Genomic DNA, 72,089 nt, shown 5'->3' with positions numbered 1-72,089 from the left:
ACCCACTGCACAGAACCCAACAATCCCAAACCCACGCCCCATAAATCGAGGATGGTCGGTGGCTGCAAGGCCTTATTGTTCCGACCATGCCCTCCAAAGCCCACAATTTGCTTTGTAAATGAAAGAAATCCCAGAGAAAAACAACCAAAAACTACACACATATACACGTAGATTCGACGAAGCCGAAGGCACTGTAAAACACCACGTCGCACACGCAAAAACAACTCGTTCCTTTCGAAGAAGCAGGGGTCCCTCGTGTACTACGTCCAGATTTCCAGAACTCCGTTAACGGTTAGTTTATGTATTAATGTATCCACTTAGATGGAAGCATAATTCATCCGAAAAGAAATTTATATGGGAATCAATTTTTCAGTCATGCAACCTATTCAAAATCCATGCAAAATATCCGCAACCTTTCTGCAGGGTTACCAGATTCAAGCGATTGTGCTGAAATTACTTTATAGGGCTGTTTGAACGGAGCCTTACCAAATTCCCATATGCTAGAAAAAAGTCTGACTGACTTTCTAGGAGATTTTTCCAGAGCATGTAATGTTATCCGGAGTTTCTTCTGTGAGTACTTTATCTGCTTGTTTGTGTTTCCTATCTAGACCACTTCCAGTGAAGGACGCTGTGGCTGAGCGGTTCTAGGCGCTTCAGTCTGGAACCGCGCTGCTGCTACTGTCGCAGGTTCGAATCCTGCCTCGAGCATTGATGTGTGTTATGTCCATAGCTTAGATAGGTTTAAGTTGTTCTAAGTCTAGGGGACTGATGACCTCAGATGTTAAGTCCCATAGAGCCATTTCAACCAATAGAGCCACTTACGGTTTCACGAAAGTTATTTATCAGTCGATGAATACTACTCTGATTAGGAAACTGGATATCAGCAATTCCTCTTGAAACAAGCTGCTTACTGTACGTATGAAATCCGCACAGTTGATGTAAAATGGTGCAAGTAGAGGTGAGGTTGTGGCTCCATCAACAAAGTCAAACATTCTGCGCAGACGGTATCAACAAATTGGTCTCTTGCTGGGAGAAGTATGTTCGTTGCCAGGGTAATTATTTTGAGAAATATATAGGTAGATATGAAGAAAAAAGATGTATGATGTTAATGACATATGTTTACTTTTAAAAAGCCTTAAGAGGTTTCACATAAAAAATTCGATCGAACTACTTTTCAGGACTCCCTCGTAATTAAAAAGCGGTGGTCCTCACATGTGGACTAAGGATTTTATGTTTCTACATCTAGGAGTAATCAGTAACTCCCTAACTCTCCACCCTCTCAAATTGTCAGTTCTTTAAAGAATCGAACTACCTTGTATATAACAGCTAAGTGCTTTCAGTATCAAAAACTGGATGAGCATAGTCTCAGTACTTTCCACTCCAGTTAAGGAAAGGCTAGGCTTTGATGGATCTTAATGCTTATGGTGCCCTATCTCCCACTCTTAGTCTCGTACAAAGATACAATTCTGCAGGTACATTGCGTGGCACACGTAAACACTACCTGAAAACTGTATTGCGAATGCCGTTCCTTTGGAAAAGAACACAATTGATATGTCACTCTGCTCTAAGTCGTTGCAGATGATGCAGATGATGGAGGCACATTCACCTCAACTTTCACCCTAACGTACAGGACATCAAAGCTTTTCACTTCTATCTACTTTGATTAAACAGATATTCACTTTCAAAGCGTGTATACATTACTTTTGGTAATCCTGTTTGATGGCTTCCGTGAGATTAGTATTACACAATACATGCCCCCCTTCTAACAGCCGTGTACCGCAAGTCTCTAGAGGAACGGAAGGTTCCAAATGATTGGAAAAGAGCACAGCTAGTCTCAGGTTTCAAGAAGGGTCGTCGAGCAGATGCGCAAAACTATAGTCCTATATGAAACTTCCTGGCAGATTAAAACTGTGTGCCCGACCGAGACTCGAACTCGGGACCCTTGTCTTTCGCGGGCAAGTGATGACCGGGCGTGAGTCGTGCTTCGGTGGCTCAGATGGTAGAGCACTTGCCCGCGAAAGGCAAAGGTCCTGAGTTCGAGTCTCGGTCGGGCACACAGTTTTAATCTGCCAGGAAGTTTCATATCAGCGCACACTCCGCTGCAGAGTGAAAATCTCATTCTGGAAACATCCCCCAGGCTGTGGCTAAGCCATGTCTCCGCAATATCCTTTCCTTCTGGAGTGCTAGTTCTGCAAGGTTCGCAGGAGAGCTTCTGTAAAGTTTGGAAGGTAGGAGACGAGATACTGCCAGAAGTAAAGCTGTGATGGCCGGGCGTGAGTCGTGCTTCGGTGGCTCAGATGGTAGAGCACTTGCCCCCGAAAGGCAAAGGTCCCGAGTTCGAGTCTCGGTCGGGCACACAGTTTTAATCTGCCAGGAAGTTTCATATCAGCACACACTCCGCTGCAGAGTGAAAATCTCATTCTGGTATAGGCCTATACCTCTGACATCGATCTGTTGTAGAATTGTAGAACATGTTTTTTGCTCGCGTATCATGTCATTTCTGGAAACCCAGACTCTACTCTGTAGGAATCAACATGGATTCCGGAAACAGCGATCTTGTGAGAGCCAACTCGCTTTATTTGTTCATGAGACGCAGAAAATATTACATACAGGCTCCCAGGTAGATGCCATTTTCCTCGACTTCCGGAAGGTGTTCGGTACAGTTCCGCACTGTCGCCTGATAAACAAAGTGAGAGCCTACGAGATATCAGACCAGCTGTGTGGCTGGATTGAAGAGTTTTTAGCAAACAGAACACAGCATGTTGTCTCAATGGAGCGACGTCTACAGACGTTAAAGTAACCTCTGGCGTGCCACAGGGGAGTGTTATGGGACCATTGTTTTTCACAATATATATAAATGACCTAGTAGATAGTGTCGGAAGTTCCATGCGGCTTTTCGCGGATGATGCTGTAGTGTACAGAGAAGTTGCAGCATTAGAAAATTGCAGCGAAATGCAGGAAGATCTGCAGCGGATAGGCAGTTGGTGCAGGGAGTGGCAACTGACAGTTAACATAGACAAATTTAATCTATTGCGAATACATAGAAAGAAGGATCCTTTATTGTATGATTATATGGTAGCGGAACAAACACTGGTAGCAGTTACTTCTCTAAAATATCTGGGAGTATGCGCTCGGAACGATTTGAAGTGGAATGATCATAAAAAATTAATTGTTGGTAAGGCGAGTGCCAGGTTGAGATTCATTCGGAGAGTCTCTAGAAAACGTAGTCCATCAACAAAGGAGGTGGCTTACAAAACACTCGTTCGACTTATACTTGAGTATTGCTCATCAGTGTTGGATCCGTACCAGGCCGGGTTGATAGAGGAGATAGAGAAGACCCAAAGAAGAGCGGCGCGTTTCGTCACAGGGTTACTTGGTAAGCGTGACAGCGTTACGGAGATGTTTAGCAAACTCAAGTGGCAGACTCTGCAAGAGAGGCGCATTGCATCGCGGTGTAGCTTGCTGTCCAGGTTTCGAGAGGGTGCGTTTCTGGATGAGGTATCGAATATATTGCTTCCCCCTACTTATATCTCCCAAGGAGATCACGAACGTAAAATTAGAGAGATTCGACCGCGGACGGAGGCTTTTCCGGCAGTCGTTTTTCCCGCGAACCATACGCGACTGGAACAGGAACGGGAGGTAATGACAGTGGCACGTAAAGTGCCCTCCGCGACACACCGTTGGGTGGCTTGCGGAGTATAAATGTAGATGTAGATGTAGATGTAAATGTAGATGTACTTGTACCGTGTGACAATCGATTAGATGGTAAAAAACATTGCGGTGGAAGTTAGCACAGGCCACAATCTCTTAAAAAGTCTGTAATAATTCCATAAATAGTACTGTCTGATGTGACAAAAGTCTTGGTTCTGGTGGGGAACTGATAATGTAATTTGATTACTCTCTTTTGAACATAATAACTTACCGAAAATGATACCACCGATAAATTGAGCAGATAAACAATGCGTTTGTGCAAGGTGTGGACAACTGTACTACATTGACAAGCAACTGTAGGAGACTTGGCGAGAAGTTATGTCATGACTGTATGGGTGGAAGTGACATAAAATCGATAAAATTACGAAAAGTGACGAAAAATATTTGAAAATTGCGAGAAAATACGCAGAAATACGAGGAAATTGAAGGGGAATGAAAAAATACTTGTATGTCTTCTAGTTGGTGCAGGAAAGTTCTTGGGAAGGAGAATGTGATAGTAAGAGGAATACGAGGAAATGTTGATTCGAAAGCACCAACAACCAGGGAAACAGTCATTTTTTATGGGCAGCGATAAGATGGCTGGAATAGATCGTTTAACGTGGATGACCACCAAATGTAGCGTAATAAAATATAAATTTATTTTATGTGTCGGATCACAAGGCCAGGTGTGATCCCAAAGTTATCGGCAGCCACATTATAGATTTTTATAAAGTTTCCTTAGCTGTGTGTGAATCTTATGGGACTTAAAGTCCTTAGCTAAAGGGCCTTGTATTACCGTCTGTGTGTGTGTGGGGGGGGGGGGGGAGACTGCAATATACAACTACAGGATGGATCGTACATTTGAGCCTGTGCAAAACTGTTTAGGTGTTTCATACCCTAGCAAACAGTATTTATAATGTGCTTCTTTGTACTCTCCACCAATCACTACCATGTGGTGTCAGCTAACAAATACCTTACAAAATAGTTGCTGTACGGTTCTTAACAACATCCATCTGTATGCCTCTTGAGATAATAGTGATACATGCAAGTTCACTGCTGTCTTTGACGCTGCCCTGGAAAAGATAACTATCTGCCTCTAAACTGACATGGATCTGCGTTAAAGGATAGTAGAAAGTAGATGGAGTGATCGGCAGAGAGTGGTTGTAATGAAATAGACTAACGATGCATTCTAGAGAATGGCAGATGTTGTGGGTCATTTACCACGCATTTAACCATTTTTTCAGTTGTTCTCTCGGTATAGATTAGTTGTGTGGTATAACTTGCTTTCGACCCGTATAAAACTGCGTGCGATTCAAAATGGTTCAAATGGCTCTGAGCACTATGGGACTTAACATCTGTGGTCATCAGTCCCCTAGAACTTAGAACTACTTAAACCTAACTAACCTAAGGACATCACACACGTCCATGCCCGAGGCAGGATTCGAACCTGCGACCGTAGCAGCCGCGCGGTTCCGGACTGAGCGCCTAGAACCGCTAGACCACCGCGGCCGGCTCTGTGTGTGACTTAGAGACATATCTACCTGCAAACCTCTCCACACCAAACTCATCAGAGTACTTCCAACACATGTGTGATGAATCATGTTCATTGACAGAACATCTATTTCTATACCCTCCTGTAGACAAACGAAGACGTATGCAGAGCTTCTCCACTTCTCAGCCACGTCTTGGATATAAATCGAGACTTCAGTTTCATAACTGCAGTGATTCTAAGTTAGTGACAGGGGTTTGTGAAGTACTAAAAACCGAATTTCACATGTCAAATACCGCTGCTATGTGTTCCTTGTATGATACATTTTCTATTGCAGACGATCATTATACATACTTTCCAAACCATAGTTGGATATGAGCAGTGGGCTCTATACACATCTAAAAAAAGCTATATTGTGCATGTACCACGAAGATTCCTTTTTTTTAATTTTTTTTATTTTTTTTAATTTTTTTTTTTTTTTTTTTGGTGGAAGGAAGTAGTTTTATCATCTTCAATTTTGTCACAGTAGTGAGTGGGACATAAAACTTGCAGGGTGGGTGTAGGTCAGATGCTGGACTTATATGTCCTGCATTAGAGTATTAAGAGCGTTCCGCTCTACATGACTAATGTTTTAGGAAGCACATGGCTTCAACATTAACAAATTTAAGTATAGAACTGTGTAGCTTTAAAAATGAGTGAGTTCAATTCTACGATCATTTCTCTCTTGCCAATATCTTCGTGCTACAGACCCCAAACACTAGAACAATACTTCAGAACTGATAGCACAGTTGAAACATTGTCCATCTGGAGCCCCATCATGGATAAACCACATATTTCTTCTTAACTGTCTGTTATTTCGTTACAACAGTCTCATACCTACTATACACCGATAAATGGTGCTAACCTCCTTGACATGTACACATCTGGAAAGGTCTGGTGCATGTGGACGGGTACTGCGAGTAAGACTGGTGCAGAACAGCCGTCACTGAACAGCAGTTACGGACTCAGTTCACTCTATTCCTTACGAGACATGGAATGTAGTGGGTATAGTACCATCCTACTCGTGGTCCATTGTAAATTAAATTGGCGACAGTGTTTCAGGTCAGGGAGGATTGGTCAAAGACAGTGCGGGAGCATCTTTCAATCTCTAACTTTGTCCTATGGCTGCAAGAATACTCTGTGACTCCCAACCACATAGGCAAAGATGGACAATCCTGATCGTAAATTAGGCACTATGATCAAAGTGCTAGAAATATGTATTTGCAGCGCTATAGGAAGCTGTCTGGTACACTTTTGTGTACGTCCTGTACAATCATCAATCTACATTTGCAATCTGGTACACACAAAGTAGCCGTGGCGGGGCGAAGGGGGGGGGGGGGGGGGGGGAAGGGATCAGTGATACAGAAACTGGGGAGCATGTTGGTTAGTCGTTGACGTTACATACAAACTGCTAAGATTTCTAAAATTGACCACACTACCAACTGTGGTGCTTATTACATTTCATCGTCCCATCTCGATGGTGTCTTTTCCTCCTATCCATCCATTGGTTTGTTGTTGATTACTATATAAGCTTGATTGACGCAATTGTGTTTTTATCCCTTCCAGGGATGGCCAGCACCGAAACAGTGGTTGCGTACATGGCTGCAACATGACGAAACGATGCTCTTCGTCTCTTCAAAATAGAACACCTAAAAACCTGTTACTCTGTCAATGTCGCAGACTCATCCAGTTTCTATATTGGGTGGTCCATGGATTGTGACTGGGCCAAATATCTCACGAAGTAAACGTCAAATGAAAAAACTACAAAGAACGAAACTTGTCTAGCTTGAAGGGGGAAACTAGATGGCGCTATGGTTGTCCCGCTAGATGGCTCTGCCATAGGTCAAACGGATATCAACTGCGTTTTTTTAAAAAATAGGAACCACCATTTTTATAACATATTCGTGTAGTACGTAAAGAAATATGAATGTTTTAGTTGGAACACTTTTTTCGCTTTGTAATAGGTGGCGCTGTAATAATCGCAAACATATGCCTCACAATTTTAGACGAACAGTTGGTAACAGGTAGGGTTTTTTTTAAAATTAAAATACAGAACGTAGGTACGTTTGGACATTTTATTTCGGTTGTTCCAATGTGATACATGTACCTTTGTGAACGTATCATTTCTGAGAACGCATGCTGTTACAGCGTGATTACCTGTAAATACCACCTTAATGCAATAAATGCTCAAAATGATGTTCGTCAACCTCAATGCATTTGGCAATACTTGTAACGACATTCCTCTCAACAGCGAGTAGTTCGCTTTCCGTAATGTTCGCACATGCATTGACAATGCTTTGACGCATGTTGTCAGGCATTGTCGGTGGATCACGATGGCAAATATCCTTCAACTTTCCCACATAAAGATTTCCGGGGACGTCAGATCCGGCGAACGTGCGGGCCATGGTATGGTGCTTCGACGACCAATCCATCTGACATGAAATATGCAATTCAATACCGCTTCAACCGCACACCGAACAACCATCATATTGGAAGTACATCGCCATTATGTCATGCAGTGAAACATCTTGTAGTAACATCGGTAGAGCATTACGTAGGAAATCAGCATACATTGCACCATTTAGACTGCCATCGATAAAATGGGAGCCAATCACCCTTACTCCCATAATGCTGCACCCAACATCAACCCGCCAAGGTCGCTGATGTTCCACTTGTCGCAGCCATCGTGGATTTTCCATTGCCCAATAGTTAATATTATGCCGGCTTACGTTACCGCTGTTGATGAATGACGCTTCGTCGTTAAATACAACGCGTGCAAAATATCCCTCATAATCCAATAATATCTCTTGTGCCCAGTGGCAGAACTGTACACGACGTTCAAAGTCGTCGCCATGCAATTCCTAGAGCATACAAATATGGTACGGGTGCACTCGATGTTCTGAGGTTCCCGATCCTCGCGCTGTTTGTCTGCAACTGGTGTGCGAATTAGCCGCGACAGCAACTAAAACGCCTACTTGGGCATCATCGTTTGTTGTAGGTCGTGGTTGACGTTTCACATGTGGCTGAAGACTTCCTGTTTCCTTAAATAACGTAACTATCCGGTGAACGGTCCGGACACTTGGCTGATGTCGTCCAGGATACGGAGCATCGTACATAGCTCACGCCCGCTGGGCATTTTGATCACGATAGCCATACATCAACATGATATCGACTTTTTCCGCAATTGGTAAACGGACCATTTTAACACGGGTAATGTATCGCGAAGCAAATACCGTTGTTACAACTCGTACTTATACGTTTGTGACTATTACAGCGCCATCTATCACAAAGCGAAGTGGTCCAACTAAAACATTCATATTTCTTTATGTACTACACGAATATGTAATAAAAAAATGGGGGCTCCTATTTAAAAAAACGCAGTTGATATCCGTTTGACCTATGGCAGCGCCATCTAGCGGGCCAACCATGGCGCGATCTGGTTTCCCGCTTCAAGCTAGACGAGTTTCGTTCTTTGCAGTTTTTTCGTTTGATGCTTATTTCGTAAGATATTTGGACCGGTCACTATCAATGGACCACCCTGTATATTGTGATGTCCTGCACATTTTTGTCAACAAGAAACAACACCTCTGTCTTTTATTTCAACCACCCTGTGTGTTGTGGGAGCAGTATAGTTAGCTCCAGGTGATGTCTAGCTTTCTGTGAGAGCCAATGGCTTGTAACGTCGTAATGTAAGTTTATTGGCTGGCACAAAAAAAACCATGACAGTGAACAAAGCCGTAGCCATACAGTGCCTTGACGTGTTACAGAAGAAAAACAATGTGCCAAACTGCTTATGAAAGCACAGTACAGGCACCCTCTCTTGTGATTGATAGTCTGTGGGATATGGTCCTCCAACAGTACGGGTGACGAAAGTATACACTCGTATATGCAAACGATTTCAATCACTGGGCCGGCCGGGGTGGCTGAGCGGCTCTAGGCGCTGCAGTCTCGAACCGCGCGACCACTTCGGTCGCAGGTTGGAATCCTGCCTCGGGTATGGATGTGTGTGACGTCCTTAGGTTAGTTAGGTTTAAGTAGTTCTATGTTCTAGGGGACTGATGACGTCAGAAGTTAAGTCCCATAGTGGTCAGAGCCATTTGAACCATTTCAATCACTGGATACCAGGTACAATGGACCACTATCCGTATATTTAAGAGGTCCGCCACATATGCTCGATGTTTTCGATATATCTGAAGAGATGGACACAGTTACACTATATCGAACCCTCTACCATGTAAGGTTAGTGGAGTTATCATACTTCATCGCTTTTCTCGGTTGGTTGGTATAAAATAATGAGGAGGGATGGAATATTTAGGTGACAGACATTAATGCACCCTGAGAGTCGTAGATCTCCTTCAGACTGCTGTACCTGTATCAAGTTTGGAAATGCACTGCAATTCAGTAGCAAAATCCTTATCCGTCTTCCACTTCCCGTATGATGTGAAGTCTTCCTAATATTCATGATAAGAAACACAACTGTTACTGCTCATACTGTCTTTCCTTCTACCTCATGCTGCAGGAGAAAGCTTTGTGCATTTGGTACTGGCCTTACACGCAGTACATGGTCGGCAGAGCAACAAAAACATCTTCCCATTTCCACCAAGTGGCCAAACCACGGTCCCGTCGCATGAACTCAGCTGACGCTGTGTCTCCAAGGGATGCGGAAGGTGGCAGATACGGCGCTGTTGGACTTCCTGTCAGTTCCCACCTACACAGGAACCATCTCATTGACAAATCTGCAAGAAGGACGGTGCAGAGACTGAGTTACAGTCACAAGGTGCAAAGAGATTGTCTTAAACAATGTTGGGGTTTTGCTGCATGGAGTCCTAAGTAGATAGGTACTAGAAACGTGATTCGTTTCGAGATATGAGAGAGCTATGGATATGATTCACCAGTGGCTATAGTCATTAAAATGTATGTCCATAGGTTACAATGCAGGTACGTCGTTGAATGGAAAAACCTGATTTCAAATCACAGACAAAATTTCTACCAGAAAACGTAATACTATAGATTTGAAAAGCGGTTGTATTGGTCATGTGCATTTCTTACAACTTCAATCTAGTGTTGCATTTTAAGTGACCTCTCACATAGCACTTCTTCTACTGTATGTGATCATTGTTAATCAAACATCATGTCCCCTTGCCTATAATCGCATAGATATATCGCAGAACCTCTGTTACACTGCCTACGTGTTATCGATACAGATTGCGTTACAAATACTCTTTCCCAGCGTGGGTGATATCTAGCAGCAGCATGAGGGAACTGTAAATAACAGTTTAATACCACTTTCCTTAGCTGAATCACTTTCTAGATTCGGCGAGAAAGGTAATTTTATTACGAGCTTACACTGCTGGCTACATGCATCCGCACTTTTTGTCATGGTCACCATCTACGAGTATATTCATTGTCGCGGTTTCTGTATGGAGGACAATTTCGCTTGGAAGCAATATCGTACACCAGTTCATAAAGCACGTATAGTTTTTAACATGGATATTGTTAGCAATCCTTATGCGCGCCTGTAGAAGGAGGACCGCTTTTTTATGCAAGGGTACACTAACATGGTCGTTGCCATCGTGTTTTTAATAGCTGGTCAATTATAAGACAATTATGTCTCTCTTCCTAAGACACGCTGGTACCACTCACAAGAGAAACTAGTGGATCATGTCCATCGATTGCGTATTTTCGTTCAATATTGTTTGACGTCACCAGGATTCAGTTGTTGGCGAGTATTGTATTTTGTAGGGGTGCTCGAGGAAGTAACTCCCAGGCCACGGTGTGGGATGAACATAAACAACTATCTCAAAGCTGTCTCGAAGGAACGACAACAGTGTGTTTTGATAAGATTCCCTCTCTCTTTCAGGACCTTATGTCAGTAATTATTCATTGAGATTGGACCGCGAATTAAAGATAATTACCCAATAACTCCACTTCTTAGGAAAAACCTGAGTAAACAGCCTTACCGACTTTCGAAAAAAGTGACCGGGAAAAGATGGAAATTAACTCTCGAAGCTATCATCGATTTGTATATAAATCCGTTACCCTTGACGCCATTACCTGTGGTACTGTCCCAACTTAGCTCCAGCTCTGCGTCCTTTAAAAGTGTCATTTTAATTGCCTCACATCCCACAGCATGAACTGATTCCCACATCAACATTTCACGTCCTTTTCCTTACAGCATACTGTCCGATAGTACTCACATCCAAACCCACCCATATTGACCAAGAGCTCCCACTGTACCATTCTAATAATGAAGATGTTGCACGTCACAGAACCATAATCTAGACAGCAGACATAACCGATTGTTTTACCACTTAAATTAATTTGGATATTGTTCATAGTCCGTTAGCTGAAGAGTTACAATTTCAACTCTGCCAGCCAGCCGTAAGAAAATATTGTAAGGATTTTGAAGTTGGAGGTAAGAACACATGAGGGTTAAGCAACAATTCTTGGAAGAAAATCAGATGGAATTAAAGTAAACTGACTGGCTTCTGCAGAGGATGTTGCAATACTTTCAGAAAATCTCGTGCAAGCTATTAATCAAATAAACGATTTGGAAAAACAGCGAATAAAACAGGTGTCACAATTTCAACTGAAAAACAAAATTCATAACAAATCTAAAAAATGCACCAAAATACATAGAAATACAAATTTGAGCCAATCAGTAAATTTAAATATCTTGCAGAAACCATAGAAAAGGATGGACTAGAAAATTTGGCAATAGATACGATAGACAATTAAATGGATAGAACACATCATTTCACAAAAAATATCTAGAAAACCAAAACTAAAACACTATAACACAGTGATAAGGATTGAATGATTATATGTGTATCAATGCTAAATGACGAACAAAGACATAATAGAGATACTTGAAAGGCGGAGTTAAGAAAAATAATGGGAGCAGTACAAATTACAGACGTTTGTAAAATGAGAACCAACGAGGAGGTCTACGAAAACATAGAGAAAATACGACAAGAAGAACAATCTCCTTTGGGTATGTCTACCGAGAGTGAGGGCAGGCTAACGAAACAAGTCTTGCTGTGCAACAAAATCGGTAGCAGCGTGGATTACAGAAAGAAGGAAAGAACAAGAAGGACGCAACTTCAAAGAATCGGAAATAACAGAAAAAATCTTTCAAGTATGAAATACAGAATTAAGAAGAAATTAAAAGTGAATTTCGTCAATGGTCTTCCACTCGGTGATATGAGAAGAGTCCTGAAGAGATTCCTAGCACAGCCATAGATATGTCAATTTATAGGAAAGGAAACATAGAAGAGGAATGCGACGCCAGGTAAGAAATCAGAAGATTATTTCACCATCATTCTCCCAAATCTAAATATCTAGAAGAGTTGACCTTATGGAATTACATTTTCCTGGAAACTTATGACTGTCAATTTTATCATAGATGAGGATAGAAACTGAAGCAACGAATTAAAATTTGTACCACAGTCGGGACTTAAATGAGGTTCTGATTATTAGACAGAGATGCCACCCACTACACCACCATAGCACGGTGGTTAATATTGCAGCATGGTGTACCCTAGTCCCATGTCCTCCCAACACAAACTTCAAATCTTCAGTCCATTTTCCCCCTCAGTATTGCAGCGGCTCTCTGACACTGGAACAGCACCCCAACTTTGACAGTCACGGGGAAATCCTGCACGTACCTCAGACACAGGTGTTGAAGTCCCAGGTGTGGCACAAGTTTTAATTCATTGGTTCAGCTTCTATCCTTGTCGGATCTAGAATCGAGAAAAATTACTTCTTCATTACAGGGTCCCATTCCGCAACGGGTGCCGCACGAGTCGAGCGCCACCCGAGTACGTATGAAGACCTGCACACGTCTGCATTGTTTCTACGTCTTCGGAGCTCCCGCATTTCCCTGTCCCGAACGTGATCTCGGGGCGGGCACGGCGGGATTCTTTCACTTTATCCGGCGGCGGAGAGGCGGCACCCGGCGAGGATTGTTTAAACGTGAGCCGGAGGCGGCGGCGGCGGCAGCCCGCTTTTCTCGCGCTCATTCTCATGCGAGCCGGCACGTGAACGTAACGGCAATAATTTCCTAAGTCGGCCGCTCCGGGCACCTCGGCGTTTGCCGGGACCCGCGCGCCGCATTCTTAATGGCTAGCTACTAGCTGGCTAGCTCACCGGTTAGCCCTGAGCTAGCGCCGCCCACTAGCGCCAAACGCCGGCCTCGTTGTCTAGCGGGGAGAGGAGAGATGAGCAGCAGGGGAGGGGCCACTGTGATACTCCCTCCCTCCCTCCCTCTCTCCCGACCGCTCGGGCCGTTCTTAACGTATTATTCATCAGGAACGCGCCTCGCTGCCCTCGCAGAAATATGGCGGAGCTGTTTTCGCCCCGCGCGCCACTGGATCCTCTGACCTTCGCGCGCAGCGGCGGATTTAACGTTCTCAGCAATTCAGAACTGCCAGCGACGGCGGCAATTTTTCTCCGAGCTTATTTGTGTATCCTTCACTGCGCCCGTCGCCCTGGTACTTCCCTGCATCTTCCAGATTGCCCGTAGTGGATCCAGCGAAACCTCTGGCAGCGGCTAGTGGCTCTATGGAGCAGGTTGGAGATACGGTAGATGTTGTGTATATTGTTGTTCATCTGGCAACATTTTAGGTACCGGATGATTCACATACGACGTAATTGCTATGTACAGCCATAACACAACTGGATGGTAAAATGAATAAATCACCGCATAATCAAGTGGTGAGATGAACCCTTTACGTAGCACTGCTATCCCTCTGCACCAACCTCGGTCATTAGCAAGATAACCGAGGTCGCGTGATCGTGCTTAAAAGGCAAACGTGTTTAAGATGTCTTTGCGGTCACCGACGCTATTCGCCATCGTTAGCCAACCATGCTGTCGATCGTAGCTAATTCCTAGTGCTGCAACGGAAAACGCCTTGGAGGTGCAAAGATGTTAACAGAGATATGAGTCTAAGCTTTCCAGGCAATTGTTGATGAGCGACATCATTGTCATCACATGCGCTCGAGCCGGCCGCGGTGGCCGTGCGGTTCTAGGCGCTCAAGTCCGGAGCCGCGCTGCTGCTACGTTTGCAGGTTCGAATCCTGCCTCGGGCATGGATGTGTGTGATGTCGCCGGCCAGAGTGGCCGAGCGGTTCTAGGCGCTACTGTCTGGAGCCCCGCGACCGCTACGGTCGCAGGTTCGAATCCTGCCTAGGGCATGGATGTGTGTGATGTCCTTAGGTTAGTTAGGGTAAAGTAGTTCTAAGTTCTAGGGGACTGATGACCTCAGCAGTTAAGTCCCATAGTGCTCAGAGCCATTTGAACCGTTTTTTTTTTTGTGATGTACTTAGGTTAGTTAGGTTTAAGTAGTTCCACGTTCTAGGGGACTGATGACCACAGCAGTTGAGTCCCATAGTGCTCAGAGCCATTTGAACCATTTGAACATGCTCTCGGTTCGGTCAACAAGCACAAGTACGTTTGTACCTCCCTAGTGGCCTAAATGGTTCAAATAGCCCTGAGCACTACGGGACTTAACTTCTGAGGTCATCAGTCCCCTAGAACTCAGAACTACTTAAACCTAACTAACCTAAGGACATCACACACATTCATGCCCGAGGCGGGATTCGAACCTGCGACCGTAGCGGTCGCGCGGTTCGCGACTGTAGTGCCTAGAACCGCTCGGCCAGAACGGCCGGCGCTAGTGGTCCGTTCGTTTGCGTCTCCCAAATGAGAAACAAAAGAATACACCAATTTTTTCGAAGTGCGAGGTGGATATACGTGGTACTTCTCGAAGTGGTCGGTGCGAATGTACAAGTTCTTGAAAATAAAGGAAATGACGCCTGCTATATAAAAGAAGAAACGTGCAGTGTCACGATTCGCTCATTATTTCTTTCGTTTTACCGTTCAGTTCGAATACCTACGTTATTTAAATATAAAATTCATCAAATATATGCTAATTAACACATCTGATTGTCATTTTTATGAAAGATGCACGTCTTGGGATTTCTCACTACACACCGTATACAAGAAATTCAGTTTTAATTCCAAAAAAATTCTTAGTTATTGATCTTTTATAAACGATTGTTAATCAAGCTCGTATGATTAAAATAACAAAACGTAAATTTTCTTCCGCCTTCTTTTATTTTATACATCATATAAATGTTCATAGAGCATTCACCATTCCTTACAGTTTTGAATCCAGTGTACTCCTCCCCAACCTTTTTTTACGATATTTATTTCGCATTTTACGGTTTCACATAATAACAGAAAACAAACTCATTTGAAAAATAATTATATACATTACAACACTCTCACATTTCAGTTTTTGTACAGAAATCTGCCAGATTTTGTCCACTGAGTTATTTCGTAGAGGACAGTTTTTTTAGAATTCATAGTACATTTCCTATTTTTTCTCTAGGTTTCATATACGTAAGCTTGTATTTAGGATGAAGAATTACTTTTTCGTATTCACCTCATACGTATGCCAAACAATGTAAGTTTTTCATTAATTTAAGTCAAAAAATTACATGCATTGCGTGTGCCATGACGCACGTTGTTGCGTGTCTCTTAGCGTTGGGAAACGATTTCTGTTCGGGTATCACGGCGTTCTGGTATTATTTTCATCGCTAAATTTTCCCACACGATTTTCCAATTGTGCTGCGGTAGTCGCAGCTCCCCTTTATGAGGAACTGGTATTACTTTGAGAGTTACGCTCATGTTACGAAGTTCCCCTGTTTTAAGACTTCTGTTGATACGTAGCTTTTATTGAAATAATAATAATAATGATTTTGGGATGCTGCCAGTAAAAACCGGCGCTAGCTCTGATGACGGGCAATATGTGTGAAACAGTACAACAGTTGACGAGTGTGGTCTCTTTTCTATTACACACTTAGTTCTGTTGACGAGTAGTCCCGCGCACTTTCCGTGCAAGTCTGATAGTCCCACCCCACCGTTATTTAAGCTGAGGCTGCAGGTCTGCAGAGATACCTTAAAGATTTAACCCCTCTGTATAAACCACAATATCGCTTGATGTATAGCCCTACCTATACTTTTTTTTTTTTTTTTTTTTTTGACATCGGAAGGACCTGAGCTAACTACCACGCTTTTTCGAATATTTGCATGTTGTACAGCTTGACTTTTTCTGTTATGAACTTCTATCTTTGCGGAATTTTACTACCGCTCTTGTTTTATGTAGTGTCGTGCGCCAGTTAAGAGCCTTCATTCTTATAGCAAATATGTCATAATGACGCCTAACACAGGGGGCCGAACTCCTCAGTGACCCTGGGTTCGGTGTGAGGCGCCGGTGGACTGCTGTAGCCTGTTGTGGGGCTGTGTACCACTGCGGGCTACGGCGAGGACGAAGCCTCCCCGTCGTTTCAAGGTCCCCAGTTCCATACATTACATTACAATGTTGAATATCTTATGTTAAGAGTGAGAATGTTCCAGAGAATATGGCTGTGCGACAATTATTGTTGAGGTATGCGAACACCACATCGTCTATATCGTCTGCCTATTCCATTGGTTTTACACTTGCCTCATCACTGTAACTGAATGAGTGAATAATGTCAAGATCAGATGCTTGTACAAATTTCTTTGCGTGCCGGCCTTCAGATATTGTTTTATCTGTTACCTGATGGGAATCTTGATTCTTTTTATTTGCCTGATAGAATTTGACTTGTTCTGTATTAGGCTGTTCGTGGATGACATCTTTAATCTGGCACGCTTCTGTAACAAACTGTTCACGAATATTACTTTCAGATTCAGAGGACACAGGGCTTTTTACCGCCAGGTTTTGCTTTTTTCTGCGAGGTTAGTCTGCTGTATTTTCGATTGACGCTGTCGCCTGGGACTCATCATTTTCGGAATAAAGTTACCTTGCACCTGTGGTTCCGGTTCGTCACACGTCTTACTTTCCTCATTTCTTTCCCTTTTCCTTTTAAATTTCCGAATTTGATTTCGTTAGATGTATCTTCTTTGGCCTTGGAGTGAATTTCTATTTGGTTTTCAGCCACAGATGAGCTCTCTTGGAGGGTCGTGTTGTTTGTTCACATTCTGCTACTGGTTTCTCAATTTCCGCTACCAGTTCCTGCGCAGGTTTAGATGTCTCAGCCGTGGTAGCTGGTGGCAGTGAAGTATACGCTGCTATCCTGTTTGCGACTTGCGTATAGCTACTGCGGATGTCACACGTATCCACTAAAGTATCGTTTCTTTCCGTGAGGAGCTGCACCGGTACTCTTTCAGTACAATTAATACGAACGTGGTCAGTACAATGACAAATGGACCATGTCTGCGGTTGCACACTGTATCTTATAGACGCTCTATTTCCCGCATTTAATGCATAGGACAGAGTATATCTTTTTAATTCAATCCGAACATTTTTTCCACTGCTACCGATTTGATATCGGATAGTGCCTGGCCATTTATCATTTTAAATCTTCAGAAAGGTGCCGTACTGTTCAAGGAACCGCGTTAGCACCTCATTTGGGCATTCAAAACATACATTATAAACTTTTTTATCCGGATTTCATTAGCTGCATGTACTACAGCAACACTACTACCGGATCCGCCAAACTGCTTCAGTTTCCTAGTATTGCCACCTGCAGCCACGAGTTTGTCACAATTTTCTGCATCTTTAAATTTGATGAAGACAGAATTCTGAAGAAAATCCAGTGGAATACCTAATATTCTGCAATTCCAAGTTCTTCGAAAATCCACTCATGAGTTTCAAATGGTGACATCTGCATCTACATTTACGTGATTACTCTGTCATTCACAATACCGTGCCTGGCAGAGGGTTCAATGAACCACCTTCACGCTGTCTCTCTACGGTTCCACTCCCGAACGGCACGCGGGAAAAACGAGCACTTACTTTTCTGTGCGAGCCCTGATTCTCTTATTTTATCGTGATGATCATTTATCCCTATGTAGGCGGATGGCAACGGAATGTTTTCGCAATCGGAGGAGAAAAGTGGTGATTGAAATTTCATGAGAACATCCCGTCGCAACGAAAAAGCCTTTGTTTTAATGATTGCCACTCCAATTCACGTATCATGTCTGTGACACTATCTCCCCTATTTTGCGATAATGCAAAACGAGCTGCCCTTCGTACTTTTTCGACATCATCCGTCAGTCCCACCTGATGCGGATCCCACATCGCACAGCAATACCCCTCCTCCTCCTCCTCCGGCCGGCCGTGGTGGCCAAGCGGTTAAAGGCGCTACAGTCTGGAACCGCGCGACCGCTACGGTCGCAGGTTCGAATCCTGCCTCGGGCATGGATGTGTGTGATGTCCTTAGGTTAGTTAGGTTTAAGTAGTTCTAGGGGACTGATGACCTCAGACGTTAAGTCCCACAGTGCTCCGAGCCATTTGAACCATTTCACAGCTATACTCCAGAATAGGGCGGACAAGCGTGGTGTAAGCAGTCTCTTTAGTAGACCTGTCGCACCTTCTAAGTGTTCTACCAATGAATCCCAGTCTTTGGTTTGCTCTACCCGCAATATTATCGATGTAATCGTTCCAATTGAGGTTATTTATAACTGTAATCCTTAAGTATTTAGCTGAATTTACACTTTTCTTTATTCAGGGTCAACTGCCACTTCTCGCACCATACAGATATCTTATCTAAATCATTTTGCAATTTGTTTTGATCATCTGATGACATTACAAGACTGTAAATGGCAGCATCATCTGCAAACAATCTAAGACGGCTACTCAGATTGTCTCCTATGTCGTTTATATAGATCAGGAACAATAGAGGGCCTATAACATTTCCTTGGGGAACGCCGGATATTACTTCTGTTTTACTCGATGACTTTCTCTCTATTACTACGAACTGTGCCCTGTCTGACAGGAAATCACGAATCCAGTCGCTCAACTGAGGCGATACTCCGTAGGCATGCAGTTTGGTTAGAAGACGCTTGTGAGAAACGGTGTCGAAAGCTTTCTGGAAATCTAAAAATATGGAATCCATCTGACATCCTCTGTCGATAGCACTTATTACTTCATAACACATGAGGATCTAACTGCATTCCTATAAAAGATACACTGTTATTCTGTTGACCGCTGTCATTTTACTCACAGTTTTTCTTGAAATGTTTTAAAGCCTTTAAGAGTGCGAACGGCTGTCGGCAGGCAGCCATACTGCCATGCTGCCGTACCCGATTGTCGGAGCGCTGAACAGGGATGTGTTGACGCCACAACCCCACGGCAACACAGTTGGGAGATGGCTACATTTTTCAGTATTTTTTGACAGTTTCGAGGAAACTGATGGTTCCAGAATGAGATTTTCACTCTGCAGCGGAGTGTGCGCTGATATGAAACTTCCTGGCAGATTAAAACTGTGTGCCTGACCGAGACTCGAACTCGGGACCTTTGCCTTTCGCGGGCAAGTGCTCTACCATCTGAGCCACCGAAGCACGACTCACGCCCGGTCATCACTTGCCCGCGAAAGGCAAAGGTCCCGAGTTCGAGTCGCGGTCGGGCACACAGTTTGAATATGCCAGGAAGTTTCAAACTGATGGTTGTTGACGCTGCTAACCAGAGATACGGAACAAGCGCGCTATTACGGAACCACGTTATTTGTCGAAATACAACTACGCTGGTGTCCAAAATTAAAGCAAGAAAAGGAAATGTTGCAGGGCTACGTTTATGTTGAGACAAAACAGTACAAACAGGTGAAAGAATGCAAAAAACCTGCAACATGCATAACGGTAGACAGAAATGTTCGTTTTTCCAACTTAAGGGTGTGCACATACATTCCAACAACTGGTTAATGTGCTCAGAACGGGGTGCGACCACCTCTGGCACCAACGGTGCATGCTGTGATGATGTCATCAGTCTCATATTGTGGTAGTAACACCCATTCTTCCTGCAGAGCTGCTCGCAGTCTTGGAGAGTGGTTGGTGGAAGCTGACGTGATGCGAGCTGTCTCCCTAGTGTGTCCCAGACGTGCTCTATGGGATTCAAATCGGGAGAGCAACAGGCCACGCCACGCGTGCAATATCTTTTGGTTCCGAGAACACATCGGCCACCCATGCTCTATGAGGTCGAGCATTATCGTCCATCAATACGACGCCTGTGCCCGCAGCACCTCGTAACAACGCAGATGAGGTCCCAAGATCTCGTCACGATACCCGACAGCAGTTAAATCTTACCGATACACCAGTGCAAATCCATGAGAGAGGTTCGAGTGGTAAACATAATCCTTGCACACACCATCATGGATCCTCCTCGACCTCGGCCTCTTTCCACAATGGTTGGATCCCGAAATCGTGATCCACGGTCCCTCCAGATGTGAATCCACCGAGAATCACTCTCCAGACTAAATTGGGACTCATCTGTGAAAGCCGGCCGGAATGGCCGAGCGGTTCTAGGCGCTTCAGTCTGGAACCGCACGACCGCTACGGTCGCAGGTTCGAATCCTGCCTCGGGCATGGATGTGTGTGATGTACTTAGGTTAGTTAGATTTAAGTAGTTCTAAGTTCTAGGAGACTGATGACCTCAGAAGTCATGTCCCATAGTGCTCAGAGCCATTTGAACCATCATCTGCGAAAAGAATTTTGGCCCACTGTTCAACCGTCCAGGTGGCATATTGATGACTTCACTCTAGAGTTCCTTTCTGTGAAGATGCGTCACAGGCAGGCATACAGCAGGTCTCTGATAATGAAGACGACCCTCTTGAAACATTCTGCACACCGTTTCCTTGATACAACACGTCCAGTGGATGCTGTGCCAGTTGTCGTGCATTACCGTGGCGGTAACGCCGTGCCTTTTCAGCCTAATAACGGTCCTCTCCTCTGAAGTCACACATGGTCGGACCTGCTCTGGTCTTGGGGATACAGTTTCGGTCTCTATAAACAATCGTCACATCCGAGAAACAGAACGATTCACGTTAAACCATCGGGAAAAATCAGTTTGCGACTATCCCGCTTGCTTGCTTTCTCTCGCCCTCCACCTAAGGGAGCCTGGTAGGTGTCTCCCCTGCGCCACACTGCAACGGCTGTGACTGTGTACACAGCGATTGTGGATGTGGGACAACCAGGCAAGCAACACCTCGTTTCATAGGTGCCCTGGCGTCATCTTTGGCATGGTTGTCCTTCGACCAGAATGCGATCTTCTGTACAGAACACGATCGTACGGACATCTGGTTGACAGTTTGTATGATTATATCTTGAATTATACACAAGATGGGGAAACAGAGGTTTGTTGCTTTCATTTTGGACGCCAGTGTATGTATCCGTGCATAAAGATGATTCGCTTGTGAAATGGCGATACGCCAGGTGTTCAGGTTTTACTACAAGAACGATGTTCTGCTCTGTAATGTCTTATTCGTAATATTCTTGGAACAGTAACTCCAACCGTCACAGCTTGTGTACTTGTAAATAAACGTCATGTAACCCACTACGTATATTGTACATCGTAGAAGCATTTATTAGGATCGAAGACCGTATTTTAATTCGTTTGGCAATACAGTGAAGTCATAATATTGCCAAATAAATATTATTTAATTTGGATGTTTTCATATATAGTTTCAATTTTTATAATAAATAAGAAATATGAACGCTTTCAAGGTTCTATTAAACAAATCGGACCTCCCCCACTTGACAAAATCCTGATTCCTGGCAGGCACGCTCGAAACGAGGTTGCGGCAACTTGATATTCAGACTGGTGTATCATTAGCATCCGTGGTTGAGGGCAACAATGCGAAAGAAAAGTACATGGCCTTGTAAGGTGTCAGGCGAATCCAAAAATTTTCCATGAAAACCCTGACATGATAAGCAAATCCAGTAGTATGTCACATAGCTCCGAATAAATCGTGACATTAAATTAACCAAAATAATACGAGTAACGATTGAGCAGATGGAATACCACAGACCAACACAAGAATGCCTAAATGCATGTCATACCATCCCACCGTGAGACAGACGCAGTTCCGAGGGGAGAAACGAGAACAGAAGCCGAGAGCAGAACCGTGTTAAGCTAGAAGGCCCTACGATAAGGGACGGACACCCACGTCGCCAGCTAACCGCTAGGACCACCCCCCAGCCCATGTTGAAAGCTAGAGCCCTCCAGAAGAACAGTATAGATCTTATGATAACACTAAAAGGGCCACACCAGCTGCAAGTTTTAACGTGAGACTTTTTCGCGTCTCTGTTACGTTGCAAACTTTAAAAACATTGCCTCACCACGAAAAGTATAACGTTTCTCATTGGATGGACAGAATTTTTGTAGGCGGAGCTTATGGTTAACATTGAGACCCTGATTGGTCAGATGAAAACACAGCCAGATAGTTTTTTTGTTAAACCAACTTCAGTAAATTGTAGTAACGAGAAGTTAGAAAAGAGTTGCTTCCCCGAGACGGCGAAGGTGGAGCTGCGCCGCCCGATCCCCCCCCCCCCCCCCCCCCGTCTCCTGAAGCTGCCTAACCAACGACAAGGTAATGAACGCAAGCGATGCCGCATAACAGAGCATGAAGCTTCACTCAGAACTGCAGAAGTCTCATCTGTTACACCCCCGTTTTGCGTAATACTAGTGTCGATCGTCAATTAAAGCTCATGGTATTCACATGTGCTACGTACGTTAAAATCTGAAACGCGATGATTTTTCAGTTGTATCATTATTGAGAAGCCTCATCAGCCACTGTAATTTACGACAAGTTAGATAAGTAATTAAAGATAATTGAGGGTCACTATAGACCATTTGGATAGTTTTCTCTTTTGTGAAACTTAATTTAAACCTAGATTATAGATGTGATATGGCACAGGTCATCCTTCGATCCAGTGTAGAACTTGGAAACCCATTCAGGGAATATTCGTTCACATTTTTTGTTGAACGCAGTTGGTTTTTATCATCCTGTATCAAAACATTTCCTTTTATCAATAGCGCAATTTATAAACAATGTTTTGTGAGTAGAATAAAATTTCCAATGGTAAACTTAACTGCTTTTTCGACGTTATTTTACCAGCTAACTAAAAATAGGAAAGCCTTGAACCCCTTCCACTAAATTTAGTTAGTATTAAGTTTCTTTTACAGGGAGTGCAGTGGAGCTGATGCTGAAATCATTAAGTAGTATTTGGTTATATCATCGCTAGTCTCACTGAACTCTTCTGAACTCTACATGTCATGTGTGGTCTGGCGTCTTCTTACCAGCAACAGCTCCCAGGTTCAAACTAGTCAATTCCCTAAAAAACACGCTCAGAGCGTCGTTGCGCGAAAGTGGTAGGGAGACACGACTTAGAACAAACAGAAACCACGCAGAATGTTAGAGCCTACAACAGCACATTTGCCAACATCTTGTTAGCATTAATGCTTCAGCTAGCCACGGTTATCGATTTTCCTAGGCCCGATAAACCAATACGTTTTTAATTAGCATATGTACTGCACGGCAGTAGCGTAAAATAAAATAATTTTAAAAAAACATTCCATGCTGGCGACAGAGTCAGTGTCTGTTGTTTTAAAGCCAGCTGCCTCAACCATTTTTTCGCAGTGACGTTCATTTTTATGGTTCAAATGGGTCTAAGCACTGTGGGACTTAACAACAGAGGTCATCAGTCCCCTAGGCTTATAAGTACTTAAACTAACCTAATGACATCTCACACATCCATGCCTGAGGCAGGATTCGAACTTGTGACCATCGCAGCAGCGCGGTTCCGGACTGAAGCGCCTAGAACCGCTCGGCCACAACGGCCGGCTTCATTTTCATGCTTTCACAAAGAGAATATGAATGCTATGAATATTTCTCTTCACCATCGGCTACGCAGCTAGTTTTTTCTTTCATTGTACAGCTATCCATCCAATTCAAAAGACGTACATCTCTTTCACCGACAACATAACTTATGTAGCAACGCACGAACCATGTTAGTATCGTGTAGGACTGCGATGAAGCTTTTACGTATATGTACATTAGTCTCTCAGCGCTTTTTAATAACAGCCCCTATGAGCCTCTTCATTTCTTACAAACGACCGCTGGTGGTGCTAATGACAAAAAATGGTTCAAATGGCTCTGAGCACTATGGGACATAACTTCTGAGGTCATCAGTCTCCTGGAACTTAGAAGTACTTAAACCTAACTAACCTAAGAACATCACACACATCCATATCCGAGGCAGGATTCGAACCTGCGACCGTAGCGGTCGTCCGGTTCCAAACTGCAGCTCCTAGAACTGCACGGCCACTATGGTCGGCTGGTAATGACAGATGAGACTGTTGTAATAAAATTTATCAATTGCTACTGCTACACCAACTGCAGTTCGGAAAGTGGAACAGAATTTTATTCACATTCTGGGTTTAAAGGAGGAATGTTGTAAATAGTGGAACTTTCTGTATCTACAGGGTGTTTCAAAAATGACCGGTATATTTGAAACGGCAATAAAAACTAAACGAGCAGCGATAGAAATACACCGTTTGTTGCAATATGCTTGGGACAACAGTACATTTTCAGGCAGACAAACTTTCGAAATTACAGTAGTTACAATTTTCAACAACAGATGGCGCTGCGGTCTGGGAAACTCTATAGTACGATATTTTCCACATATCCACCATGCGTAGCAATAATATGGCGTAGTCTCTGAATGAAATTACCCGAAACCTTTGACAACGTGTCTGGCGGAATGGCTTCACATGCAGATGAGATGTACTGTTTCAGCTGTTCAATTGTTTCTGGATTCTGGCGGTACACCTGGTCTTTCAAGTGTCCCCACAGAAAGAAATCACAGGGGTTCATGTCTGGCGAATAGGGAGGCCAATCCACGCCGCCTCCTGTATGTTTCGGATAGCCCAAAGCAATCACACGATCATCGAAATATTCATTCAGGAAATTAAAGACGTCGGCCGTGCGATGTGGCCGGGCACCATCTTGCATAAACCACGAGGTGTTCGCAGTGTCGTCTACGGCAGTTTGTACCTCCACAAATTCACGAAGAATGTCCAGATAGCGTGATGCAGTAATCGTTTCGGATCTAAAAAATGGGCCAATGATTCCTTTGGAAGAAATGACGGCCCAGACCAGTACTTTTTGAGGATGCAGGGACGATGGGACTGCAACATGGGGCTTTTCGGTTCCCCATATGCGCCAGTTCTGTTTATTGACGAAGCCGTCCAGGTAAAAATAAGCTTCGTCAGTAAACCAAATGCTGCCCACATGCATATCGCCATCATCAATCCTGTGCACTATATCGTTAGCGAATGTCTCTCATGCAGCAATGGTAGCGGCGCTGAGGGGTTGCTGCGTTTGAATTTTGTATGGATAGAGGTGTAAACTCTCGCGCATGAGATGATACGTGGACGTTGGCGTCATTTGGACCGCAGCTGCAACACGGCGAACGGAAACCCGAGGCCGCTGTTGGATCACCTGCTGCACTAGCTGCGCATTGCCCTCTGTGGTTGCCGTACTCGGTCGCCCTACCTTTCCAGCACGTTCATCCGTCACGTTCCCAGTCCGTTGACATTTTTCCAACAGATCCTTTATTGTATCGCTTTTCCGTCCTTTGGTTACATTAAACCTCCGTTGAAAACTTCGTCTTGTTGCAACAACACTGTGTTCTAGGCGGTGGAATTCCAACACCAGAAAAATCCTCTGTTCTAAGGAATAAACCATGTTGTCTACAGCACACTTGCACGTTGTGAGCAGCACACGCTTACAGCAGAAAGACGACGTACAGAACGGCGCACCCCACAGACTGCGTTGTCTTCTATATCTTTCACATCACTTGCAGCGCCATCTGTTGTTGAAAATTGTAACTACTGTAATTTAGAAAGTTTGTCTGCCTGAAAATGTACTGTTGTCCCAAGCATATTGCAACAAACGGTGTATTTCTATCGCTGCTCATTTAGTTTTTATTGCCGTTTCAAATATGCCAGTCATTTTTGAAACACCCTGTACATCCACATGACAAGTGTACAGTTCACACTTAAGTGCCTGACAGTGGGTTCATCGAACCACTGTCACACTATCTCCCTACTGTTCCGCTGTCTAAAAGAGAGATCTTTCAGTAGCAGCACTAATTTCTCTGATTTTATTACAGTGACCATTTCTTACTGTTTAGGCGGGTGCCAATAAAACATTTTGGAATTCGGAGGAGAACGTTGCAGATAGGAATTTCGTGAAAAGATCTTGCCGCGATGATAAATGCCTTTGTTCTAAAGATTGCCATCTCAATTCACGTATCAGAACCGTGACACTCTAACCCTTGTTTCGTGTAACACAAAACGAGCTGCCCTGCTTTGAACTTTTTCCATGTCTTTCGTAAACTCAATTTGTAAGAATCCTATACTCTACGCATTATTCCAGCAGTGGACAAACAAGCGTAGTGTAGACTGTCTCTTTAGTAGACCTGCTGCATCTTCTCAGTGTTCTGCTAACAAAATGCAGACTTTGGTCTGAGTTGCCCACAACACGGTCTATGTGATCGTTGGTATTTCAGTTGTTTGTAACTGTAATGCCTTGGTCTTTGGTACCGAGCGAGGTGGCGCAGTGGTTAGCACACCAGACTCGCATTCGGGAGGACGACGGTTCAATCCCGTCTCCAGCCATTCCGATTTAGGTTTTCCGTGATTTCCCTAAATCGTTTCAGGCAAATGCCGGGATGGTTCCTTTGAAAGGGCACGGCCGATTTCCTTCCCCATCCTTCCCTAACCCGAGCTTGTGTTCCGTCTCTAATGACCTCGTTGTCGACGGGACGTTAAAAAACACTAACCTAACCCTTGGTCTTTGGTTGAATTAACAACCTTTACATCTGTGTGATCGAATGGCTTCGTGTTCAACTCTTGGGAAAAGGCCGAAGGGTTTGGGGGGGGGGGGGGGGGGGGTGGATATTGCCGCTGTCATGCATCAGTCACCCTCGAATTTTTTGAAGATCGACCAAAATCAGCCGTTGTTGCAAAAACCTAACTCATGTTACACATTACAACGAAATTTTAATTTAAGGATGCATGCTTGGGCAGTCGAAACCGGTCTTAATTTTATTAAGACAAATTTTATGTGTAAAATTCAGTTCGGATACTTCACGAACTTGATCATGCGATGTTTTGTCAGGTCTTGGTATTTGAAACATAAATGGACGTGGTTCCTGTGTGAACACTGTAACGTATCCTTTCTACATCTACATGATTACTCTGCAATTCACATTTAAGTGCTTGGCAGAGGGTTCATCTAACCACACTCATACTATCTCTCTATCACTCCACTCCCGAACAGCGCGCGGGAAAAACGAACACCTAAACCTCTCTGTTCGAGCTCTGATTTCTATTATTTTATTTTGATGATGATTCCTACCTATGTAGGTTGGGCTCAACAAAATATTTTCGCATTCGGAAGAGAAAGTTGGTGACTGAAATTTCGTAAATAGATCTCGCCGCGACGAAAAACGTCTTTGCTTTAATGACATCCATCCCAACCCGCGTATCATATCTACCACACTCTCTCCCCTATTACGTGATAATACAAAACGAGCTGGCCTTTTTTGCACCCTTTCGATGTCCTCCGTCAATCCCACTTGGTAAGGATCCCACACCGCGCAGCAATATTCTAACAGAGGACGAACGAGTGTAGTGTAAGCTGTCTCTTTAGTGGACTTGTTGCATCTTCTGAGTGTCCTCCCAATGAAACGCAACCTTTGGCTCGCCTTCCCCACAATATATCTGTGTGGTCTTTCCAACTGAAGTTGTTCGTAATTTTAACACCCAGGTACTTAGTTGAATTGACAGCCTTGAGAATTGTACTATTTATCGAGTAATCGAATTCCAACGGATTTCTTTTGGAACTCATGTGAATCACCTCACACTTTTCGCTATTTAGCGTCAACTGCCACCTGCCACACCATACAGCAATCCTTTCTAAATCGCTTTGCAACTGATACTGGTCTTCGGATGACCTTACTAGATGGTAAATTACACCATCATCTTCGAACAACCTAAGAGAACTGCTCAGATTGCCACCCAGGTCAGTTATATAGATCAGGAACGGCAGAGGTCTCAGGACGCTTCCCTGGGGAACACTTGATATCACTTCAGTTTTACTCGATGATTTGCCGTCTATTACTACGACTGCGACCTTCCTGACAGGAAATCACGAATCCAGTCGCACAACTGAGACGATACCCCATAGGCCCGCAGCTTGATTAGAAGTCGCTTGTGAGGAACGGTGTCAAAAGCTTGCCAGAAATCTAGAAATACGGAATCAACTTGAGGTCCCCTGTCGATAGCGGCCATTACTTCGTGCGAATAAAGAGTTAGCTGCGTTGCATAAGAACGATGTTTTCTGAAACCATGCTGATTACGTATCAATAGATCGTTCCCTTCGAGGTGATTCATAATGTTTGAATACAATATATGCTCCAAAACCCTACTGCAAACCGACGTCAATGATACAGGTCTGTAGTTCGATGGATTACTCCTACTACCTTTCTTAAACACTGGTGCGACCTGCGCAATTTTCCAATCTGCAGGTACAGATCTATCGGTGAGCGAGCGGTTGTATATGATTGCTAAGTAGGGAGCTATTGTATCAGCGTAATCTGAAAGGATCCTAATCGGTATACAATCTGGACCTGAAGACTTGCCCGTATCAAGCGATTTGAGTTGCTTCGCAAACCCTAAGGTATCTACTTCTAAGAAACTCATGCTAGCAGCTGTTCGTGCTTCAAATTCTGGAACATTCCATTCGTCCGTCCGTTGCCGGTATTCTGTCAGTGTTTGGAGTACTAGTCACCGAGCTGTTGGCGTTACGTCTCAGATTTACCAGACACCACGCGGCACTGGATGAGGCAGCCGTCACACAGCAGAGAGACCGCAGGGCGACCGCAGCCGCGGGTTCACGTCTGCCAGGTGCCGGGCGAGTGAGCGCAGCTCCTGGCTGCGCCGGCGCCGCTGCAGCCTCTGGGCCTCTGGGAGACGGGACGCTCCCGATGTTCGCCCCTAGAGCCGCGGCTCAGCCCGCAAGTTTCTCACCCGGTACTCCCCCCCCCCCCCCCATCCACCCGCCCCCACCAACCCACGCCGCCCTCCCGAAGGCGCCGCCCCAGCAAAGTTAGTTGAACAGTTCCAGCAAGTTACGTCGCCTATTAGCACTGCATTTAGCTCTCCAGTCTGCAGTAACACTATTCTTGTGGACTCTCAGATCAACTGCTCTATTTGCTCCCAGACAACGCGTGCTTAATTTACTGGGGCTTACAGAAATAAAGAGATGAAAGATTTACGAAAGGGAAGTCAGAGAAGATTGTACGTTGAATCGGCAGTTGCAAACATTAACTACTAACATTACAAGATAGGCTCTTCTGCAAATTTAAAAATTATCGTATGCAGTAAAAGTGAAGATATGTTTAGGAAGTAATCATCACAGTAAATTTTACACCGAATTGAAAATATTGTGCTGTTCTGATATGGGCCTACAAGGTTCGAATAATTTGCTCTTAAGATAGTCACAAAATGGCTCTGAGCACTATGGGACTTAACATCTGTGGTCAACAGTCCCCTAGAACTTAGAACTACTTAAACCTAACTAACCTAAGGACATCACACACATCCATGCCCGAGGCAGGATTCGAACCTGCGACCGTAGCGGTCACGCGGTTCCAGACAGAAGCGCCTAGAACCGCACGGCGACAACGGCCGGCTAAGATAGTCACATACTGACCAAAATCGATATGTAAAATATAGGATATCAATATTTACGACCGATGCTGCCATTCACCAAAAACATTTTGGTAACAATGCTGCCGTGGTGCCTACGTTTCCCAATGGACTTAGCCATCAAGTACAGAAGAGACACGCAACCCTATAAGAAAGTATTTCGCAGAAGAACAACACTGCGTGGAAAGAAGGTTTCCTATGCAAAATGATGATTTAGCTAACATGTTGTAATCTTTCCCTCCCACACATCACCATTATATTTCTCTTTCTTTGCACAAATTTTTGAAAATTACGTGAGGGGTAAGATTACAAAAGAAGAACTTTTTACTTATCTTGATTATCTCGTTGTTGTTGTCGATGGCTCAGTTTTGTCGAGGAGTACTTTCTTGCAGCTGAATATTTCGATTTCATAGGTTCGTGCTGATAAAATAACCATTGAAGAGTTCCCTGTTTTATGAATATCTTTTTATTTTATCTCATTATTCTAAATAACAGCAACGGCCCTGCCGCAGTGGATACACCGGTTCCCGTCATATCACCGTGGTTATGCGCTGTCGGGCGTGACCGGCCCTTGGATGGGTGACCATCCGGGCCGCTATGCGCTGTTGCCATATTCCGGGGTACACTGAGCCACGTGATGCCAATTGAGGAGTAGCGGCTCCGGTCAAAGAACAGCATCGTAACGACCGGGAGAGCGGTGTGCTGAACACATGCCCCTCCTTACCGCATCCTCAACTGAGGATGACATGGCGGTCGGATGGTCCCGATGGGCCGCTTGTTGCCTGAAGACGGAGTTCCTGCCATTCTAAATAACACTGACTTTACAATTTCCACGTTCAAAAAAGCAGTAATTACATTGTTGTTGACAAGTTTAGCAATCTAGGTGCGTTTCCATCAGAGGCATGGCCAGCACTACTCTGCATTACTCATAATTTCCAAAGAGCTTAGAAAGCATAAGAGTTTAAAGACTTTCTCGACGGGAGAAGAATCTTTACCAAATGATATCATTTTTTCATAAATAGATCCTGAAAGAATTTTAATAATTAGTGTTTGATTGCGCAAGTAATATTATGAATTTATAGTATGCCACAAATTTTATAATTTCAAATATTTTTGAAAGAAGAGTGATTTTAACTGTTAGTACATATCGATTGTAACACATTAATTTTTTTATTCATTTTAGCCTGAAATTTAGTACATCGTATACAGAATCATATGAATTCTTTTAATAAAATAGCTGAGATAATTTTAACTTATGCGAAATTCGAGATTATAGACGGTATCGGTTATCTCTACAAAAAAAGGTAATGTTAGTAAACGATGACTCATTACAAGGTGGAAATAATATACTCAAAAGTTTTCTTATAGGCAGAACAATTAAATTATGTATTTTTGTGTACGAAGTTAAATTCTGACCAGTGGAAGGAACTAATGTAAGCATGTTTGTACCCGAATTGGTTGTACTATGTAAGTGGTCAGCACTGTTGCGGCATATTTACGGTGGAGGCCGGTGATCAAGTGCTAATGTGCTACAGCATGCTGTAAATATTGTCGTTTCTCTTTGAATCCAAGTCGGAAAAAGTTATAACATTTCTCTTTCGTATGCGAGTTGTAGATCACACTAAAATTACACCAATTTTCTTCGACTGATTGCTGGTTTGTAATTAAAATGAAGGAAAATATGTTTTGTTGCGCTCTCTCAACGGTAAGAAGAAATAAGTTTCGTGTGCTGAAGCGACAGTCAGCCATGCTATCATCAGCTCAGAGGAGGGACGCACCTGTCTATTTTCGAATGCGCACGCTCTGATATGACGCAGTCCCTGGTGGCACTGATGGTTCGAGGTAGTTCACAACACCAATCAGAATTTTTCTTCTCCGCTGAGTTCTTATGCGGCTGGTGTCGGAGTCTGTCGGAACCGAGCGTTTCGGTCGCCACCTATGGGACGCCGGTAATGGTGATATCGAATGATAATATCAAAGAATTCTTGTGTTCAAAACACACCCCTGAATATTTCGCTTTCTGTAATTTACACCACGACAGAAGTCTAGGCTAGCAACTAATTGTATTGGTTTCTAGTCATTTGAGGGTTTGTGGAAGTGTGTGACCCACATTGCCTTTTTTGCAGCTTATAAATAATTTATGTCATTCATGACATTCATTTCATAATATTGCTTAAGTTTTATATATATATATATATATATATATATATATATATATATATATATATATATATATATATATATATATATCAGGCAATTGAGCAATCAGTGGCTTCCCATTCGACAGTTTTCAGACACATGTTACCTATTTCCACTCTTTGGAACTTTTGTAGGGATTCTGATTCATTACTGACTAACAGACGCAGTAATTCCTGGAGGTGGTACCCGCCATAACTCGAGAGAGCAATAGTGACTCGAGACTGCTTAAGCGGAACCAAATTTCTGTGTGCTGTAGTGGTGCAGCCGTAGCTCTGCCTCGCGAGCAGAGGGGGCAGGTTGCTGCGCACGCCTGGAAAACTTTGCCTCAGTGTTGTCTATGTCTTCGTGTGTGTCACATCGCCGTTTGCTCCGTAGTGTTAGTAGTTGTGCGTGTTTAATAGTAGCATAATATCGATCGTGGTTTCCAAGTGTGTTCGGAGGAAAGGTACTTTTGTGACGGCTCCCAAACCCAAGGTCCTCGGCGGTACTTTTGGGGCAGCCACCACAAATTGTATAAAGCGTGGGTAGTGATCAGGATGTAGCTATGTCTGTTGGCCGAAAAATAATTAATGACAAGAATTGCGCCAGCTAGAATGAAGAGATAACTTATGTTTATTTCTGACGAAACGTGCACCAGCAATACAAGTCCAAGTAATATCCAAGAGTAATCCGTGTACTGAGCCTAGTCAAATACAATAGCAAACATCACACCGCAATGGCTCCGCTATAAACTCCACGAAAGGCTAGCGTTCCTCCTTATATGCAAAAGGCAGAGGGCGCTACGGACCCGAGCTCAGCCATGGCGCGACCTCTTCCGTCGGCGGTGACGCTCTGAGACGCCGACGGCCGCGACAGCAACTGTGGCCAGCGATGTCACGGTCAGGGCGCGCGTGCGCGAGTTGGTTGGTTGGTTGGGTCCGTGGATACAACAGGTATAGTAAGCGTTAGTTTAGACAAATCCATGCATTCCGTGCAGTCCGGATCTTTGGAGATTCGTGATTGTCTCGTCGGCACCATTCACGTAACGTCTGATCAGATTCATACTGCCTATTTTGACTCTGACAGCTGAAGTACTCCCCATTAAACCCACCGTTATTGACTAGAGGATTAAATGGTTCAAATGGCTCTGAGCACTATGGGACTTAACATCTATGGTCATCAGTCCCCTAGAACTTAGAACTACTTAAACCTAACTAACCTAAGGACATCACACAACACCCAGTCATCACGAGGCAGATTAATCTCGTCAAACGCCAAAATTCGTCATGTGGCACAGAATGCACAATCCTCATTGCAATCCAAATCGTGCCGGTCGGGCGCGGTTGTCGTTCAATCACGGAGTACAAAAGAACACTTAAACACATCAAACAAATCACTCAATTAACGCCATTTACATGTTTGCTGAAGGTCAGGCCCACGGCTTTGGGTGGCACATACAGCCGTCAAACAACTGTAAACGTGATCGGCCGTCCTGCCGAAATCCGCCCCGCTCGCTTAGCAGCCAAAAACTTACATGCTCGGAGTCTCAACACTGACCTACTCTCTGGTGCACTGGGCACTCGATTACCTACTGCGACCTGCGTGATGCAGAGGCACACTATGTGATCAAAACTATACGGACACCCCCCAAAAACGTGCATTATTCAGCCGGGCGGTGTGGCCGTGCGGTTCTAGGCGCTTCAGTCTGGAACCGCGTGACCGCGACGGTCGCAGGTTCGAATCCTGCCTCGGGCATGGGTGTGTGTGATGTCCTTAGGTTAGTTAGGTTTAAGTAGTTCTAAGATCTAGGGGACTAATGACCACAGATGTTAAGTCCCATAGTGCTCCGAGCCATTTGAACCATTTTTTTTTTTTTTTTTTTTTTTTTTGTGCTGCATCCTTACATTCTCCAGCTGCCGCATGTGCCGCAGTGGAGTATGACTCCGGTGAGAGCGTTGGCGCGACGTCCTTTCTAGTGGCCAGCGACCCTTTATGACATTTAACATGCGGTACTCGCTTGCAGGGCTTGTGCACAGAACCACGCCACACTACCACACCAGTTCTCTTCTAGGCCAGTCCAATAGCACCCTTGGGACAGTCTGCACATCGATTTCACGGGCATGTTTTCGGGCAGCATTTGGCCATCGGCCACCAATGCATTGCTGAATTCCCCATACATAGCCGTTGGATTGTAAGGCGTACCCAGGAGCAGATATAGACTCAGACCACAATATAGTAGTGATGAAGAGTAGGCTGAAGTTCAAGACATTAGTCAGGAAGAATCAATACGCAAAGAAGTGGGATACGGAAGTACTAAAGAATGACGAGATACGTTTGAAGTTCTCTGACGCTATAGATACAGCAATAAGGAATAGCGCAGTAGGCAGTACAGCTGAAGAGGAATGGACATCTCTAAAAAGGGCCATTACAGAAATTGGGAAGGAAACATAGGTACAAAGAAGGTAGCTGCGAAGAAACCATGGGTAACAGAAGAAATACTTCAGTTGATTGATGAAAGGAGGAAGTACAAACATGTTCCGGGAAAATCAGGAATACAGAAATACAAGTCGCTGAGGAATGAAATACATAGGAAGTGCAGGGAAGCTAAGACGAAATGGCTGCAGGAAAAACGTGAAGACATCGAAAAAGATATGATTGTCGGAAGGACAGGCTCAGCATACAGGAAAGTCAAAACAACCTTTGGTGACATTAAAAGAAACGGTGGTAACATTAAGAGTGCAACGGGAATTCCACTGTTAAATGCAGAGGAGAGAGCAGACAGGTGGAAAGAATACATTGAAAGCCTCAATGAGGGTGAAGATTTGTCTGATGTGATAGAAGAAGAAACAGGAGTCGATTTAGAAGAGATAAGGGATCCAGTATTGGAATTTAAAAGAGGCAGAAGCGATAGATAACATTCCATCAGAATTTCAAAAATCATTGGGGGAAGTGGCAACAAAATGACTATTCACGTTGGTGTGTAGAATATATGAGTCTGGCGATATACCATCTGACTTTCGGAAAAGCATCATCCACACAATTCCGAAGACGGCAAGAGCTGACAAGTGCGAGACTTATCGCACAATCAGCTTAACAGCTCATGCATCGAAGCTGCTTACAAGAATAATATACAGAAGAATGGAAAAGAAAATTGAGAATGCGCTAGGTGACGATCAGTTTGGCTTTAGGAAAAGTAAAGGGACGAGAGAGGCAATTCTGACGTTACGGCTAATAATGGAAGCAAGGCTAAAGAAAAATCAAGACACTTTCATAGGATTTGTCGACCTGGAAAAAGCGTTCGAAAAAATAAAATGGTGCAAGCTGTTCGAGATTCTGAAAAAAGTGGGGGTAAGCTATAGAGAGACGGGTCATATACAATATGTACAACAACCAAGAGGGAATAATAAGAGTGGACGATCAAGAACGAAGTGCTCGTATTAAGAAGGGTGTAAGACAAGGCTGTAGCCTTCCGCCCCTACTATTCAATCTGTACATCGAGGAAGCAATGATGGAAATAAAAGAAAGGTTCAGGAGTGGAATTAAAATACAAGGTGGAAGGATATCAATGATACGATTCGCTAATGACATTGCTATCCTGAGTGAAAGTGAAGAAGAATTAAATGATCTACTGAACGGAATGAACAGTCTAATGAGTACACAGTATGGTTTGAGAGTAAATCTGAGAAAGAGGAAGGTAATGAGAAGTAGTAGAAATGAGAACAGCGAGAAACTTAACATTAGGATTGATGGTCACTAAGTCAATGATGTTAAGGAATTCTGCTACCCAGTCAGTAAAATAACCAATGACGGACGGAGAAAGGAGGACATCAAAAGCAGACTCGCTATGGCAAAAAAGGCATTTCTGGCCAAGAGAAATATACTAATATCAAATACCGGCCTTAATTTGAGGAAGAAATTTCTGAGGATGTACATCTGGAGTACAGTATTGTATGGTAGTGAAACATGGTCTGTGGGAAAACCGGAACAGAAGAGAATCGAAGCATTTGAGATGTGGTATTATAGACGAATGTTGAAAATTAGGTGGACTGATAAGGTAAGGAATGAGGAGGTTCTACGCAGAATCGGAGAGGAAAGGAATATGTGTAAAACACTGATAAGTAGAAGGGATAGGATGATAGGTCATCTGCTAAGGCATGAGGGAATGACTTCCATGTTACTGGAGGGAGCTGTAGAGGGCAAAAACTGTAGAGGAAGTCAGAGATTGGAATACGAAAAAAAAAAAAAAAAAAAAAAAAGCCGTTTATCGTATTAGGTGCATTGTGCTGCCACCTACTGCCTCGTACTGGATATCAGCTGCCTCAGTAGTCATTAGATCTCGTGAGAGAGCAGAATTTGACGCTGTGCCGAACTCACGGACTTCTAACGTCGTCAGGTGATTGGGTGTCACTTTTGTCATACGTCTGTGCGCGAGATTTCCACACTCCTAAAAATCCCTAGGTCCACTGCTTCCGATGTAATAGTGAACGGGAAACGTGAAGGGACATGTACAGCACAAAAGCGTGCAGGCCGACCTTGTCTGTCGACTGACTGACAGAGACCGCTCACAACTGAAGAGCGTCGTAATGTGTAACAGGCAGACATCTACCCAGACCATCACAAAGGAATTCCAAACTGCATCAGGATCCATATTCCAAGTACTACGACAATTAGATGGGAGGTGAGAAAACTTGGATTTCAAGGTCGAGCGACTGCTCATAAACCACACATCACACCGGTAAATCCCAAACGACGCCTCGCTTGGTGTAAGGAGCGTCAACATTGGACGACTTAATAGTGGAAGAACGTTGCGTGGAGTGACGAATCACGGTACACAATGTGGCGATCCGATGGCAGGGTGTGGGTGTGGCGAAGCTCGGCGAACGTCATCTGCCAATGTGTGTAGTGCCAACAGTAAAATTCGGAGGCGGTGGTGTTATGGTGTGGTGTTTTTCATGGAGGGGGTCTACACCCCTTGTTGTTTTGCGTGGCACTATCACAGCACAAGCCTACATTGTTGTTTTAACACCTTCTTCCTTCCCACTGTTGAAGAGCAATTCGGGGATGACGATTGCATATTTCAACACGATCGAACACTTGGTCATAATGCACAGCCTGTGGCGGAGAGGTTACATGACAATAACATCCCTCTAACGGACTGGCCTGCACAGAGTCCTGACCTGAATCCTCTGGAACACTTTTGGGACGTTTTGGAACTCAGTGCCAGGCCTCACCGAACGACATCGATGCCTCTCCTCACTGCAGCACTCCGTGAAGAACGTTTCCACAAGAAACCTTCCAGCACCTGATTGAACGCATGCCTGCGAGAGTGGAAGCCGTCATCAAGGCTAAGGGTGGGCCAACACCATAATGAATTCCAGCATTACCGATGGCGTCATGAACTTGTAAGTTACTTTCAACCAAGTGTCCGGATACTTTTGATCACATAGTTACATTGTTCTCAGCACGTAACGGGTGCTAAAGACTACACTGTTGAGCGCCCATAACACCATATCCATCCATCCTTAGCACGTAAGGGGTGGTTGATCCCTTACATAGCTATGTCTTTTTCGTCAAGTGCTTGGATCCCATACGAGTAGACAGTCTGCGTCATGGTTCCCAAGTTCTGATAACACATCGTGATGGTGCCTAGAGTGTGGTATTTCTTGTAATTGCGAAACTGGATTACATGAATGTCTGAGTGTTGAGAAGGGTTAAGCTGTCGGCACACGGAGCGTGCTGTCGAACGTCAACACAGAACGTGTTGTGATCAACGTGCGCCTGAATGCGCAGAAACGATGCGACTTGTGCACACGGTAGGTGGGCCGAACGTCGTGTACGCGATTACAACGCACTCCAGCGGCATTTGCGGGATGTTTCTAGTTCGTAAATCACTCTGTTAACTAAACGGGCAAGCATATAAATTCTCACGTCAGCTCTATTAAAACGCACATATCCCCCATTGTCCATATGCTAGTCATGTTGTTCTGTATGTAATATACACAAATAATAACTTCAGTATCCATGTACACGTTTTAAGACGAAAACGGAAGTACCATGTCCAATCAATAAGGACACAGGCTTATGAAAGTTCGGTTACAAACAGTGCGATACAAATTTTCAATAGTTCTCCACATAAGATAAACATTTTTTCATCATTCCTACATTTTAGTAAAACCCCAAACTCTTACTTGATCACTGTTCCTACCCAGTAGCAGAAGCTTTTCAACATGTGAATTACGAAACGTAAAAGAAAAAGGAGCTAAATATCGTTATACAGTCAGCGCAAGCTGTCCTGTAGATGAAGCCAATCGAAAAAATTCACTTCTCAAGAAAAGGTGAACTCATATTTACATAATATCAAATATTATAGTAAGTACTTATATTAAACTAATAACAAAGCATCAGAACATACTGAAAACGCTAATGTTAGGAAAAAAAATTTAGGCATGAGCGGATGCCATGTCCGAAAGAACAGATACCATCTTAATATACATATATAAGGCTCACCGGCCAATTGACCATATTTTTCTGTGCGGATGCACAAACAGGGCCCGAACTCTTATGTGGATCGGCAAAAAGCCGCGAGTAATGAGTATAATGGGCAGGGGCACTATGAATATAGGGCGGGACAATAAGTTGGGAATGTGGGTCTCGCGGGAATCGTGCGCGAGATTATCCTTGCAGTCGCACTATCCTCTGTGTCCTCGGTGGCTCAAATGGATAGAGCGTCTGCCATGTAAGCAGATCCCAGATTCGAGTAACGGTCGGGGCACACATTTTCAACTGTCCCCGTTGACTTATATCAATGCCTGTATGCTGCTAGGGGTATTCATTTCGTTGTAATTTCACCCTAGATAATGCTCTGCACGTTCTGAAAGACTCCCGAACGTGCTATTCAACGCTATGACGTCAGAAACTGGGCACGCTCAACGCTCAACGTTCGGATGTACGGTCCGTGTGCCGACGGCTGTAGGACAGTTTACTTAAGGAGGTTTGCTCGGTTGTGGTGACGTGAGAGGTATAAGTTGCCAAAACTGGTTCAGTCAACAAAGGCTGCAATGATTTAATAGTATCCATTCACTTGATATGGTAGTCAAATGTAGCATTCCTTCCCACTTACAGATCCTAGTTTACCGCATTCATGCAATGTGTATAGTGAACAAGTGGGGACATCCCTCTCTGCATTGAAAGGGGCCACCTTACATCTGCCTGCAGCAGTTATTTGTACTGAAGTCCTCATTTGAACAGCGTCGAAAACTGAAGTTAGCTGATTTCGTTTTTCCTGCTCACGACATTCGTGTCAAGCCTTCCCTCCGTAAAATGGAACTGCAGAGGAATGCGCAGCTTATTGCTCCTAAAATTCCCCCTTTACCACCGCAGCACGATCCGGAAACCTTTCTTGTCAAGTGGGCAGTGTTCCACTGTTAGCGGTGCTGCACAAGAGACGTTGAACGGGAGGTGGTGAAGTGTGGCGTACGTCCTCTCTTCACCCACCCCTACCTGAAACAAGTCGGTAGGTAGTAGTGCCTTTGTATCTGCCGCCTCCACGGAAAAATGCCACACCGTCCCGATCGCGCCTGATTGGATGACATCAGGGGAATAGGTGGGTTTAGAGGCACCGCAGATTGCTGCTGTTGAATCATTGTTACACAAGAAGGCCCCTCAACTTCCCCAATCCAATATGTTGCAGTACCGAGTCCTGGACTCCTGATGGGTTCGGTGGTGCGACAAGTACTGCAGATGTCTTTAGGTGTCTCCTTGTGTTCCCCCTTCGGTTAAGGTAATTCCTCCGGAATCACCCAGGATTGGCGAAGTTGAGGGGCCTTCTTGTGTAACAATGATTCAACAGCAGCATCCTGCGGTGCCTCTAAAACTACCTCTTCCTTTGATGTCATCAATCAGGCGCGACCGGGAGGGTCTGGCATTTTCCTTGGAGGCGGCAGATACAAAGGCACTACTACCTATAGACGCAGGCGATGTGTTGCCTGACCACTCTCTTTTGCGTCAGTCTGAACTGCAAGGATATCATTCTGCGAAACGGGCCTGTGAGGCTCCTTGTTCGTCACCTAATTTGGATAACGTTCAAGAACTGCCTGCATCTCTGACTGCAGATGCAGCATTGCCTCGTAGTCGCTGTAAACAACGGGTCCAACGTGAACGCGTGGTGCCCTGTAAAAAAAAAAAAAAAAAAAAAAAAATTCTCCAGAGGCGCGGGTTGGAGCCCCCAACACTCGGACTATTCAGTGGACTCAGGAAATGGACCTTGACACACATTGATGATGTAATTAAGTAGATCAGCAGCTCGAATTTCGCCTCTTATTTATAAAGTTACGTTAATCGGGTGGAATCCCAACTGCGGCTCGCTATGCTGTGTCAGTTTATCTATGATTCCTGTGCGAGTGACGTATTTTTACAAGAAGTTTAGTTCACTTCTTTTCATCTCCTTGGCTTTGGACTGTGCTTAATGTGGCTCCCGAATGTTCGACGGGAACTGCATTGTTGTTTTAGTGAGTAAATTCACACTGAAGGGGCTGGAGTTCTTGATAATGGAAGGATATGGATGTACTTTTTGAAATATCCCCAGCTATACCGGCAGGACAGGACAGATAGTGTAATTTGTGGGAAGGGGCCAAAATGAGTGGCTATCAGTTACACTCGAACATACTACATTATTCATTTGACAAACATTACAAGAGTAAAGAAAACATTAAAAGCAGAGCAAGCCAAACATTAATTTTAGAACTTAATTCCCTGCTAAATGCGCCATTCAGTCTCACGCGTCACAACTTTAATTTAAAACCGGCTGAACACCAATCACTTAAGACTCAAAAACAAGAATTTGAATTTTAAAAGGCAGAAAGCCTTATCTTAAAACATGTCTCTAAATTAGGCTGAAGGTCTAAACAATCTCACGCCCTAAGGGGAAAACAAGTTTAACTTAAAGTCGGCTGAAGGCCAATAACTTATGGCTAAAAACAGGAATTTGAATTTTAAAAGGCAGAAGGCCTTATCCTAAAATTTCTTTTAATCTCAACTCCTCACACACGGCACAGACGGAAACTATAAGCGCGAGGCCAAAGAAAGTACAAGGGTGCAAATATCGATAGACATAGCTGCTGCGATTCCCGGAGAGAGGGGATAACAGCATAGTCGTGATAACCGCGGGAGACTAATTGTGGGGTTCGCTGTGTTATTCAATGGTTTGGTATTTAACTAATTTGTAAATTAAAATGAAAATCTTATTTTATTATACTGAGTAATTACTAAATAATTTTTCTCCCGGCTAAATATTTGATCAGGTTGCTAAATAACTCCAAGTTAACGTTGTGTTAAAGTGTTGTCTGTAAGTTATGTGTCACTAAATCACAGTTCATACAACAGATTCTATACAACTATTGATTATGATGAAAACAGTTATCTTCAGCAAAATGATCTTTAAAACCACCGAATATCAGCCGTGGACAACACTGGTGTATGTTACCTGAAACAATATTCTTCGCAAGTCGTGCGTAATTAATTTCGGCTCCATACATCAGCAAGAAAAGTTTGTTATATGGATCGCGCTATGAGCACAGTTTATAAAGAACCAATCTGACTCGAATTATTTTCAATAAAATGAGTTCGGGACCACCGGTGAACATTTATTTTTACACATTTTTATCACCTTCGGCATTTATGTCTGCAGAGTTGCGTAATTTAAATTTGCCGCTGAGATAATTGTTAAGATGGCGGCAGACAATTGATAGAGACTTTCTATCGTTAAATCAACTTTCCTTTTAACAGGATAAGTATTTGAAATGCTTGTTAAACTTTACTTTCATATTGTGCACTATTTAGACTAATTTTCATCAAGCAAACCTTTGATTTTTTTCTAAGAAACACAGATAAAAACGCGATACAAATCGCTATCATCAATGGCTGCGTTTCTTGCAGCGGAAAGAAATAATTAACAAAGATAATGCTTATTGAGAGAGGAATTAAAGTTACAAATAATTATTCACTCATATTTATAATAATAATGAACTCTATTCTCAAGGAATAATTAACGAATAATTACAATTTCTTAACAGTCCTCAGTTTGATATGCGTCTTGCGTCCGCAACCTACAAAAGCCAACCAACAAAAGGTAAAAACAAAGGAACACAAACGCAGATCATAAAAGGAATTTACAATTATCATTGACTTTGTATGATACACATCGATATGTCCAATTACATCATAAAATATTGTATGAATAATTAATATTTATCATCATTTATTTCACTGTTTTTTCATATGTCGGATAGATAATGCTTATAACTGTTAGAGTTTCCTCTCGTCGCACTGTAGTTAAAATTTGTCTCTTGGATGTTACATTACGCAACGCATAAGATGAGCCAGTCACGGCTCACTTTTCTTCAACTGACCTCGGTTCCCCTCTAGGTACCGTCTGGTTACGGACGCACATTGGACCGCTTCCGGTTTTATACGGATGCGATATTTTATTTGTTGTGGAAAAGTGTGCAGAATATTTTTATAAGTGATGATTTTAACTGTGTCTCCCAATTTTGATGTTTGACGGGAATTTGAAGATTTAGTTCGTTGCTTTAAACAGTAAGACGATTTGGGTCTCCAAATATCTGACTCTAGTGAAATTTACCGATTTTACTTCTACTTCTAGGAGTAGACTTGACAGATTTCCTTTATCTGATTATCTGGTGTCATCCTCGTCGGCTCCAATGACCATTGTGCAGAGGATGTTGGATTACTTTCAGAAAATCTCGTGTAAGCTATTAATCAAATAAACGATTTGGAAAAACAGCGAATAAAACAGGAGTCACAATTTCAAGTGAAAAACAAAATTCATAACAAATTTTGTAAAATGCACCGAAATAAATAGAAATACAAATTTGAGCGAATCAGTAAATTTAATTATCTTGTAGAAACCATAGAAAAGGACACATCATTTCACAAAAAATATCTAGAAAAACAAAACTAAAACACCATAACACAGTGATAAGGACAGAATGGTTATATGTGGATCAATGCTAAACGACGAACAAAGAATAGAGATACTTGAAAGCCGCAGTTTAGAAAAATAATGAGAGCAGTACAAATTGCAGAAGTTTGTAAAATGAGAACCAATGAGGAGATCTACGAAAACATGGAGAAAATACGACAAGAAGAACAATCTTCTTTGGGTATGTCTATCGGGAGAATGAGGGCAGGCTAACGCAACAAGTACTGCTGTATTTCCGGGCAAAAAAATTGATAGCTGAGTGGATTACAGAAAGAAGGAAAGAACTGGAAGGACACAACATCAAGGAATCGGAAATAACAGAAAAAACTTTTAAGTACGAAATTCAGAATTAAGAATAAATTAAAAGCGAATTTCGTCAGTAGTCTTCCAGTCGGTGATACGAGAAGAATCCTGAAGAGATTCCTACCAGAGGCACAGATATGTCAAGTTATAGAAACGGAAACATAGAAGAGGAATATGTCGCCAGGTAGGAAATCAGAACATTATTTCACCATCGTTCTCCCAAATCGAAATATCTAGAAGAGTTGACGTGATGGAATTACATTTTGCCGGCCGGCGTGGCCGAGCGGTTCTAGGCGCTACAGTGTGGAGCCGCGCGACAGTTACGGTCGAAGGTTCGAATCCAGCCACGGGCGTGGATGTGTGTGATGTCCTTAGGTCAGTTAGGTTTAAGTAGTTCTAAGTTCTAGGGGACTGATGACCTGAGGTGTTAAGTCCCATAGTGCCTAGAGGCAGCCGGCCGAAGTGGCCGTGCGGTTAAAGGCGCTGCAATCTGGAACCGCAAGACCGCTACGGTCGCAGGTTCGAATCCTACCTCGGGCATGGATGTTTGTGATGTCCTTAGGTTAGTTAGGTTTAACTAGCTCTAAGTTCTAGGGGACTAATGACCTCAGCAGTTGAGTCCCATGTGCTCAGAGCCATTTGAACCAGCCTAGAGGCATTTAAACCATTTGAACAAGCACAAATGTCGGTTGATGAATTTACGGGGTGCTGATGACGCTGTCATTTAGTGGAGAGCTGTGGTTGATCTACGTATGTCTTTCGGAGTGATAATTGATCGTACTACAATTGAAACGGCTACACTGAATTTCAAGTCGGTTTCAGGGAAGTTAACCTGCTTCAAAAATTTCGGGTCCTCGATACCTGCATCTTGTGCAGAGCGTACTTCCTCGCTCATACATTTCCAGTTCTCGTGATGATTGCCAGGAAACTGAAACAGCTGTCTAGTGGTTTTTTGTGGAAGCACCACGTTTTCCGATTGTGATATGACGTGGTTGCGAGTGCACAACCCCTTAGTAGTTTGGCACTTTCTGGAGTTGTTGTTTGTTCGGCGCACCGTCGTAACTGTCTCTCTCTCAATACGCACATTCACGCCTCGTTTGTTTTACAGTCTGTGGCCGGGCAGTCTTGATCTGCCTATCGATATCGATTGAATTTCCAGTTAAAACATGTCTGTGAATTTTATATTGCTGTCAATTACTTCTACACTAAACTACACTAACAAGGGAGAGTGATTGACTTTACGGCACCTGTTCAACGGGCATCGCCGGATATTTCTTGAGAGACGTGTGGTTTCATCTGAGCCTTCCTGTTCTTCCAACGACGGTGGCGTCCTCGTGGTATCATATGGTCCACAACTTCTTACTCATCAGTGAGCGCCTGTTTCGTACTGGGCTTAGTGTCACGGATCCATGCAGTCGCTGTCGCGTCATTGACACGCTACAACATAGCATGTCCGATTCGTTACATGGAGTGGTTGTGGGATTGAATTTCGATGGGATCCACGGACTTCCCTTCTCAACGATCTGAGGAGTCGTCAGAAACAACACGTAGTCAAAAAATAAATTTTTTTTAAAAAAAGCTGAAGAGCATGTGGCTAGAAACTGGATGGTTGTGGGATCGAATATCGGACTTGGCAACTTTTTTTCACTCTAGCCTTTGAATCAGCGTCCATATCACACTGATGTGGAGATACGCATTTCGAAATACACTCCTGGAAATTGAAATAAGAACACCGTGAATTCATTGTTCCAGGAAGGGGAAACTTTATTGACACATTCCTGAGGTCAGATACATCACATGATCACACTGACAGAACCACAGGCACATAGACACAGGCAACAGAGCATGCACAATGTCGGCACTAGTACAGTGTATATCCACCTTTCGCAGCAATGCAGGCTGCTATTCTCCCATGGAGACGATCGTAGAGATGCTGGATGTAGTCCTGTGGAACGGCTTGCCATGCCATTTCCACCTGGCGCCTCAGTTGGACCAGCGTTCGTGCTGGACGTGCAGACCGCGTGAGACGACGCTTCATCCAGTCCCAAACATGCTCAATGGGGGACAGATCCGGAGATCTTGCTGGCCAGGGTAGTTGACTTACACCTTCTAGAGCACATTGGGTGGCACGGGATACATGCGGACGTGCATTGTCCTGTTGGAACAGCAAGTTCCCTTGCCGGTCTAGGAATGGTAGAACGATGGGTTCGATGACGGTTTGGATGTACCGTGCACCATTCAGTGTCCCCTCGACGATCACCAGTGGTGTACGGCCAGTGTAGGAGATCGCTCCCCACACCATGATGCCGGGTGTTGGCCCTGTGTGCCTCGGTCGTATGCAGTCCTGATTGTGGCGCTCACCTGCACGGCGCCAAACACGCATACGACCATCATTGGCACCAAGGCAGAAGCGACTCTCATCGCTGAAGACGACACGTCTCCATTCGTCCCTCCATTCACGCCTGTCGCGACACCACTGGAGGCGGGCTGCACGATGTTGGGGCGTGAGCGGAAGACGGCCTAACGGTGTGCGGGACCGTAGCCCAGCTTCATGGAGACGGTTGCGAATGGTCCTCGCCGATACCCCAGGAGCAACAGTGTCCCTAATTTGCTGGGAAGTGGCGGTGCGGTCCCCTACGGCACTGCGTAGGATCCTACGGTCTTGGCGTGCATCCGTGCGTCGCTGCGGTCCGGTCCCAGGTCGACGGGCACGTGCACCTTCCGCCGACCACTGGCGACAACATCGATGTACTGTGGAGACCTCACGCCCCACGTGTTGAGCAATTCGGCGGTACGTCCACCCGGCCTCCCGCATGCCCACTATACGCACTCGCTCAAAGTCCGTCAACTGCACATACGGTTCACGTCCACGCTGTCGCGGCATGCTACCAGTGTTAAAGACTGCGATGGAGCTCCGTATGCCACGGCAAACTGGCTGACACTGACGGCGGCGGTGCACAAATGCTGCGCAGCTAGCGCCATTCGACGGCCAACACCGCGGTTCCTGGTGTGTCCGCTGTGCCGTGCGTGTGATCATTGCTTGTACAGCCCTCTCGCAGTGTCCGGAGCAAGTATGGTGGGTCTGACACACCGGTGTCAATGTGTTCTTTTTTCCATTTCCAAGAGTGTATGATGACAATTTCAGAGTGCTAATTTATGCTTCCGTCCAATTAGTAACGGCAATCCACACTCTCAGTTCATTGTAAATTCTCCGAACAATGGACAAAGGGTTGTTAATTTTCCAAGTATCGTAACATGTGTGACTAGTAACAAAAAGATACCCAACTCATCCCCAGGCCTTGACGTGAGACTTGCAATCCGACATAATCAAATATTCTTAACCTGTAGTTTCCTGCAATCGTTTGAGAACAATTGCATAGCGAAAAAACGTGCGAATCCGGAATATGAGTAGGTGGTGGTTGATTTTTTATGCCACAGGTAAAACGTTTTCCGTAAAACTACTTCAGTAACTTTGCTTCCTTTACGTAAACAAGCTCTTTCAGTAGCGCAGAAGCTGACTCGTCTTTTACTTTTCTGTCTTCCTTGAATGAGACTAAGATGTGGACAAATTCTTTGTGTGGCATGGCAAAGAAGTCTGCCACAAGGAGTCCACGACAATGTTGGGAGGTATGAATCTTACGTGTTCGACATTAAATTTGGGTTTGGAGTGACATGTCATGCCAATGAGTCTCAACAGTCCATCACTACTTTCACAAGAGGATTTCTGTAACATAAGCTAAACATATATATCATGTGCTTTTCTATTACTTTTTTCTTTTATTTGTGCCACTTTAGCCAGCCCCCGATACATACTAAATATCTCTCTCTTACACACACACACACACACACACACACACACACACACAAACACACACACACACACACACGATTCACATACAATATTTACATTCGTTGTAAGCACATTACAAGTATTTAAATCACGATGTGAGCCCATCATCGCCATGACAAACGCTCGTTTTAATGCGAAAGAGGTAAGATTCTTTCCTCCAGACGACGTTTCTGCCGTGCACTGCTTATTTCGCATAAATTATGTGAAAGTTATGATACTGAGTTACTTAAGGGAAATTGGAACGCCCTATCCCGACAATGTTAAATTTAGTGACTTGCCTTCCCCGTATTTCAGGAACCACTGCAGCCATTGACATGAAACTTTTACAGGACATTAAAGTGTATGTTCTGAGTCTACTGAACTACAGTGATTGCATTTCAATCACGGCTTTCGGAAAAAGATTTTATTACACGGTTAAAATTTTGTGTACTTTTCTGTAAGTTATCCGAAATAATTTTAAATGTTCATAACATTATCTTGTTCTTTTAGTTCAGTAGACTCAGGATATCTATGTTACTGCTCCCTGAAAATTTGAATACTCTACTCGAAGTGGTTCCTGAGATTTACGGAAAAATGCAACTGAAAATGTAAATTTTCAGGAACGGCTCCTAAAGTTTCAAAAGACGGTAACTCACTTAATATATGGTTTCTGAGATTTAGGGGAAAATGCAACAGAAAATGTAAATTTTCAGGAACGGCTTCTAAAGTTTCAAAAGACTGTAACTCACTTACATACTTTATGTCATCCTCTTGATCTTTTTCCAAGTTTTTTCTTCTTTTCTTCTTTCTGGACTCCTTAGTGGCCAACTGTGCTACATACTCTGCTTTATCAATGTGAACCTTGTCCACCCGTTCAAGTTCTCTGATCCAGTTTGCACCAGAATTTATTCCCATATGCAGTAGCATTTTCACTCTACCAATGTTGCCATCATTAAAACCAATGACAGCATCTCTGACCCCCCCCCCCCCCCCCCCACTTTAGTGTCTTCATTGCAACAAAAACATTTTTTGGCAAGCGAGTCAATATAAGATTACTGAACGACGCACTGGGATTTTGAGTCTGACAATGCAGACACTTCTTTAGTAATTCAGGATTTGCCAAGTCTCTGTAAATAAGTTTTATGATATCCGTGACTGCTGCTGGGATGGAATGTTTAAGGCTGTATGAGCTGTTTGAGTACTGGGCATTGCAGTAATAGCACCATGAATCAGGTCCAGGAGGCCAACGCTGGTGTACTGATTTTCATAAGTTGACAGTCTGTGGAAGAAGATAGCCCACACTGCCTGCTTCGTTGTCAACGAATCCTCATTACAAAGTTAACTTCGCTTATCGTTAATCCGTTACTTTGTGACTAACGTTGAGGTACACAGATATGTTACAGAACCGCAACACCCCTTGCCTATGGGATAAATACCTGCTGGAATGTACGACGTTAATGCAGGATGGCAGCAGACCGTATTATTCGTTTCGGACCTCTTGATAAGTATGGAAGTGTGATTACGCATGTCAATCACATCGCGATTACGGGCAGCATAGGGTTCACGCCTGAGCCTTAGGACGTGCGCTAGCAGCGCATGTCGGGTGTTTCAAGCGTCAAATTCGCGTCTTAGTATCTCGGGACGTAATGGAAATATTGCGATGCAATCAACGCCATTGTGTAAGTGCTTTGTCATGCTATGGATTGCTGCAGAAAAAATATAGGAGGTCCATTTAAAAAAAACATGATTTTGTGTTAAAAAACACATATGCTTTCGTTTTAGAATGTTTCCAAATATGTACATTCATGGGCCCCAGCCCTACATTGATACCGGTGAAAGTCGTTTTCCAATAGCTGTTATTCTTCCAGAGATATTTTGGGAGGACAAGATAACTGGGACACCCTGTATATATAATTTAATTCGGAAAATTGCAAATTTTATAATGAGATAAAAATCCGAGTATGTGAAAAAAAATTTCCATTCTAAGCCCCCTTAGCGCTGTTCTCTGAAATTTATTCATAACTCTACGCAGTGGCGATTTCGTGCTGTTAGCAAATCCTCGCGTCGGTCGTCCGCTGCCATAGTCCATTAACTCTAAATTTCTCGGCAGCGTCCTAACGAATATGTTCGTCGTAGGTCCCATATTGATTTCTGCGGTTATTTGACGTAGTGTTGCTTGTCTATTAGCACTGACAACTCTACGCAAACGCGGCCGCTCTCGATCGTCACGAGAAGGCCGTCGGCCAGTGCGTTGTTTGTGGTGAGAGGTAATGACAGAAATTTTGTCAATGTGGATCTCGGAGTATCGAGTTCCCTAACGACTTCTGAAATGGAATGTCCAATGCGTCCAGCGCCAACTACCATTCCGCGGTCAAAGTCTGTTAGTTCCCGTCGTGCTGCCATAATGATTCCGAAAATCTTTTCACACGAAATCCCTGAACACAAATGATAGCCTCGCCCATGCACTGCCCATTTATGTCTTGAGTACACAATACTACCGGCATCTGTATATGTATACAGAGGGGTCCAAAAAAAGGTATCCACTGTTTAAAAGTTCATAACTGGCAAACTAATTGACGGAGTTGTCTTATCTTTGCTAGTGTAATATTTTGTAGTTCCGGCAATCGCCACACAAGCGTTGTATTGCGTTGTTTTGTTTTGTCGAATGACAGTCGCCAGATAGTGGTTTGTTCTTAGTTGCACCCAGTTACTCGAGTAAACACGGCTGGCGCAAGGCTTACATTCGATGAAAGGAAGTCAGATTTGAAGTGGTATTAAGTACGAAAACATTAATTAGGTTCAATGGCAATGGTGAAATGAGTATCAAACAGAGCCACCGACACGTTTAACGATTCGTCGCATTCGAGACAAATTTGAAGCCGAAGGCTGTGTTAAAGATGTACACAAACAACGATCTGGACGACTTGTAACAGTAACAAGTCCAGCTAACTCCCGTCGTGTGTTACAACAATTCACTCGCTCACCATAGACGTCTGTGAGACAGTGTGCCCGTGAAAATGGAGTGAGTCGCTCAAGTGTTCGGCCAATTTTGAAGACAGCAAAGTGGAAGTGCTACATCCCACCATTGCTACACGCAGTGAACGAGGACGACTCAGCTCGTAGAATGGAGTATCGCGAGTGGTTTACTAACATGGTGCGCAACGATGAAGAGTTGGCAGAGATGGTTGTGTGGTCTGATGAGGCACAGTTCAAACCCAATGGTACTGTAAATCGCCACAATTGCATCTACTGGGCCGCCGAAAATCCGAACGTTCATGTAGAGAAAGCTGTGAATTTGCTAGGAGTAAATGTGTGGTGTGTGTTGTCTAACCGGGGCTTGATTGGGCCACTCTTCTTTGACGGCACAGTTATCGGTGAGGTGTACCTACAGAAGCTTCAGACATCTATTTTACCTGCCATCCGAGACTTGTATGGAGACGGAAGAGTTTACTTTCAACACGATGGTGCCACAGCCCACTACATAAACCGTGTTAGGGCGTATCCGACGAAATTCTACTAGGAAGATGGATAGGGCGTAGAGGTGCTGTGGAGTATCCACCACGTTCCCCAGACCTAACTCCTCTGGACTTTTACCTGTGGGGAACACCCAAGGACTTCGTTTATCGACAAAAGCCACGCACATTGGATGAACTTAGACAATCTGTCGTACGTTCATGTGCAAATAACCAACTGAACTCGTTGCAGTCAGTAGTTCGTGCTGCAATTCTGCGGCATCGTTTGTGTGTGGATGTTAATGGTGACCATTTCGAACACCTACAGTGATATCATCAATTTGAACTTTAAGCTACACTCCGTCAATTAGTTTGCAAGTTATAGACTTTTAAACAGTGGATACATTTTTTTGGACTCCTCTGTATACCGCAATTTCATGACTTTGTCACGTCAGTGTGTATAGACATGGAACGATATTTTTCTCCAGTAGTTAAGCGCCTCGTACCTTGTTTGTGCTGATACATGAACACTGTGCGAAGTTACCCCAGGTAGGAGATGATTAGTACGTTTGTAACACACGAGGTAATGCGGCCCCGTGGTTCCTGCTGGTGGTATAGAAATCCGTCTTTGTCGCAGCCAGAACAGAGCCCGAATTGACGAGGCCAGGTAGGACTGCCAAAATTGTGACACGGTGGAGCGAGTTAAATATACGCGCCGCTATTCGTCCGGGCGGGCGGAGCCGAGACACGAGCGCATTTACAAGATGTTATTTCGACGCCAGGTGCCCTCCTTATGCTCGGAGATATTTCAGCGGCGGCGGCGGCGGCGCGCCCAGAGAATGGGAGCGCGGGTTGAGAAATCTCGCCTCCTCTGATGCAGAGCCCGCGTAATGCGAGCAATGAAAATATATTCGGAGTCGGCAGAGGCGGCCGCAGGCTGTGGCGACGACACGCTCCCCCGTAATTGCGTGAGTTATGCGTGAGCCGCCGCGGCGCGCTGGCCATGTCTCCCTCCCTCCCTCCCTCTCACTGCCGCCATTGTTGCGCAGTAGTGTGACAGTGCGAGAAATGACGCCGAGCTGCGCTTAACAGCTACAAGGAGCCAGGGCAAGTGAACATGACGTCATTTTAGGAGGTCACAAAGCGCACCGAGTAGAGGACCGCCTCAAGGCGGAGGGCCTTATGGGAGCCGCGAAGCATGATGTAACTGAGCGAAATTCCACTAAATTGGCCGTCAAGTTGTCTTGGGCAAAATCATATGCAAAAAGTTTTTTTTTAATTTTTTACTGCCGGCTCGAAAAATGGCTCTGAGCACTATGGGACTCAAATTCTGAGGTCATCAGTCCCCTAGAACTTAGAATTACTTAAACCTAACTAACCGAAGGACATCACACACATCCATGCCCGCGGCAGGATTCGAACGTGCAACCGTATCGGTCTCGCGGTTCCAGAGCGTAGCGCCTAGAACCTCTCGGCCACTCTGGCCGGCGGCTCGAAAAAGTAGACTAGCAAAGCTGACACGAAGCACTCCATCAACAACAAGCCGGAAGTCGAAAACATTTTGAATAACCATTTTTTAAATTTGATAGAGAAAATAGGTTCTAATTGTTCATTAGAAGAAGCAAGGCAGTTAATGGAAGAGGCTTTACACACACAATTTGATACAATTGAAATTCCACCCACCTGTCCTTCCGAAATTAGGAAGATAATAAACTCTTTCGAGAATAAAAGCTCACATGGAATTAATGGCATTTCCAGCAGGATAATAAAAGCTTGTTCCCAAGTTATAAGTGGGATTCTTAGCCACATATGCAATAGCTTTCTGAAGCAGCGTATTTTCTCAGATAGACTGAAGTATGCCATTGTTAAACCACTGCATAAAAAAGAGGATACGTCTGATATCAACAACTACTGCCCACTCTCTCTTCTGACTGCCTTATCCAAAATTCTTGAAACAGTGATGTGCTATACAGTAGCTTCACGCCTTTGTAAAAATAAATTTTTAGCAAAATGTCAGTTTGGTTTCCAGAAAGGTTTCACTGATGAAATATTAAATGCTCTGAGTAACCGGAAGTCACCTGTTGGGATTTTTTGTGACCTCTCAAAGGCTTTTGATTGTGTAAATCATGGAATACGCCTAGATAAGCTCAAGTACTGTGGTATTAATGGGACAGCGCTCTAATGGTTTAAATCATACCTAGCTGGAAGAGTACAGAAAGTTGAAATAAGCAGTTCACATAATATGCAAAAAACTAGTGATTTCTCAGACTGAGGAACAATCAAGAATGGGGTGCCACAAGGTTTGGCCTTGGGTCCTCTGCTGTTCTTAATATACATTAATGAACTGCCATTCTATATTCACGAAGATGCAAAACTGGTACTTTTTGACTATGATACAAGTATAGATATCACATCCAACAGACAAGAATTAACTGATGCAATAGTAAACGATGTTTTTCAGAAAATCATAAATTGGTTCTCTGCAAATGGGCTCTCATTAAACTTTGACAAAACACAGTATATACAGTTCCACACAGTAAATGGAATGACACCATTAATAAATACAGACTTCGGTCAGAAATCGGTAGCTATGGTTGTTGTTTTTGTTGTGGTCTTCAGTCCTGAGACTGGTTTGATGCAGCTCTCCATGCTACTCTATCCTGTGCAAGCTTCTTCATCTCCCAGTACTTACTACAACCTACATCCTTCTGAATCTGCTTAGTGTATTCATCTCTTGGTCTCCCTCTACGAATTTTACCCTCCGCGCTGCCCTCCAATGCTAAATTTGTGATTCCTTGATGCCTCAAAACATGTCCTACCAACCGATCCCTTCTTCTAGTCAAGTTGTGCCATAAACTTCTCTTCTCCCCAATCCTATTCAATACCTCCTCATTAGTTACATGATCTACCCACCTTATCTTCAGCATTCTTCTGTAGCACCACATTTCCAAAGCTTCTATTCTCTTCTTGTCCAAATTAGTTATCGTCCATGTTTCACTTCCATACATGGCTACACTCCATACAAATACTTTCAGAAACGACTTCCTGACACTTAAATCTATACTCGATGTTAACAAATTTCTCTTCTTCAGAAACGCTTTCCTTGCCATTGCCAGTCTACATTTTATATCCTCTCTACTTCAACCATCATCAGTTATTTTACTCCCTAAATAGCAAAACTCCTTTACTACTTTAAGTGTCTCACTTCCTAATCTAATCCCCACAGCATCACCCGATTTAATTTGACTACATTTCATTATCCTCGTTTTGCTCGTGTTGATGTTCATCTTATATCCTCCTTTCAAGACACTGTCCATTCCGTTCAACAGCTCTTCCAAGTCCTTTGCTGTCTCTGACAGAATTACAATGTCATCGGCGAACCTCAAAGTTTTTACTTCTTCTCCATGAATTTTAATACCTACTCCGAATTTTTCTTTTGTTTCCTTTACTGCTTGCTCAATATACAGATTGAATAACATCGGGGAGAGGCTACAACCCTGTCTCACTCATTTCCCAACCACCGCTTCCCTATCATGCCCCTCGACTCTTATAACTGCCATCTGGTTGCTGTGCAAATTGTAAATAGCCTTTCTCTCCCTGTATTTTACCCCTGCCAGGTTCAGAATTTGAAAGAGAGTATTCCAGTTAACATTGTCAAAAGTTTTCTCTGAGTCTACAAATGCTAGAAACGTAGGTTTGCCTTTTCTTAATCTTTCTTCTAAGATAAGTCGTAAGGTTAGTATTGCCTCACGTGTTCCAACATTTCTACGGAATCCAAACTGATCTTCCCCGAGGTCCGCTTCTACCAGTTTTTCCATTCGTCTGTAAAGAATTCGCGTTAGTATTTTGCAGCTGTGACTTATTAAACTGATAGTTCGGTAATTTTCACATCTGTCAACACCTGCTTTCTTTGGGAATGGAATTATTATATTCTTCTTGAAGTCTGAGGGTATTTCGCATGTCTCATACATCTTGCTCACCAGATGGTAGAGTTTTGTCATGACTGGCTCTCCCAAGGCCATCAGTAGTTCTAATGGAATGTTGTCTACTCCCGGGGCCTTGTTTCGACTAAGGTCTTTCAGTGCTCTGTCAAACTCTTCACGCAGTATCTTATCTCCCATTTCGTCTTCATCTACATCCTCTTCCATTTCCATAATATTGTCCTCAAGTTCATTGCCCTTGTATAAACCCTCTATATACTCCTTCCACCTTTCTACCTTCCCTTCTTTGCTTAGAACTGGGTTACCATCTGAGCTCTTGATATTCATACAAGTGGTTCTCTTCTCTCCAAAGGTCTCTCTAATTTTCCTGTAGGCAGTATCTATCTTACCCCTAGTGAGACAAGCCTCTACATCCTTACATTTGTACTCTAGCCATCCCTGCTTAACCATTTTGCACTTCCTGTCGATCTCATTTTTGAGACGTTTGTATTCCTTTTTGCCTGCATCATTTACTGCATTTTTATATTTTCTCCTTTCATCAAATAAATTCAATATTTCTTCTGTTACCCAAGGATTTCTATTAGCCCTCGTCTTTTTACCTACTTGATCGTCTGCTGCCTTCGGTACTACATCCCTCAGAGCTACCCATTCTTCTTCTACTGTATTTCTTTCCCCCATTCCTGTCAATTGTTCCCTTATGCTCTCCCCGAAACTCTCTACAACCTCTGGTTCTTTCAGTTTATCCAGGTCCCATCTCCTTAAATTCCCACCTTTTTGCAGTTTCTTCAGTTTCAATCTGCAGTTCATAACCAATAGATTGTGGTCAGAATCCACATCTGCCCCTGGAAATGTCTTACAATTTAAAACCTGGTTCCTAAATCTCTGTATTACCATTATATGATCTATCTGATACCTTTTAGTATCTCCAGGATTCTTCCAGGTATACAACCTTCTTTTATGATTCTTGAACCAAGTGTTAGTTATGGTTAAGTTATGCTCTGTGCAAAATTCTACAAGGCGGCTTCCTCTTTCATTTCTTCCCCCCAATCCATATTCACCTACTATGTTTCCTTCTCTCCCTTTTCCTACTGACGAATTCCAGTCACCCATGACTATTAAATTTTATTCTCCTTTCACTACCTGAATAATTTCTTTTATCTCGTCATACATTTCATCTATTTCTTCATCATCTGCAGAGCAAGATAGCATAGAAACTTGTACTACTGTAGTAGGCATGGGCTTTGTGTCTATCTTGGCCACAATAATGCGTTCACTATGCTGCTTGTAGTAGCTAACCCGCACTCCTATCTTTTTATTCATTATTAAACCTACTCCTGCATTACCCCTATTTGATTTTGTATTTATAACCCTGTAATCACCAGACCAAAAGTCTTGTTCCTCCTGCCACCGAACTTCACTAATTCCCACTATATCTAACTTTAACCTATCCATTTCCCTTTTTAAATTTTCTAATCTACCTGCCCGATTAAGGGATCTGACATTCCACGCTCCGATCCGTAGAACACCAGTTCTCTTTCTCCTGATAACGACGTCCTCCTGAGTAGTCCCCGCCCGGAGATCCGAATGGGGTACTATTTTACCTCCAGAATATTTTACCCAAGTGGACGCCATCATCATTTAATCATACAGTAAAGCTGCTACCAGCATTACATACCTGCAATGCCTTGTAGCTATGGTAGAATATTCAAAATTTCTAGGTGTATGTATTGATGAGGGGTTGAAGTGGAAAAAATACACTGAAGATCTGCTGAAACGTTTGAGTTCAGCTACTGATGCTATTAGGATCATTGTAAATTTTGGCGATATACATATCAGTAAATCAGCTTACCACGCCTGTTTTCATCCTCTGCTTCCGTACAGCATCATATTCTGGGGTAACTCATCACTGAGTAAAAGAGTGTGCACTGTACAAAAGCGTGTAATCAGAATAATTGCTGGAGCTCATCCAAAATCATCCTGCAGACACTTATTTAAAGAGCTAGGTATCTTCACTGTAGCCTCACAATATATATATATATATATATATATATATATATATATATATATATATATATATATATATATATATTTCATAAGTGAATATATTCACTTATGAACTTTGTTATTAACAATCCGAACGAATTCAAAAGTAATAGTAGTGTACGCTGCCACAACACTAGGAGAAAGGATGATCTTCACTACTCAAGATTAAATCTAACTTCGGCTCAGAAGGGGACAAATTATGCTGCCACAAAAGTCTTCGGTCACTTACCTAATAGCATCAAAAGTCGACAGATAGCCATACAGCATTTAAAAGGAAATTAAAAGAATTTCTGAATGGCAACGCCTTCTACTCATCAGATGAATTTTTGGATAGAGTAAGTGGGGAATTTTCCCATCCCACACCAAAAAAAAAAAAACATTAAGAATATTAAGTGTCATGTAATATTTTTTGTAATATAATATCTTGGATAGACACTTTTTATTAACCTGACACGTTCCACATCACTACGAAGTGTCGTATTCATGATGTATGGAACAAGTACTAATGTAATCTAATCTAATCTTGATCAATTTTGTTGCTCTGAGCAAGCGATATGCTGACTGCATTCAACATTCTGGTGGTTACGCTGGTTATTAATGTACCAGCATTACATACGTGCAATGCTTTGTCTCGTGCTTACATTAAACTGATGTCTTGCAATGTTAAACTCTTAAATGTGTTACCTAGACCAATTTATTCCCGAAATTTCGTTACTCTACATTAATTATTTTTTAGTGTTGTCTTTTTCTCCCATACGTGTATAGGCAATTCAATTTCAGTGAAGAGACTGAAATATCCTGAAAACTGCACATTGGATCAAAAAATTCAATGCACTATTGAGTATTCAATGAACTGTGGATGTAGCCCGACCAAGAGACATTACATGCATTGATCAAAAATTATAGTGCATTGTGAATGGCTAGTTTCTAGTTGAAATCTAGTTCTGCCAGTAAAATTAGAAAAGAACGACTGATAGCTGAAATCTATTATTTACAAGTCAGTATAACAGTCGCTGCGTGCAACGGCCTTCTAAATGGACACTGTGTTATTATCCAAAGAGTTACAGCAAAAAGATACATTTTTTTTAATGGAACGATAGTTGTTTCTATCATGCACTGGAATCAGTAACACCAGCTGTGTATATATCAGTTTAAATTACATTCCTGTCACTTTTAATTTGGGAGCTACAATCCTTCAAAGTTTCAGTGGCAGATACCACAAACGCTGCGCATAACGCAGTGCGTCTTCTAGATGTGATGGGGCCGAGTTCTAACGTCGCTGGTGTCACGGAGTGAGAAACATCCTCGATGCGCTATTGGACTGCCGACTGTCACTGCACACGGCCGTATACCTGACAGTTCAAGCCACATAAACAAACGGAGCTCAATGTACCACAGTTACTGACATCGGATGAAGATGGCATACACGAACAACGAGGACATTGACATGTTGCTGATGCTCGGCGAGTGCCGACACGATGCCACTGAAGCAGCCATGGGGTGCGATTTCTTAGGCGAAGAGCTCCGGCAGCCATGACGTTCTTACGTGCTGAACAACGACTTCAGGAAACAGGCAGCTTGGTACAGCGCCGCAGTAACAGACGAAGAGCTGCAAGAAGTGAGGAGACGGAGGTGTTTGTTTTAGCTGCAGTACACCACGATCCTCATGTCAGGTTACGAGCCATTTCTGCAGCCGTTGGTGTCAGCCTCACATCTGTGTGGCGTATAGTACACGGCCACAGGTTTGACCCGTACCGCCTGTCACTGACCCAAGAGCTGCATGGGAACGATTTTGCGTGCGAGAGTTATATTCTGTGAATGGTCCATGCGTAATTTAACTGTGGCGTCTGTACAGGGTGTTATGTTCTCTGATGACGCCACGTTCACAAATTTTGGTGCAGTGAATTGCCATAACGTGCACTACTGGGCCTATCGACCGTCAGCGTAGGTGGTCTATTAATGTATGGTGTGGAATCCTTGGGGATGAAATCATCTTTCCACGCTACTTCTCAGGTACACTCACAGGTGAGTTATATCGCGCATTTATATTCGACAGTTTGGGTGATCTCCTTGAACATGTCTGTTTACACGTGAGAGTCCATATGTGGATGCAGCATGATGGTCACCCAGCCCATTCTGTGCGTACTGTTGTGGAAGAACTAAACAACAGGTTTGGAGGAAGGTGGTTGGGGCGCCGTGGTCCTCGTTCACAGCCCTCCAAGTTGCCCTTAGATTTCTTTTTGTGGGGATACCTAAAGGATCGTGTTTATGTCACAGAGCCCACATCCCCAGATGATCTAAAATGGCGCATCGAGGACGCATGTTGCTCCGTGACACCGGCGATGTTACATCTCGTCTGCAGATCCTTTAGAAGGAGCATTGTATTGTGCATTCGGGAACATGGACACACATTTGAACATCTCATTTACATCAACTTCCCACCGCCAGAACATACATCACCCACCTCACAGCCATATATTATGTACAGCGTGTGGTATCTGCCCCTGAAACTTTGAAGGTTTGTAGCTCCTAAACTAAAAGTGATAGGAATGTAATTAAAATTGATGTATTCACAGCTGATTTTACTGATTCTTGTGCATGATAGAAACAACTATTGTTCCTTTTAAAAATTGTACCTTTTTGCTGTAACTCTTTGGATAATAACACAATAAACTATGTTCATAGCTCCGCAGACAGTGTAACGTTTCTTATGGTGACCAATCGCAATAAATATTTCTGTCGCCTATTACTCCGTAACTTACAGAGGCAAACATTTAGTGAAACACCCTGTGTATATACTCTAAAGGTAAGATAATGGGTAAATCCTATAATTAACTGGTGAAACATAAGATTTAGCACCGCGGTGTGGTAAAGTCCGAAATTTCTCATTATATGCACAGATTCCGAACTTTTACCAAGAGACATTGGTAAATCGTAGGAAGAAGACTTGGAAACAATGTTAAACACCACTTCCGCTGACACCCAGGGAATTGAAAATGACGGCCAAGGAATTGATGCCTGTGAATCAAGTTCTGGAACAGAAGAAACGGAGGTAGAAAGTGTGACTGCAGCAGGTGAGGAAGCACCAGAGACACTGGATTTGACGACAGTTTACAACGAGACACCGGCACCAGCTGATGGATGTGACGAGACGCTGACAACTTCCAACAGTGTTAATAAAGTGAAACCGATCCAAGAAGCTCCACAAGGTCTTCAACCGCAGACAAAGAAAATGAAAGCAGCCCCATGTTACAAAATTCCGAAACCTTCAGTTGGACAGAATGTGAGAATTAAAGTACCGGATGTTGACAGGGAAAAAATTGATGCAAAATCTATAAGAGCAGTAGTGATAAATATTCAGGATGACGAATTTTATCAATTTGGTACCAAATCTAGTAAGCTGAAGTCATTTACACTAGGAATCAATTTACATTGTGCAAGGAAAATTTTATCGACGCCGAAGAAGTAGCAAGAGAAGAAGTTAGTCTACGGGAGTGGTTGCCACGAAATCTTTTGCTGGAGGACAAGGGTTCAAAAAGTGCAATTGCTTAAAGAAGTGTTCAACTAAAAATTGCTTGTGTAAATCGCCCTCCATATTATGTAATTCGAAATCCTACAATAGTCAGCCTCGTTGGGAAAAATTAACGTTCACAAAGTAAGATCTTTTACAACAATTTTCACTAATATGCTCTATTGCTCATTATATACACATTGGAATGCAATAATGTTTCAAATATATAAATTTAGAATAAATACAGACTATTTCAATAAATTGCTCAGCTCATTTTTTTAATGCATACGATTTTACCAGATGGTAAGGGTACTGTCTCGTGGAAAAAGATCGAAATGTATGCATGTAATAAGAAATTTCATACCTTTACCACACCGTCTTAGGTTTTACAAGTTAATTCTAGGATTTTCCAATCATCTTACTTTTACAATCAAAAACAGTTTCGCATCACCCCGGTTCCCAGAACTCCTGAAGAGAGGCATTGGCTGTGGATACTGTATCACAGACATAGTCCTTTGACTGTTAAGATATGTCACTAAAGCCACCCAAAGGTGTAAACAACCGTGCATGAGCAGCTCCCATTAGACGGAGGAGGTCCGACAGCCGATCAGTTCCAGGAAGGAGGTACACGGCTCGTGTTGTCTGTAGTTCAACCATGTCTAGACGGTCAATATCGCGGTTCGATTGCGTCCGCATTGTTACTTTATGCCAGCAAGGGCTCTCAACAAGGGAAGTGTCCAGGCGTCTGGGAGTGAACCAAAACGATGTTGGTCGGACAGGGAGGAGAGAGAGACAGGAACTGTCGATGACATGCCTCGGTCAGGCAGCCCAGGGGCTACTACTGCAGTGGATTACCGCTACCCACGGATTATGGCTCGGAGGAGCCCTGACAGCAACGCCACCAGGTTGAATAATGCTTTTCGTGCAGCCGCAGGACGTCGTGTTACGACTCAAACTGTGCGCAATAGACAGCATGATGCGCAACTTCACTCCCGACATCCATGGAGAGGTCCAGACCCCACCACCATGCAGTGCGGTACAGATGGGCCGAACAACATGTCAAAAGGACCGCTCAGGATTGGCATCACGTTTTCTTCACTGATAAGTGTCGCATGTCTTCGACTAGGCAATCGCCGGAGACGTGTCTGGAGGCAAACCGGTCAGGTTGAATGCCTTAGCCACTGTCCAGCAAGTGCAGCAAGGAGAAGGTTCCCTGAAGTTTTGGGGTAGCATTATGTGGGGCAGACGTACGCCGTTGGTGGTCATGGAAGGCGCCGTAATGGCTGTACGATAACTGAATGACATCCTCCGACCGAAAGTGCAACCATATCGTCAGCATATTGACGAGGCATTCGTCTTTATGGACGGCAATTCGCGCCCCCATCGTGCACATCTTGTGAGTGACTTCCTTCCAGATAACGACATCGCTCGACTTGAGTGTAGAGCATTTTCTAGACATGAACCCTATCTAACATGCCTGGGATAGATTGAAAAGGGCTGTTTATGGACGACGTGACCCACCAAACACTCTACTGGATCCACCCCGAATCGCCGTTGAGGAGTGGAACGATCTGGACCAACAGCACTTTGATGAACTTGTGGATAGTATGCCACGAAAAATACAGGCATGCATCAATGAAAGAGGACGTGCCACCGGGTACTTGACGTACCGGTGTGTACAGCAATCTGGACCACCACCTCTGAAGGTCTTCTATGGTTTTCATGAGCAATAGAAAGGGCGGAAACAATGTTTATGTTGATCTCTATTCCAGTTTTCTGTACAGGCTCCGGAACTCTCGGAACAGGGGTGATGCAAAACTATTTTGATGTATGTATATCTGTGTGTGTGTGCTTTAGGATCTGGGGTGTGAGTGATGGGTTGGCAGATGACAAGCTGTAGATCATCCACGGTGACCTGTAGTGGATGAACCCTTGCCACACCCCAGTCTTCTCGCCTACAATGGTCCAGCGAGTAGCAATGGCGGACCATGGCTCTGGTTATGCATCAGGTTGGCTGTAGCGCGGTGTTGATGTCAGCAAGCAGGTACCAGGTAGGCCACTACCAACAAGCTTTCCGTGGACCCTCTGATGCGCAGTAGGCCGTCATTCTCTCTGGTTCCACCGGTATGGAGAGAATAGCGGCACTGCTGAATGTGACTTTGAACTCCAAAAGCCTAGTTATTTAAGCCTTTGTTTCCTGACATAAGATAAAATTTACTTTTTAACATTTTCTTTGCAGAATTTATGCTGTTGTGGCCTCAAATGATGGTAGGATTTTTTGTAAAATTTTGTGTCATTTTTCACAACTTTTTTCTCTCCTGGTACTCAGAAGTACCGTCAGACTCCATGGACAGAATCACAACATGCGCAGAAAAATACTCCAATTTTTATAACTTGTACTTTATGCCACATAAATATTAAATATTTTTACATTAGAAAATTAACAGAAATATGATATTTCTAATTTTTTTTTAAAATTTCGCATAAATTTATTCTAGAGCAACTTCACAATACATAGTAACTTAGCTACACATTTTTGACAGTATATACATATCACATATTTAGTGATACCTCATGAAATTGTAGAAAGCAGTTGTTTTTCTCATTGCAGCACAAATACGCTTTACATGTACTACATTGAGAATGTGGTCTCGACTGAATTTTATTTTTCGCACCCATTTCGCATCGTCCTCTTTTACAACTGAACACTACAAAATGGTTCCCTCATTTGCCAAGACGTACATCCTTCGGAACAGAAAAGCTATCCTTCCTTCTCTTTCGGAGAGTTATTTCATTTTTACCAGAGTTTCTCTTTTTGAGGTTTGGCACTTGCTGTTCATTCATTAGCCCTAGTGCCACAGCACGCCTGAATTCCAGCAGTGGTAGTGCATCATGTAGATCACTGAAAATGACGTAAGCATTGACAAAAGCAATTTCTATTGCTCCCCAGAAAAGACGGTGCCGCCATTTCTTTGATCGCTTGTCAAGACCATAAGTTGAACGTAATCTGTCTGCATGATCCACACCACCCATGTTTTTACTGTAATCACATACAATAACTGGACATGGTATAGTCATACTAGTTCCATCTTTCTGTTTTCTTGTCACTACGCTCTGTTCAGTGCCATGGAAGTTTGACGCAAAATACACTACTTTATCTTCCTTCTATTGAAATACTGTTAGATCTAAAGATGACTCTCTGTGATTTGATTTAGACATTTTTCTTTAGGTAAATTCCCTGGCAAACCTTTCCTGTTTGTTCTAATTGTTCCACAGGCAAATGTATTTACGGATTTCTGTGTGAGAAAAAGTGGACAGAACAACTAGTGAGAGGCAACGCATTGTTGCTACAATAAAGTGTTCGCACAACCTGACGGTACTAATAAGTCCGCCTTATATTTTCCACTTTATCTCATTCACTTGTAACGTAATGCTTCAAACTATTACAAAAAAACAAAGAAGGTAAGTACGTACAATGGAAAACTCAACGGAAGTTTCAACAAACTGCGCACAAATTCAGGCAACACCATGGAAACAAGCACATGCAATCTTCTGTTTTCACAGCAGCGCGCAAAAAACAATTTCAAGCTCTGACCGCCAGAGAGGTCCATGTATTGCACAATAGCATCTATGAAACAGTAGATCAGAGTTACTGTTACGTACCGACAGGCTCTCAGATCACGAAACTGCACCACGAGAAAATAATGAGAGTAAAAACTTACTGGTACTTTTAAGTACCGCCAGGCAACAAAGGGTTAAAGAGCCTGGCCTGTGCGTACTACGCGGTGGCTCCTGGTGTATGAGAGCATTTGCCCTCGTTTAACAGACCCGTCAGCGCTCGTTCCGGTAATTCAGTAATTATTCTCGGTCGCCGACCTCGGTTCTTTCTGCCTACGTTTGATTGTACAGTGAAGGCCTGGTGTTGAAGTTACGCAGAGTTGACACACAGTGCCGTGTTATGTAAAGCGGCAATGTTTGCTTTTATATCCGCCTGGCTCTGTGGTCATGCGCCGATGTTCGAACCTTTTTCTTTAGTCTGTTATATTGGCGGTGCACGTCGTTGACATTTCGATTGCCACACCAGTCCAGAATTACCCTTATCTGCTCTGAGTTTGTCTGGTAGAACGTTTTAAAAATTTAAACATCTACAGTAAAATTATCCTGCTTCTTAACACTCCTCCCTTGTTCCATAAAATTCGTCTCGAATTTTGTCCTTGCTTATCCTCGGCAACTACCTCTTAAATCTAGTTACATAATTGTACAATGCATCCGTTGCACCAATTTTTTTGCTCACGAGAGCTGACTTATATAGACAGTCTCTTTGTGTCCTGATTCTCTATCATCATTCTTAAGTTACAACGTTTGGACGTCCATTCTCTTGATATTGCTGAATTCGCTGCAATATTTGACCCATGGAATTTTTGTCTTTCTCTGATGCCATTAGCATGTCTAAACAATGTATAAGATCAGAATGCAGTGTGTATTTACGGTAGATTACATTTTGCGTCGGCAGTATTTCCACCAGCTTCTCTGGCCAGTACAAAGTAGAACGAGTTGGTTGGTATATGGGAATATCCATGAGCGTCGCTGGGATCTGGAAGTTCATCCTGGCAATCTCCCAAGTTGTGCCGTTTGCCAAAATACCACTATCATCATTGTCGTGTAACTCTAATTTTACCATACGTACAGGTTTTTCATTATTATACCAATTCATGATTACAATTTCTGCTGCAAAAGCTTAGTATAGCCAATGTGCTCCTACCTTTTAAAAATGAGGCTGTGGTTCCAATATTTCCTTTTAACATTTCATTGCCTCTGTTTTCACCAAAAACAGTTGCACTTCACATGTCTGTGAATCAGTCTGCATTTCTCTGGCTGGACATACGATGATATTCTCTTTCAAACATTCTTGTAACTCTCTTAATGTTGTAGATGTGTGAGCTTTTCATGCTCAGAAATTAACACCTCTCAAATATTTACTTGTACCCATATAATCAACATTACCCATCACACTGGACAAGGGTGAACCGTTGTAACTCTCTCTCAGGTGAGATTGTATGGAGATCTGTGTTGAAGATTTCCTTCCACACACAAAAAGTAACGTCGATGAACTGCTATTATTATTATTATTATTCATTTACTTGCTGCTTTGATTTAATAGTTATTATTATTACTGGTTCAAGGAATTAGTTCTGTAGTATTAAGTCTCTCTAAGAAAACAGACTAGGTCTTTGAAGCGAATAAATAACCAAACATACCTCACTAGACGACGTTTATGTTCAGGGGATTGTGCATGGACGACTAGAGATCTGCTGCATGATGACTGTAAGCTGTACGCGAAGTCTCTGCCGGTCGTCGAACTGCGTGCTGAATCTGTAGGAGTCTTGGTCTACGTCAATTGTGGTCCAGTTCTCTTTTCTATGGAAGTCTGTCCGTCGAAGTGGATTTGTTTAAAAGTATTTAAATTAATCATCGTGTAGAGTTTGTAGGTTAGAGCTTCCACAGTCCAAAGAAATGTCTCGTAGGCACGCACAAATATTTGAAAATGTGAAACCATAAGATGGAGAAAAACTTACGCAATACACTCCTTGTTTATGCTGCCGAGAAATTGGTTTATTGGCTTATTATTCTCGCACAAAATCAGAAAATACCTTTCAATTAAAGATGGCCGTTTAGCAACAATGCATTCTCTCTTGAACCGTGATACATTCGTCAGTACTCATTAAGATCAGAAGCCAGACTATATCTTTTCACAATACTTAACATCGAACCAAAGCTCTCTTATTTCAAGGCCTAAAGAGAGCGTCAGCGATAATGCTGCTTTCTCGCCGTCACTTGCTTAAAACAGTAATTTGTTCGGTCTCTTTATCTTTTACCCTTGCGTGACACGAATCGCTTCACCACGTAACATCAGTACGGCTTGTTCATCCCTAGCACTGATCATCGGACCAATGTAAACTATGTTTCTATGTGGTAAAACGTCGCACAGTTTCTTTACGACACGTCTGTCAGGAGTCGTAGTATCACAAGAAATTCTTTTTGTGATAGCTGAAACCCTGTCATAAATTACTCTGGTGGCAATCATTTCTATATTTACCGCACTGTAGACTGCTACCTGCAACGTCCCCACTCCAGTTCTCATATCGTTGAGCCTATCTTCTAATGCTCGCAATAATGTGGCTACTGCCAATTTGCTGACCATTAGGCTCAGTAGTTTCTATATTTCACACAAATTACCATTCATTGTTTTAATTGTATCACAAGTGGTCTTGCTACATGTTTAACTGACGTACAATTCTGATATGATTCAGAGCGCCCTGCTCTACATTCAACATTTGTGTAACGTGCCCCTCTGCTGCGCTTTTTGCTAGCTCCCGCCATGATTCGCACTCGCTTAGTCGCGTTATTCACCTGCTGGATATCTTCGTTATCCGCTATCCCAAACACCGTTTTTAAGATATTCCCTCCAGTAGAAAACCACCCTCCGTTTCTACAGACTAATGTCCGTTGCACAATATCAGTGATTTGCGTCAGCTGAGCTCTCAGTTTGTCGTACAATAGCCTCCATTTCTGGAACTGATCCTGCACTCGGTGAGAATTTTGTTACCCTTCGCTTCCTTATGTAATGCTATGAATGCATCCTCCACTCTGTGACCTTTGCTTCTTATCACCCTTACATCAACGACCAACCTCAATGTCCATGTCAATGTCTGGGCAGTTGTGAAAATAACACACCTGTGGAACAGCTGAATCGAAACTGTTGGTGACATGGAGAAACATTAGGATTATCACACACATCCAGTTGTTTCTGATGACCCAGCAATTGAGAAAAGTCGGTTTCGTCGATACCTTCCTCCTTCGAAAATGAGTGTACATAACAAAACAAGTAAGAAATAAGGTGTAACCAATACACAACTGTAAAGACCTACGGTAACTGGCACAAATTCAGAATAAACTCGAACAAGAATAGAGAAACACATGCATTACACAGCTCTTAGGCGTAACAGAACTTAACTTAAATACCGTCACTTGTCACGTGACCTTGGTACATAGGATATGCTATGTGCATCCTGCTTGTCCATTGGTATACGCTCTCTGACCTTTTTAGTCGTTTCTAACTGATTCTGTCGTCGGGACTTGTAACAACGCTGCCACCATTCCTCTACAATGGTTTAACTCTGGTTACAACACGATAGATGTTTTAGTCAGAGATAGTACTCCAATATCCATGAGATAAGTCACGTCGATGATATAGCAAGACTAAGTTAAGGAGGACTGGGTATCGCTGAAAAAGAGAATCGCAAAAGTGCCACACACAAGTATAACTACAGAGTAGGAAGTTGCAAACAATCTCTGGGTAACAGAAGAAAAACTTCAGTAGTTCGACGAAGAAAGGAAACAAAATAAGTCCAGATAATGGAAGCAAAACAGCAGTATAAATCATTCAGCAACGAAATCAAAAGAAAGATCAGTGATGCTAAACTGCAATGTTTGCAATATTGTAACCTCTCCGCAGAAATTATTAAATGAAAAATGAGAATGGAGCCAAATGTAACCTCCCAACAAAATAATGTTTAATAAAAAATGTGAAATGGTGCCAAGCGTAAACTCCCCATAAAATTGATGAATGGAAATTGACCAAAAACCCACAATAATATCAATTAAATAATGAACCATGAACGAAATGTAACCTCATAACAGAAATAATAATATCTGGTAAATTTTATAAGGACAGCAGCGCTGACCTTCGGCCCTGTATTCTGAATAAAACAAGCAAAAATTCGTACCTCAGTAAAACTGCAATTATATATCTGCTCTTATTTATCGACACAGCTACGTGCAATGCTGGCGTATATATATATATATATATATATATATATATATATATATATATATATATATATATATATATTTTGATTCTTGGAAGGAATGCATAGGAAATATTCGTTAAATTGAAATAAATGATTTTCTTTAAAAGAGTTACTTTATAAAAAAATTATTATTGGGGCATTTTTTTCTGAATAAATTAAATTACAATTAACATACATTATTAAATATGCGCAAGGCTGCTTCTTTACCTTCTACAACAATACTCATCCTCCAGAGTCCTGACCAGAGTTGCGACCAGAGCACACAGCCGACGCATGCCGACTCCCGCAGACTACTGCCGTCCACTCGCTACTAAAGCCGACCGACTACTACTGCAGACAGACTCCGACTGACTACTACTGCAGACTCGCGCAGACAAGCGCAGACCGACTTCTACTGTCGACTCGCGCAGACAAGCGCAGACTCGCGACAAGCAACAACTAACAATAAACTACTCTCTGGTCAGAGATTCTGTCATGCCTCGACCATCGCCGGCGAAGCATACACCTTACAATATAAACGTGAGGAAATGGAAAGGGATATGGTCGAAAGGTGGACGAATTTAGAGCGTGGAAAATTCAAATCAGCTTTAGGCTGTATTAAAAGAAAGGGTGTCGTAACTAGGAGTAAAACGTGAATTCCAATATTAAAATCAGAGAAAACAATGGATAGGTGGAAATAGGAAACCGAAGGCCTCTTCGAGGGGGAGGAGCTGTCTGTTGTGATAAAGAAGAAATGAGTGTCGATAGGGACGATCGAATATTAGAGATCAACAGAGTTTTGGAACACTTGCGATCAAATAAGGCAGCAGGGACAGAAAACATTCTTTCGGATCTTCTAAACTTACTGGACAAAGTGGTATACAAATCACTATTCAGGTTCAAGTAGAATCTCAGAAACATTCCGAAAATTACCATTCTCACAGTCCCAAAGATAATAAGGACAGATAAGCGTTATACCAACAGCACAATCAGTTTAAGAATTCACACATCCCAGTTCCTGACAAGAATAATATAGACAAGAATGTAAAGGAAAACTGAGACTGTTAGATGACCATCGTTTTGGCTTTAATAAAGTTGAAGGCAACAAGGAGCCATTTACAAAGTTCCACTTGATAATGGAAGGTATCCTTCAGACAAATCTTGATAACCGTACGGGATTTTTCGCTACTGGACAACGTAAAATGGCGTAACATTTTTCAGATTCGCAGATAGTAAATTAAGATTTGCTATTGACATTAATTCAACCTTTTACGTAAAATGTGAATTCTTCGAGTGAAATTCTGAATGCAATTTTTGTGCTTATTTAAACATAGCTGTCACTCAGACCGCGCTTTGGACAGTGTATGACAAAACAATGACCTGGGAAGCTAAGGGTTAAGGGCTGTCCCGTTGAAGACGTCGCTGGAGAGGGGTTCATGGCAGCCCGCTTAAAAACCATTCTTAAGATTGACAATGCCCTCATCGCCCACCTCCCCAAAAACACGCGTGTGTGTGAACACGCGCGCGCGTGGGTGTGTGTTTGTGTTTGTGTGTGTGTGTGTGTGTGTGGGTGTGGGTGTGTGAGGAAACGAGTTGACTGCAGCTCAGCTCGATGAGCCAAGAAGCCTGCCACTTACGTAAAACTTGCCTTCAACAAGGCTGCCTTGAATCGCTCTCAGCCCAAATCCTTCCAAAACGCCGGCCGGAGTTGCCGTGCGGTTCTAGGCGCTACAGTCTGGAACCGAGCTACCGCTGCGGTCGCAGGTTCGAATACTGCCTCGGGCATGGATGTGTGTGACGTCCTTAGGTAAGTTGGTTTAATTAGTTCTAAGTTCTAGGCGACTGATGACCTGAGAAGTTAAGTCCCATAGTGCTCACAGCCATTTGAACCATCTGAACCTTCCAAAAGGGATCCACACAACCATATTCCGGAGTTCCTCCCTTGATCTAACTGACAGCATGTTCAGGAGCCATCGTTAGTCGCAACATCTACTTTTACATACGTATTCCTCAAGGCGCCAGACGATGCATGTAGTAGCGCACCGCTGCCAACTCATTCTCCCTCTTGTTCCACTCGCACTGAAGTAACATCCATTTAAGCTTTGTACCATCTCTGATTTCTCTCGTCTTGGTGGTCCTTGACTAGAGATACGGTGATGGCCGTAGAAACGGTCTGCAGTCTGTCGCAAACACCAGGTCCGCGAACTGTGTCAGTAGTGTTTAGCGAAAAGAATGGCTTCTTCTTTCGAGCAACTACCATGTGTGTTTCAATGTATTTCCACAAAACCCGTGTTTTGGTCGAACCTACCAGTAACATACCTAGCAACACGTCTATGAATCGGTTCGATGTCTTCCTTTAATCCGAATGGTTCAAATGGCTCTGAGCACTATGGGACTTAACATCTGAGGTCATCAGTCCCCTAGAACTTAGAACTACTTAAACCTAACTAACCTGAGGACACCACACACATCCATGCCCGAGGCAGAATTCGAACCTGCGACCGTAGTAGTCTCGCGGTTCCGGACTGAGTGCCTAGAACCGCGAGACCACCGCGTCCGGCCCAGGAGTGCTAGTTCCGCAAGGTTTGCAGGAGAGCATCTGTGAAGTTTGGAATGTTGGAGACGAATTACTGGCGGACGTAAAGCTGTGAGGACGGGATAGGTCAGATGGTAGAGCACTTGCCCGCGAAAGGCAAAAATACCGAGTTCGAGTCTCCGTCCGGCACACAGTTTTAATCTGCCGAGAAGATTCAAACCATCTCACACTACGCTGCAGAGTGAAAATTTTATTCACTACAAATAGTATTTAAATAACTAGGCAAAGGTTGCAACTATAATAAATCGGTCTCTTCCTGTGTGGGAATCACAACGACTGTCAAAGTTTACTTATTTATTCGTTTCTCAAGTAAAGACCTGCTGCCTGTTGTTAAATGGCAGGCCGTACATTGTCTGATTTTACATGTGATATCATACAAATTCAGTTTTGTAACTAGTACATTTTTTGTTGAAAATTTTAGAAAAAATATAAAAATATAACAAGTTATATATAAGAAGAAATGTATCTACACAACTTTGTTTAAACTTTTAGCTAGCTAACACAGATAATGATAATAAATAAGATACATCGTAGGTTGTGGGTGTGTTTTAAATTAAAATTAAGAGTGTATTTAATGGAAGAAACAAGAGATGGCAGTTTCACTTAGATACGATGTGACAGTTCTTCCCTTTATACCCTCTACGTGTACGGTTACATCTGTTACATATGTCGTCTTGACAGTGATAATAATTAATTTGATATATTGATTAGTTAGGTTATAATGTGTTTCCGAACTTAAGGCAAGAGTGTGGATTGGGAGTTGATTTAAAATGTCGTAGTCAGGTACATCAGGAGCGAAGGCTTGATAAGTTCGAGGCACTCACACCTGATGGAGCCAAAGAAGAACATATGTCACATCTTCAGATAGTATTACACGCTATGAAATCGTGTAACCAATAGCTACGTAGAGAGTTACATTTTCAGACTTATTCGATTTAGTGTTATGGAACCTTCGCTTACTTTTTATATGTTTACTCGTCTTCACTCCCTGTGTGTGATGTAGCATCGACTCCATATACAGGGTGTTACGAAAAGGTGCGGCCAAACTTTCAGGAAACATTCCTCACACACAAATAAAGAAAAGATGTTATGTGGACATGTGCCCGGAAACGCTTAATTTCCATGTTAGAGCTCATTTTAGTTTCGTCAGTATGTACTGTACTTCCTCGATTCACCGCCAGTTGGCCTAATTGAAGGAAGGTAATGTTGACTTCGCTGCTTGTGTTGACATGCGACTCATTGCTCTACAGTACTAGCATCAAGCACATCAGTAGGTAGCATCAACAGGTTAGTGTTCATCACGAACGTGGTTTTGCAGTCAGTGCAACGTTTACAAATGCGGAGTTGGCAGATGCCCATTTAATGTACGGATTAGCACGGGGCAATAGCCGTGGCGCGGTACGTTTGTATCGAGACAGATTTCCAGAACGAAGGTGTCCCGACAGGAAGACGTTCGAAGCAATTGATCGGCGTCTTAGGGAGCACGGAACATTCCAGCCTATGACTCGCGACTGGGGAAGACCTAGAACGACGAGGACACCTGCAATGGACGAGGCAATTCTTCGTG

The sequence above is a fragment of the Schistocerca americana genome, chromosome 4 (assembly GCF_021461395.2).
Source record: "Schistocerca americana isolate TAMUIC-IGC-003095 chromosome 4, iqSchAmer2.1, whole genome shotgun sequence".
Taxonomy (NCBI): domain Eukaryota; kingdom Metazoa; phylum Arthropoda; class Insecta; order Orthoptera; family Acrididae; genus Schistocerca; species Schistocerca americana.
This window is presented reverse-complemented; position numbering follows the sequence as displayed.